Raw genomic sequence first — 59,550 nt, forward strand, 5'->3', positions numbered from 1 at the left:
ATAATTGTACGACTATATAAAATGTTTTACGCATCAAATTAAATCGATATTAGTTAGAGGGTAATTAATTTCCATACACATCCAAATTACTTTTAAAAAAAATTAAATTAGATACTTTATCCTTTAATAAAATTTTATTATTTTAAATGTTCTAAAAAATAGATTAGTCACTGTATAAAAGGAGTTAATATTTTTTATAATAATATTTTTATAATTTAATTATTCAATACATATATTAAAAATTTATTAAAAACGATAAAAAAAAAGTAGTCTATTTGATGAGAATAATTCTCAAAATCTTTAAAAGTACTAAAAATTTATTAAGAACTAAAATATCTAATTTAAAATTCATTTTTACTCTTAAATTTAATTGGAATCTAAAAAATTTTATATAACTATTTAATATTTTTCTATATAATACACCATATATACTGTATAGAACTATATTTTGTTTAAATTGTATATATTATTTCATTTGACCCTATGAAGCAAGTGGGTTTTAAGTTTCTAAGGATTTGTGTTTGTTGGTTTGGATGATCTTGTGGTCAAAGAAGGCTTCATCTGAACAATATGGTCGTCGCTGACTCCCATTTTCTTTGCGTAACGCCCTGCTTCGAAGAACCTTCTAACCGCCTTTTCCATGTAATCTTTCCCTTGCTTCACTGTCATCTTCTTCCCTACTCTATCTGGGTAACTAGTCAAGATATTTTCCCCTTTAATCACCGCCGCAAGCTGAATCAACTCCTGTTGAAATTCACTCATTTTACCATCTTCTTTCGCCTCACCCTGCCTCATCTTTACAGGGGTTGGAAGTTTCTCTGTAAAAGAAAGTAACACCGACACCATCATTCATCAAACCAGGTTTTGTAGTTTGTAGAAACTCAAGTGCATTCGATTTCACGTGAAGTTGATAGCTGAAAACTGTTAGATGGTTTGACTGATTTGACTAAATTTTTATCTAATAACTCCCTAACTATCAACTTCACGTGAAGTCAACTGCACCTGAGTTTATTTCTGTTTAGACAAACAAACTAGTTTTTATGTTTATTGTCTCAGTGTTTCTGGTCTTTGGGCAATATCTAATCCTAGGCTAGCTTGCAATTGTATTTGTACACATAGAAGAGTATTATGTTGTCTTTTACTTCAGAAAATAAAATAAGAATGTTATGTGTATTCATAAAATAATCGTAATTAATAATTTAATATAGCGTTTCTTATTCATCATAGATAATTTTGTCTCCAATTTTAATACAAGAATATTATGTTTATTCTAAATATTAGTTACTATATATTTTTTGTATATATACACATGTTATTTTATATATAATTAGTTACTATATATTTTTTGTATATATACACATGTTATTTTATATATTTTAACATATATTTTATATTTTAATATACGAAGGGTAAAGTATGTGTTTTGTTTTTAATATTTTTAATTTTTTTAAAAAATATCTCTAACATTTAGTTTTATTTAATTTTGTCTCTAACTTTATTAGTTTGTGCCAAAATTATCTATGAACGTTAATTCTATGTAAAACTTTAGGAATGAAATTGAAAATTTTTAGGAATAATTTTAATACAAATAAAAAACGCTAGGAACAAAATTGAATGAAATTAAACTGTTATGAAAATTTAAAAAAGAAATTCACAAATATTAAGAATAAAAAGTATATATTTTTTTATTTAAATGACTAATTTAATAAATGTTCTCATAATAATCCAAAAATAGATGATTAAGGCTCTAAATTCTAACCTGGGCAATCCGTCCTGGGTTGGGTCCTGGTCTGGACAATGCTCTCAAAGGTGGCAGCCCATGCATCTCTCTTTGTCAAAAAAGAAGTCAAATTAAAGAGTTTTTTCACTGTCGCTGGGATGGATGAATGCTCGTATTCAGATGTTGGAGTTGGTGACCCCATTGGCCCATGAACAACTGCATACTCATATATGCACTTGTCAATGGTTTGTTGTGTATATTAGAATCACAAAATATACTAGTAGAAAGATGCTAGGAGTGTGTGTTTGGTACTAAAAAGGGAAAGCACCTCCATATTAGTATAGCACAATGGAAAAGTGTCCTATTATCCCGTATTTTATTGTAAACATATTGCGATTTATTATGGTAAAACTTTTTTAAAAGGCATTTGTGCTATACTAATATAACGTGTCACCAAATGATTGGTTGACGTGTTAGTTCAGTGACATTTAGTACATCACGTGTCACTTGATAGTTGACATATAAAAAATTTATTTATAATCAAAATAGTCTTTGAAAGTCCAAACGAAAGTCATTTTCATTCTTAAAATTTTAAAAATTAATCAAATTAATTCTTATATATTTTTTTTATAATATTAAATTTAAAATAATTTTAGATAGTACTAATTTTAATATTATTTTTAGACCTTAATAAACAAAATTCTTTTTACATAAAATAATAAAAATAATTAAATTATTATAAAATTATTTTGTCATTTGTATTTTAAAATTTTACCTTTTCAAATTATAATTTTTTTTATAGTGATATTTTTTATTTAAACGAATTTATCAAATTATTATTGATTATATATTTAAAAAATTAATATTTTAAATTTCACTAAATAATATAATAGTTATTTTAAAATTTAAATCTTTTAAATTTTTTAAAATTATAATTTATATTATTGTTTAATTTATATGATAGAACTCAATAATTTAAAAACCGATTTATGGGATCACTTGTCAAATAAAAGGTTAAAATGTTTAAAATAACTACTATATTTATTTAGTGAAATCCAAAATATTAAAACTTTTAGTATATACTAGTTATATACTAGTTATTAAGATTCAACAATAATTTGAATTCTATCATATAAATATTTTATATTAAAATATTAAGATTCAACAAGTAATTTGATAAATCGATTTTTTAATTAGAGTTCTACCATATAAATTAAATAATAATAAAAATTATAATTTAAAAAAATTAAAAGATTTAAATTTTAAAATAACTACTATATTATTTAGTGAAATTTAAAATATTAAATTTTTAAATATATAATCAACAATAATTTGATAAATTTGTTTAAATAAAAAAATGTCACTATAAAAAAAATTACAATTTAAAAAGGTAAAATTTTAAAATAGATAATATAATTTTATAATAATTTAATTATTTTTATTATTTTATGTAAAGAAAATTTTGTTTGTTAAGGTCTAAAAATAATATTAAAATTAGTACTATTAAAAAATATTTTAAATTTAATATTAATAAAAAATAAAAAATATATATAAGGACTAATTTGATTAATTTAAAAATTTTAGGGATGAAAATGACTTATGTTTAGACTTTCAGAGATTATTTTGATTATAAATAATTTTTTTACATGTCAAGTGACACGTGACGTGCTAATTGTCATGACCTGACACGTCAATCAATCATCTGGTGACATGTGACATTTAACGTGACATGTTATCATCTAACTAACAAAAGGACCAATATATTTTATCTTTCAAGTACTAATATGACTAAAAAAATTATTTAAAAACTAATTTAAAAAATAAATGATTTTTCAAAACCAATTTAACTATTAACCCAATAAAATTAACCTAACACTTGAATCAAATCTTATCCATTGCAGATTAGATTGGTAATCCGTTCTAACCCGATGGAAACAGGGCATTATTGAACAAACTTCAAGTCTCTTCAACTCAATTCTCTCTCTCTCTCTATATATATATATATATATAATTTAATTAACATATATTTTAAGATATATATTAAAATTATTATTTAAAATCTTTTGTAAAATTTGGTTTTTAATATAATTATAATATATCTATTAAAATAAAATATTTAAAATCTTTTATTAATAATAATTTTAATTTATACCTTAAAAATATATGTTAGTTAAATCCAATATATATATATATATATTTCTTTGATTTGAGACGAAAAAACAATATATCACCTTGATGAATAAGTCAACCGACCCATAATAATTTCGTAACTTATTGCTCCCTTTCGCGATATGTATGAAGCAACTTGATTGCAGCATTAAAAGGTCGGTTTCATGTGGTGATGAATAATTTGTCGTGGCTGGGTTGATAAGTACCTAAACGTAAATTCCAAAGAAACGACGTTTCACGGGGAAAATTTTTATTAAATAATTAAAAATAATATTAAATACTAAAATTAATGTTTTTTTGGGAGGAGAAAAATATTAATTTAACATTATTTTAATTATTTTGAAAAAATATGGAATTTTCTATTTATTTATATAAAATTTCCATTTCATATAATACCTAATGCCTAAATAAGAAATGATATTTTATTATCTTTAATAAATTCTTTCATATTTTTATAAAATTAAAAATAAATATTTTATATTTACTAGTTTTTATTAATCAAAAATAAAAAATATAAAAAAGAATATTATATTTTGATAGCAAAAGGATCATGTATAATACACCAAAAGGTATATGGTCCCACCCTGCACTAACACTGCAATCCACTTTTATGTTTATTGTCGGTTTCAATCCAAAGTACTAACTAGTAACGTGTAAATCAGATGGTTTCGTGTGAACCTGTGACTATATATGACCAGTAGTGCCTAACAGAAAATCAACTTACAAGATCACGATTCACGAAAACCACAGATTTAATGTGTGGGTGGAACCTAGGTGAGATTTGAGACATGATACTATGATTTTTTAGGTAAACAATCATAAAGAGAAGCTGTAATCTAGATGGGGAAATGCCCATATGATAAGCAAGGTATACACAGAAAAGGCTATATTAGTTTCCTCTAAAATGTAACATTGTAATGAATATGTCACGAACTGATATATTTTTGGAATATTAATAAAAAAAATTTTAAGTATTTAAAACTAGATCTTAGAATAACAAAGAATTTCTCTATACAAATGCTAATTAGACATTCCAAATAACAAATTACAAAAGCAAACACTAATTTGATCATTTTAAATAGAGTAAAGTATTATTTTTATTTTTAATGTTCAGAATAAGTTTCAAATTATTTATAACGTTTTAAAACGTTCTATTTATATTCTTAATATTTCTAACTTATATTAATATTGTCTTACTGTTAAATTAACTAACATTTCAATAATGCTGTTAAGCACCTGGAGATTAGTGTCCGCTCTAGCAGAGTTTTGCCGATAACTGTTACTAAATAAAAAAGAAAATAAATAAATAAACGTAAAAATAGGCCTTCTCTCCAAAACCCTAATTACAAAACATGTTCTTGTTGTTGCTCTTGCACCATCTCTCGAGCTCCATATCCTCTCCTTGATTTATTTCAATGGAGTCCAAAGCATGCTAACTTGAAACGAGACGAAGCAGCAAACATATCTATTGCAATCTAACAGTAGAACTTGCAGGGAGGTAATCACAATTCAGACAAAAGAAGAACCAGAGTTTTAGAATCAACCAACCGGAAAGTTAGGGTTGACGTAGAAACCTGGAGTTGTGCACGCGAAGCTTCAGAAGGACGAGATGGGAATCCAAGGAGAGGAGAGGAGAAGGAAAGATCGCTGCGGTACTGAGGGATGGAAGTTTAGCACGATAGCAGCAGCGACGGCGGTCGGAGATATCAACAGAATTAGAAAACGCGACAGCGATTGGCATGGCGAGTTGTAGCAGAGACGGCGGAGGCTAAGCATGCTGTGGTGGCGACTGGCATGGTGAGCTGTAGTCTAACATAGCATCATCATGTTCTCTCCTTTGCGAAGAACAGAAACTAGCAGTGAAGCCGGCGGAGTTTAGTGTGGAGGCAGATTGGAAGCATTCAGCAGCGCCGCGACATGGTGGCTAGAAGAATTAGGCATCTGTTTAGGTCTAGGGTGGAGTTGGGTCTATTATGCTGTAGTGGGTAAGGTGGGTTCTAGGTTTTGGCCAGGTCAGTCAGCTTTGCTGGCAATTGTAACAATAAACAAATACACTTGTGTAATGGTGCTACTAAAATGTTAGTCAATTTGACGGTAGCACAACATTGATACGAGTTAGAAACGTTAGGAACAATTTTAAGATTTATTCCAAACATTAGATACAAAAATGAATCTTTACTCTTAAATAACAACTAGTCAACTACAAAAAACATTAACAATATCACTACTACTGCAACAGATCTAGTCAAATAAAGGGAAAAGCGATCTCGTAGAATAGATTTGGAACGACAACGACAAAAAAGAGGTGCATCGGTGATGTGAAGAAGGAAAAAGGCGCAGTGACATCATGAAGCATATTAGAGGCACAATGGCGATGTAAAGAAGAGTAGAGGTGTAGTGGCAATGTGCGTTTTTTCAAGAATAGATTTGGAACGGCAGCGACAAAGAAGAGGCGCGACGACAAAGAAAAGGCACAACAATGACGTGAAGCAGGGCAAAGGCACAATCGTCAAAAGGGGAAGGTGCGGCTGTCGATGGTTAATGATGAAGAAGAAGAGAGAAGTGTAGAGAAAAAGAGATTGAAGAAGAGTAGGGGTGCACATGGGGTCGGGTGAAACCGGGTTCGCATTGACTCGGACCCGACCCTAAATAATGACGGGTCTATTTTTGAGACCCTTATCCGACCCTAGACCCGATGAAATCACACTCCTTTCGGGCCATACTAAAATCGGGTCTCGATCGGATGAAGTCCAAGTCTTGATAAATTTGATGTCAAAAAATTATGATGCACTCATTTATAAAGAATAAAAAAAATACTTGTTACAAAAAAGTTGGTAACCATACTTAAACTTGAATTTGTCCATAAATTATAATTTCATGTTTCTTTGATCAATTTCCTAATTCAACAAATGTGATTAAAAATAAAACAATAAGCTTATAATTAATATTGCATAATATTAGAATTAATTTAAAACATATATACCTTTTTTAGTCCTCCTAGGGTGCACATGGACCGGATGAAGTCGGGTTCGTCTTGACCTTGACCTTGCCCCGACCCTAAATAATGACCGGGTCTATTTTTGAGATCCTTACCCGGTTCTAAACTCTATGAAATCACACCAAATTATCCCTGAAATTTTTGGGTTCAAGCCGGATCTTCAGCCCGGGTCGAGTAATGTGCACCCCTAAAGAAAAGGGAGGCTGAGAGAGATAGATTAAATTAGGATTTTGAGTTTTTAATTGGCCGGGTCAAGTGACCCGTGTCACAATCCCAAATTGGTTTAATGATAGCCGAGTCAAATCATATGATTTCGGGCCTTAGTCAATTGAAAAAATGTGGGGAGACAATGAGTTTAGTATACAATGTGTACAATAGAAATAAAAAGGAAATTAAGATCAGATGATTAATTAGTTATTTAATTCAAATTTAAAAATTTAAAAATTAGGATTAACATTTAAACGCATTCACACTATTATTCCTAATCTCACCAGAACCTCCAATTCACGTCCTCACAATCATCGTGACCACGTTCTCCCGCCGCCGCTCCTGTTCACGGCCACAGTACTACCGTCGCTGCTGTTCAGGAGTCCAGTGCCGCTGCAACCGTTTCTGTTTTGCGACTACGTTCTCCCGCTACCGTTGCTGTTCACAAGCCCCAAATTATTGCTGTTTTCGATCTGCTGAGGGTGCCACTGCTAAAGGCTAGTGAATAGGGAATTGATTGAGCCAAGGAAATTGTTGGGAAGTCAATATGGAATGTTCGTATGGGGAAGGAGGATCTTTTGCACCATCTTCATGTGTCACTCATGATACATATGGTACGGACGTCAACATTGTTACCCGTCGCCGCCTAGCCTCTCCGCAAACGTCTGATCGCGCCGCACCAGCCCCGGACAGCCTCTTTCGTGCTGCCCACCCGCCGCCGGCCGTGCAGCCTCTCCCGCAGCCAGTTTGATCATGGTTGCTTCTTCTGTTCATTCATCTTCTTCTCCTTCTACTTTAATAGACAGTTTAGGATAATCATTTTAGTAGGTATGCGGATGATTATTTTAATTGGATTGGGTTTAGTTAGATATAATTAAAATATGTTGGATGTTCAATTCATTAGGTATGCGAATGATTATTTTTATTCTTAAGTGGATGGTTATTTCTAATAGAGGTGAAGTCGGATGATTATTGACGAAGGTGGAGGTGGCAGCTGGTTGAGAAAGAAGAGGGTATTGGAGTAAAATGTTTTGGTAAATTAGGGTTTGGGATGGTTATTTTTTTGAAATAACTAATTGTATTTTTTGACAATTTGAAATTTGAAATTTGATGTGAAATAATTGAATGAGAGTTTTTGAATTTAAAGTAATCTGTGGAGTGGTTTTCATTATTTATCCCTATTGGGTTAAATAACCGTCCGCCGTTGTACACATGGTCAAGATTTTTGAGCGAGATTCAAATTTTAAATGATATTAGGTCAGGTCTGACCCGAATTGAGCGGGTTCGGTCCAGATTGTCAAGTCGGACCGGATCGTGTTCACTCCTACTATAAACGTTTGGGATAAAAAGAGACGAGAGACTCTATCATTAGCTATAAGTGGCTGTAGAAAAAGAAAGACGTATAGAAAGGGAAAGCTAAGACTTACCAGTTCCTTTTTGAATCCAAGGCGAGACGGCAATAGTTGGAACTCTAACTCCCAACCTATCAAAGGTGAAGTTGAATGGTTCTGGACCCACAATTCCATCTGGAGAGGGCACCCCACGCACCGGCGTAGGCACATGATCGAAAAACCCACCATGCTCATCATATGTGATTACCAACAAGGTTTGGTTCCATTGTGGGCTCGCCCTCAACGTCTCATATACCTCCTTTACAAACATCTGTCCTTGATAGACATCGTGCGATGGGTGATCATCGTTGGCTGGGAACAACTTTGTATCCATGTACCGCTGCTCTACCACAACGTACCCCGGCAACTTTCCTTCTTTTGCATGCTGCTTGAACCACAGGTCGTATGGGTGGAACTTGAAGATATACTTGAGCTTTCTTAGGTTCTTGTAGAACAATGTTGCCGGTATGTTCTGATAGTATATTCCAAAGTCAATGCCCGCATCATTCAGGTTGTCGAAGATTGTCTGTTGAGGGTAACCTTTTGCCAAGAGGGACGCAACGTTGCTGGTCGCTCCATGTGAAGTGGCGGAGTGCACATATAAACGGTTGGGTTGGGTGGACGCTGGGACGGAGGAAAACCACCTATGAAACACATGCATTAATTAAAAGATTATGATATATCCATTATCTAGTAAATTATTAAGAGAAAGTCTTGAGCCAATACTTTTATTAAAATTTGGCCGATACTTAATCAATAAAAGAAAAATGAGTAATCTCATATTATTGGATATAATCTCACACCATTAAAGATATTAATAATGGCTAATTAATGACTAAAAATTACAAAAATTGCTAGTCCTTAGTACTCTTTAACTACTAAAATAATAGGAGAATGTTTACATTGCTGACAAAAATAACTTAAAAAGATACAAACCATAAATGAATTTTCGAAAGATTTAAGAATTTGACAAAGTGATTAGATATTAAATATATATTTAAAAAAACTTTAAAAATATTATTTTGATACAAATTTTTATAAGTATTATTAGAAAAAAAATGTATTTTCTTTCTTAAAATTGTTAATTTTTTTGTTTTTTTTTTAATTTTCATTTTGAATGATCAAATTTTTTTGAAAAATAAAAAAATAGTCTAAAATTCAAATTTCTTTCTATTTTTTTTTGTGCATCTTTTAAATAGTGTTATTTAACTATTATCACGAAAAATTGGATCAAATTGACAAATTATCTGTTAAATACAAAACTTTTTTTACTATTATCACATTTTCAAATAAACTTGTTTGTCGTTTATAATTTTAAGAATTATTTTTGTCAATAACAATAATTTTCGAATACCATTTTAATAATTTATTCTTATTAAAAATATATTACATAATTATGAGGTTCTCTTTTATTTTTTCCCTTAATTTGAATCTGATATATTAATAGATAAAGTATTCGTCGGGACAAACTCAGCATACATTACTGTTTCATTCATTCACCCAATAAAACGGTGGATATATACAATTACAAATACTCATACAATGATTTGCCATAATGACATTATGTTTAAAGTAAGTTAATTTTTTCTAATTTGTTAAAATAATTTTTATTTAAATTCTAAATGAAAAAATAAAAGACGAACTTTTTGTTTATTATATCTTGTTATTGCAATATTTTAATGCCAAGATATTAGCTCAGCGGTAAAAAATACTAAAGGACGAAGACTAAAATAAAGATACAAATTTAAATTTTAAAAAAATATTAAGAGTTTTTTTTGTGTCTTAAATATTGGGAGTATAATTTTACCTCTGCTAATTTAGTGTTTGAAAAATCAAACAACTTAATACTACAAATTAAACAAGATTTTTTGTGAAAACTTAGGTGCTGTCGACTTTATGCGAAGTATAATTGAGAGCCATTAAATTGTTTGACTGATTTGATTAAATTTTTATCTAATAGTTATCAGTTATCAACTTCATGTCAAATAGATTTCACCTGAATTTTCACCTGACTTTTTTTATGACACAAAATTTATGGGGAATTAACAAATATATTAGTTTGTAGAAAGGTTAATTAGTAACAAAACCGTTTCTAAAAGGTGACGAAGTTTAAGAGAGGAAGGAATGAATTGCATCTATGGGGATTATGGACTCACCTATCAAAGACAGCAAACTCAGAGACAAGTGACTTATAAACAGCAACATTGTCAGGATCAAACCCGTTCATGACATCGTTGGACATGGCGCTCGTGTTGTCCATGGAGTAGGCTTGCTGTGCGAACCCGTTCATGGGTGCCGGGTCGGCCGACGTATCATTTGACCCGAATATCTGTTCCCTTATCGCCTGAAACGAGTGACCCGGATCCGGGTCCACGTACTGCGCCTCTTCCTTAAAGAAAAACCGCTTCGAATTCGGGTCGGTCACCGATAACGGGTTTGACTCCGACCCGTTTACGCCGTTGATTTCCGGGTTCAGCTTCTTCATCCATCCCAGCATGTGGTCGAAGGAGCGATTCTCCATCACCAAAACGACCACCGTTTTGATCGGGTTGGCGACGGCGTCGACACTCTTGAATGGGCAGCTTGTGATCAGAAGGAGTAGCGCAAGGGTGGATAAGATGCTCCTCTTACTCTTAGTACCCGTTGTTCTTCTCTGTGGCTTTTTCATTTCCTCTGTTTATGTAGTGTTGTGGTTTGAGAAAAAAGAGATGTTGAGGAAAGAAAGATTTTTTAGTTTGTGGGCTGATTGGATGGAAAGGAAAGGAAAGAGAAGGGAGAGATAAAATAAGGTGGGTAATATATATTAATAGCGAGGGAGATGAAGAGGCAAAGACGAGAAGAGAAAACTAGAAAAGAGAACCCGTGAGCTGCTGAAACTGGGAATTGGGGTTGCTATTTATTTACAGTCAGTTTCGCATAATGCTACTTTAGTGGCAGTGACGCTGACGGAGTAGCTAAACACACCAGTAATTTTTGTTTACATAGATAGTTTTGGTTAAAAATAATAAATAGCAGTCAAGTTAGGCCTATATCGAAAAGTTTTAGTGCTACGCGTTGAAATGGATTTGCACGGCAAAATGATTAAGAGATTTAGAGATCTAATTAAGAAGTCTAATTATTTTTCTAATAACATAGTCTGATAAATGGTTTGTCATTTAAGTCATTTAAAATGAAAAGAGGTTTGAGACAAGGTGATCTATTTTCTCCCTTTTTATTTGTACTGGTTGTGGATGTGATGCATCGAATAGTTAGAGAGGCAATTAAGAATAGACGTATATACCGTTGTTGGTTGGGAGAGATAGTATAGAATTCTCGCACATGCAGTTTGCTGATGATACCATTCTATTTTGTCCACCTGAAGAGGAGACTATTAAGAATTACAAGAGGCTTCTGCGATATTTTGAGTTGATGTCAGGGTTCATGATCAATTTTGATAAGTCCAATTTGATTTCAATTAATTATGATGAGCAGTGGGTTCAGCGTATGGGCAGCTTATTGGGCTGTAAGGGGGATATCATTCCAGTTAAATACCTTAGAATCTCCTTAAGAGCAAATTCGAGGTTGGTGAAGACATAGAAGCCTATAATAGACAAAGTTGAGGAGAAACTCAATCTATGAAAAGCTAAGGTATTAAACAAAGTTGGAAAGTTAGTGCTTATCAAGTCAATCTTGAATAGTTTGCCAGTGTATTATTTGAGTTTATTCAAGATATCGAAGGCTGTTACTGAGAAATTGATTTCATTGCAGAGAAGATTCCTGTGGAGTAAGGAAGATGATAGAAACGGTATGGCACTAGTAAGATGGGAAGTGGTGCAAGCTCCCAAGAAACTAGGCGGGCTAGGAATTGGTGATGCTATGATTCGTAATGCAGCCCTTCTGTTTAAGTAGTGGTGGCGGTTTGCAAAAGAAGAGTGCCCATTGTAGAAGAAGATCGTATGTTCATGTAATAATCTGAATCTTAATGAGTTACTGTCAACTCAAGTGCTACCTACTAGAGGAGGCCCATGGAAATATATTTGCTAGTTACAGATCACGGTTTTGGGATAAGCTGGTTACAGGGTTGTCAATGGAGATTGGTGATAGGCGACAGACTCGGTTTTGGGAGGATGTATGGTTACTCTATGGATCTCTAAAGGATCGGTTCCCGAGACTTTTCTCTGTTTCAAACTAATGTGGATCTGTCATTGGGGATTGCGGATTTTGGGATGGGTTAGAGTAGATTTGGAACTTCCAATAGAGGTGAGAGCTTTTCCAATGGGAATTGGAACTCGTGAATCAATTACATGAGGCTTTGAGACCTGTGAGATTAGTAAATAACCGGAAGGATAGAGTGGTGTGGAAATACGATAGGCAAGGTGTTTTTTCAACAAACTCATTTGTGCAAGTGATGCAGGAAGAAATGCTTCTGGAGGAGGTAACCATCTACAGCTTCACTAGGACCATTTGGAAAGGTTTGGTTCCATCAAGAGTGGAGCTGTTTGCTTGGTTTGTTTTGATAGACAGGGTGAATACAAAGGAGAGGTTAAGCCGGTTTGGGATTGTCAAGCCGGAAGATAATATCTGTGTTTTATCTAATAACGATTTAGAATATGTACATCACTTGTTTCTAGGCTGTGCATTTGCTTGGCAAGTGTGGAGTGCTTGGATATCGGACTTTGGCCGTCAATGGTCATATCTGGGTTCAATGAAAGAGCAATTTTTAAGTTGGATAGAGGAACCGAGGTGTAAGGAGGATCGCAAGTAGCGGATAAGGTGCTTTTGTGCTATCGTGTGGAACATTTGGATGAAAAGGAACATGAGGATTTTTTAGAGTAAAAGCAAAGGTATTGAAGAGATAATCAACATGACTGTGACTAGCGTTAACGAGTGGGTAGGTGTCGATCCCTTTTGTTGTTGATGGCTATACCGAAGATGACATGGAAACTTTTTGTTGTCTTAGTGTGTGTTTATTTATTTGGTTAGAGCTGTGGGGTTTGTCTAGCTCTTAACGCTCCACTTTATTGTGTTGAGCTTTTACTTTAAAAAAAAACAGTTTTATGGTGGGATAATTTTGAAATAATGCATATAATAAAAAAGTGATATTATCACTTAAAAATGGCAATATCTACTTATTAAAATTAATTAGAGTCCAGACTTTATTTTTTTAGAATTTTTTTAGTTTATTTTCCATAATTTTTACCTATGAAAGATTAACAAGTGTTTTTCCAATGTTTTGAGGTTCAATTATTGAGATAAATGCCACAATATTAGATGTATCTTTCTAGTTATAATTCTTTGAGATGGATCACTAACAATAAATTTCTCACGAGAATTTTACATGAGCCTTTATTCTCTTGGTTTGGCAACACTTAATTTCATCTCTTACTCTGATTGAGTCTACCAATTTTAGATGTTAGATTCCATCTTTACCCAAAGATTAAAAAAAATTGTGGTTATATTAAAGAAGCCCAAAGCTGATTTGGCGTTAGACAATGTCTAAGCACATAGAGGAGTATTTGATTCGTTGCGGTCCTTGTCAATCCCATATAATCTTTCATACTTGATCCACGTAATATGAAAATAAGCACTGGAGATGAAGAATTCACCATGATTGGAGCTTTTTCACAATCATATTATCCACATGAACAATTGCTTTATTGATGAGTTGCTCTTCACCTTTAATTCAAGGATCAGACCAAAATATAGACATGGACTTATGACTGATTGTACCAGTGTCACCCTTTCTGCCATTCCACCATTTGAATTTTTCTCTTTACTCTTTCTATTGCTGTTTTGAATTACCTTGCTGCATCTTGAGTTTGATATCATCGCACCAAGGTAGCGGCCCAGACAAGCTGCAAAGTCAGGATGGGGGTGCCACATGACTTCAAAACGGAATGGCTTTTCTCCATTCACATAAATATTAGGCTCTAGATAAGCAAGCAATGGGTGATGGTCCAAGTTGAGTTGGCAAGGGTATGGTCAAGTCTCTTAAATATTCTGTCCATACCCAAGTGAATTTTGACCCGACATACCCGAGGTCAATCAAGCAGCATTCCTCTATCCAATTTCTAAATCTATCGCAAGCTTGTTGATCTAAATCAACACCACCCTTCTTTTCTATCGCAGCCATTATATCATTAAAATCCCCAATGAGCATCCATGGACTGCGTATATCTCTAGCCAAAGCTTTCTTCTCAAGTGCCAAATTCTGTATCTCCAAGTGTATCAATTGTTGATGGGATTGTAACACCCTCACACCCAAAACATCCAAATTCCCCAACAATTCCAACAGCTTCTTCCAAAACCCATCTCTTTAATTACTTTTTTTTTTCACTTTCACCGCTACATTTTGTCTCTACTAACAAAGTAATCTCGGGCTTGTATTGTTTAACCATTTCTTTGAGTGTGCGAATAGTGGCTTTATTTGAACACCCTCTAGTGTTCCATGCTAATATCTTCATTATAATAGAAATCACAAAAAAGAGCAACCACCAGAAAACCAAAAATAAGAAAACTCGAATCCGATATCAGAGTTACCTGGCACTTTGTTCAGCTTGGGTATTTTTACCATGGTTAAAAAACTGGTTTCTATCTTGCTTGTGGTTTTGTCCTTGGGTCGGGTTTTGAATTTGGTGGAATTGGTCAGATTTTGGAACATGATTGTTATTATCTTTTTTTTTTTCATTTTGCTGGGCTGGGTTGTTATTGGGTATTCCTGGATTAGGTCTAGATTGAATATTCTGGTTTTGGACAGTTTTGGGGTTTTCATGATTTGGGCCTTTACTTAGTTGGTCGTTGGGTTTTTCATTGGGAACAGAAACATTTTGATTACTCTTTTCAGCATATTTAGGAGAATGTATTGCTTCCTTACCCTTGTCCTTTTCATTTTTCTGAGTAGAAGCTTCGCTGCCCTCCAATTGTTGGAGAACGCTGAATCTTAGATTGATGTGCTGCAGTGTCCACTCCCCTCTGATCCTTTCCTTCTACTTGTACATTCACCTGCCTTTTGTGCCCTCCTGCCACATGGATTTCTTTGCACAAGCATCCAAGGTCCGTATGGTCCCTGGTTCTCCTCATTTACCAACATACCCTTCTCCTTCTCCGATTGTGCCCTCCAACTGCCATGGTGGTTTCCTCGGACAGTTGCTACTTTCATACTTTATCCAGCTCTACCTCAACACAAATTCTTGCAAACGTTTCTCTACAAATTTGGGAAGTGTTGGTATCTACCTTAATCTTCCCAAAATATTTTCTATCTTCTCCAGAATCATCCTATTGTAGTATTCTATGGCAAGTCCAGGGAGCCTGAGTCCTGACTCATACTACTATCTTATCTATGGACGTGTTCATAGGGTTGAAATCTGGTTGCCATAGTCTAATAGGCAGATAATGATCCAGCATCTTCCAATGGCCCTCCATTAATGCAAAATCCAGGTCCTCTGTTATAGAACCTTACCAAAAAGAAATCATTTCCAATATCAATGACATCAATGCTGCCCTGTTTTGCCCACATTATCTCCAAAAAAAAAACTTGAATGTATAGCAGGTCTCAAATATTAAAGCATATAAGCCACACTAAATTTTCTGATAAATTTATTTTAATCAGATTAAACATCAAGATAACAAAGAAGATTAACCACTCAATCTGCCGGTAATGCAGGCAATACACTGATACATATATACACCCAAGAACTGATACTGTTACCTGTTAAAATATTAAATATAACTGACTCAACGTAATTCAATCTCGATCAATTCATTATAGAATACAATCCTAAACAATTACCAATTAACCAATATATTGTTTTAACTTCGTAGGTAATGAAGGACCTTGACCCCAAAAAAGAAATTAAAAGAAGAAAACTCATTTAATGGTTTCACATTTGACCTATAAAACGAGCTTTAAAAGAAGCAAAGCAGGGTGTCTGCTTCCAAATGTAAGCCTAATATCTTGGATAAGAAACCCATATCCTGGGGCCAAAAAATCAACTACCCAATCAACATGGAACTTCTCTATCAAAATTTTCTCCAACTTGCCGCAAAACTTACAAGCCATAATCAGTTGGTAAAAATGAAACGGTCAATGTCATAAGCCATCCACAAATTCGGCTACTTTCTCATTTATTCCTCCTTTGCCTCAATGTTCCCTTTACTTTTACTTTTACTTTTGCTCTTTCCTTTCTTAACCTTTTCCTCATTTTGATTTCCATTGGAAAAGTCATGAGCACGATCTTCCACACTCCTGCAGTAGAATTTTTACGAAGATGATTGCAGGGAAAAGGTTAGAATTTGTCACACATTGGAGCCATTCATATTCCCTCAACAAGATATAGAATAAAGGGTATCCTTAACAAATTTAAAAAGTAAGAACAATTCAGGTCATATTACTCATAGAATTTGCCAATTTTATGTATTGTTCAGCACTGAAATTTACCAAAATCATATTATTACTTTGCAAATTCATTTTTCCCACAAGTTCAGTTTAGCTTTAAAGCATGATAAAGTGTATTGGGCTGCTATATCGAAATATAAGGAAAACAAGTGGACTTACCCTTCACCAAGATGTGAATCTTTGTTTCCTTGTTCTTTCTTTCTCTTCTTTGTTTTAGCTTTTCCAGCATCCTCTATAGTCTCGACATCTCTGTTAATTTGCCAGTCCATTAGATGACAAATTTTGTTTAAAAACCATTTTGCATTACTAATAATACTAAATAAGCGTCTCTGTTTTGCATAAACAGAAGGATAAGTGAGTTGATGTTGCATATGTACAAAGCATGAAGGTTATTATCAACTTCTCAATGAATGCATTCAATATGTTGTGGGTTTATACTAACAAAAAAGTGTACTAACTAGCATTAATTATAAAACAATGGATAAAGAAAAACTCACTCATTATCTGTAGGTTGTTTGATGTGTTCCTTTTGCTGCTCTTTCCTTTTCTTCTTGGGTTTTTCATCTTGTACATGACCAACCTCAGAGGAGGGCAGATTTTTATCCACAGTTTCAGTTTGTTTGCTTGATATACGTGTCAGAAAAAGATCAACAACCAAATCAGAAACCTTTGCCTCTAAGACAACAAACCTAAGTACACGGAAGACATAAGAACTCACTCGTCATCAGCGCCATCCTTCATTTGTTCTTGTCCTGCGATAATATCCAGGGTAATCTCAATTTTTGGCTTATCTTGCTCACCTTTATCTAGTTTTATAGAACGCCCATTAGGGGAACTCTTGATTTCTTTTTCCTTCTTTTTCTTTTTTGATTTTTTAACATCCCCAACATCTTTCTTTTTGTCTGACAGAGCTGCTTCCCTGTTTCATAGAAAAAAAATCATGAATAAATTAAAAAACTAACAAAAGCTTAAAGCAGAGAAAACAAGCATGCATACAAACTATAATTTAGAATTAATGATATCACCTATGCGTCTGGCTATCTTGAAGAACATTGTTGGTTTTCAAAGCTGTTTGAATAATACTATCGCCATCATTATCATCATTCTTGGTTTCTTTTTGCTTTTCCTTCTTTTTCTTTTTTGATTTTTTAACATCCTCAACATCTTTCTCTTTGTCTGACACAGTTGCTTCCCTGTTTTGAAGAAACAAATTCATGAATAAGGTGAACACTTACAAAAAATTATAGCCAAGAAAAGCAAGCATGCAAACAAACTATAATTTATAATTGGTGACACTCACCTATCCCTTTGACTATCTTGAAGGACATTGTCAGTTTCTAAATCTGTTTGAATATTACCATCACCATCATCTTCGTAGTTCTTGTTCCTTGCATCAAATGCTCCACTATTACTGGTGTTAATTTCGTCGACTAAGATCCTTTGACGAGCTTTACTCTTGTAAACAGATGAAATCAGCAGGCTATCTTCGTTATCAAATTCTTTTGTCTGGTCATCCATACTATCATTTACAATTATCTTTTCCTCAAAACCCCCATCACCATCATCATCTGACGCTACTGAACAATACTTCTTCCTAAGCCGTCCATGTTTGCTTTTCTTACCTTCTGGTTTGATATCATCAGAAGCTTCCTCTGCAGTGACAACAGAAACAGCGATACAAATATCAAACCAAGTTTCAAAAATGTACCTACCTACCATTTGTGAATATCAAAAGACATTGGAAGAATTGTAAAGGCATTGTTTTGGCTTTGTTTATATTTAAAGTATTTCGTTTTAAGAGTGCATTAAAACATGCTTCAAATTCCATTAAAAGTACTCTACAATAGCAATAATTAGTATCTTTTACAAGAAAACTTATACAAGATCAAGTGGAGAAAAGTTGAATGAAACAGAAACAAACACAAGGAAGATAGGAAAGGGATGAACATTGAACGTGCCTTCATTGGAAATAGGAGATGGCGGGAAAACCTCCGGATTAGGATTATCATCAATAAAACTATCGTCCAAATCATCTTCATCGCTGAAATCCGACCTCTCATTCTCTGTATCAGCAATATCCTCCCCGTATGACTCTCTGTCGATAGTAGCTGAGGAAACAAGAAGCATTTTTAAAAGAAAAGGAAAAAGGAAAGGCAAATGCAGTTGGGGAGTGAAGGATACGAAGAGTCTCCATGGAAGATGGCTGTACGAGAAGTTCTGCCAAGATAGTAACCGCAGAGATGAATGCTGCGAGCTCCGATGACGGTGAAGACAACTTGATCGACTTCCTCAAGCTCCAAATTCAACTGCAATGACTCAGTGCTTCCAGGATAGAGAGAGCAGAGATACACGGGGCTGCTATTGCCTACGTTACACTGCAGCGTGCTTCTTGTGGTCGCACTACCGAACCCTAATGTAGCCTGAAAAAATGAGAATGAGGTTGCTTGAATTGGAGCAACTCAAAATATAAAGGAAGATGTGTTACCATTGATATATGGAGGCGTCCTTTGGAATCATCATATTTATGGATAAAAGGCCTTCCAGATTTGACTTCCACTCCTACATCCAGCGAGAGTCAAAACAAACAGTTGAACAGCGTCGCAATCGCAGAAAAGAACAATCAAGAGTGAATTAACTTAACTTACCCCAGAAAGCCATGTCTTTTCCGCGTTTCTAAAACCCTAAGGGTGTTTGGAATCACTTTGAGCCAGGAAAGGCTGACGGTGATGACGAAGATGATCAACTGCGACAGCGGGCCTATGGATTTTTTGTGAAGCGAGGGTTTGAGGTGATCGATTGATAAAATTGGACGACAGTCACAAAGGAGGAGTATATAACTATATATATATCGCGCTATGAAAATGTATTTCCCGCACTCGCCTTAGCGGCTGTTATTTCAATCACTCTTCTCAATACGGTCCGGCTCAAATAGCCGGCCCAACCAGATATCTTGAATTTTATAATTCAAGCTTGAGGGGATATCTCTAGGATTGGGAGTTGTCCAATCCACCAATCAAAAAAAAAAAAAAAAGCTTGAAAGAGATATCAGTTAGACTAATTAGTATTTTTAAGCACATAGTTATTAAAATTAGTCATTAATATATTTGTATATAAATATATATATAGTTTAACTTAGTTTTAATGTATATTTCAGAATTTATATTTTAACATGTATTTTATATTGATGATTAATTTTAGTGTACACATAACATAATTCTATAGATATACACTATAAAAAGTAAATGAAGCATTAAGTTTTTTTTTTTTTTTTTAATGTAGTACACAAATTCAAATATTATGAATTTACGATGTTAGTTATAATTTTGAAAATTAATTTGAATCTATCAATCGAACCTATCAAATCGAAACTATTTAAAAAATTGATTCAAGTGACAAGAAAAACCACCAATTTTAAAAATTGCTGTTGAATTGGTAAAGTAGCTAGAAATTAATAATCAAACTGAAACTCGTTAGATTTTTGAGAAATACTCTAATTGATACTGTTTTGCGGTTAAGAGTAAAAAAAAAGTTAAAATAAAAAAACATTCCTAAAATAAAATAAGAAATCATCAACTTCCCTCTTAACTCTTCGTTTCAAAACTCAAAAAACAACCCTAAGTCTCCATCTACCCACTCTAGCACCCGTCCCTTTATGCTCCAATGTCCAGCCATTATTGTCTCATTATTCTCCAACTGTCGACGCCACCTTTGCTCCATTTGCTGTAAGACTTTTAGCATGTAGTTGGCAAGGTGGACATCTTCTCTCAAGTCGGTTGCATCTTTCTGTAAATTCTGTAGAAGCCAGTTCGTAGAACTTTCTTTGTCAATGAGCTTATTCCTTGATAATTTTCATAGATTTATTATGATTTTCATCTAGGACTTCTTCCATTTTTTAAGTCAGGACGAATACATTTTAACAATAGTGTAGATATCCTTCTTTTATAGAGGACATTATGAATCAATGTGTAGTTTTGAGCTTCTCTTACTAATCTTGCTTCCTTTTCTCCTTAAGGAAGGAGGTCAAATTTTAGGTATTCTATGATGAGAGTCATCCAACCCAAATTCATGCTGGAAACTGTCAGTCTATCCGACTTGTTGATTTCTTTCACTATTGATGGTGAGTACAACGTTTCTTGGATTAAGTTTTTATTATTGTCCCCCGACTTTGTACTGCTAGTTTGGATAAGGCATTAGCTCGACCATTTAATTCCTAATATACATAACCTCAGCCTCTTGAAATTTAGCCAATTGGACTAACATCTTCTCTAAGTATTTTTTTTATATTGGGATCTCTGACTTGATACTCACCATTTACATTTGAAGTTATTATTTGAGAGTTACTAAAGGCTATTAATTTCAAGGCCACGACCTCTTTAGTTATTCACAAACCAACAAACACTACTTCATATTCACCTTGGTTATTATAGAGGCCAGGATGTTGAACTTGAGGGAGAGCTCTAACCAAGTTCCTTTTTCATTTTCAAAGATGACTCCTGTTCCGCTATTAACTTTATTTGATGAACCATCCATGTACAAGTTTCAAGTAGTGGGCTCCCTTGTTGTTCTCCTATGTATTTTGCTAGAAAGTCGACCAAATATTGCGATTTGATGGTTGTCCGAGTTTCGTATTTGAAGTCAATGCGGACAGCTCAACAATCTATTGTAACATTCATCCCGCAATATGTGTTTTCTATAAGATCTACTTAATGGATTGATTAGTTCAAACTTTGATGGTGTGAGTTTGGAGGTAGAGTCACAATCTTCTGAAAGCCAAAACAAGGATATAAACAAATTTCTCAATTCTCTTATACTTCAATTCAGCCCATTGCAACATCTTACTTGTAAAGTAAATAGGTTTTTGTCCTGCTTCATCTTCTTGGACAAGAGTGAAAGCTACGGCTTGTCAACGACAGCTAAACATTGCACGAGTTCTTCCAACCTTAAGTTGGGTCAGAATGGGATGGTGACTCAAAAATTTCTTAAACTATTAAAAAGCTTGTTCACATTATTGAATCCATTAGAAATTGTGTCCTTTTTTAAGGATGACAAATAATGGTAGCAACTTCAATCTTGAGTCAGTTAAAAATTTGGATAGAACTGCCAGCTTGTCAGTCAATTGTTAGACTTCTTTCAAATAAATCAAATTCCTCATCTCCAAAATTGCTTTGCATTTGTATGGGTTAATTTTAATGCCTCTCTAAGTGAACATAAATTCGAAGAATTTTTCAATTTCTACTGCAAAAGCATATTTAGTGGGATTTAGGCTGAGTTTGGTAAAGCTTTTGCTTTTTAAAAGTAGCTTATGAAAGTTGTCTTTTAAAAGATAGCTTTTTAAAAGCTGCAGCACTTGCGTTTGGTAAAATCAAATTAAAAATGACTTTTAATAAGTACAAGCACCACAATTATGTTTGGTAAAACAACTTTTAAAAGTTGAAAAAATTATAATAAACATGTTTATAACAAAAAAAATTTTTTTTCAAATTTTTTAAAAATTTATATAATATTTTAAAATAAAATAATGTTAAAATAAAAATTCATAATAAACATAAATATAATAAATAAATTCTTTTATTTTTTAACTTTAAAATTTTATATAAGTATCATAAAAATTTATTTTATCCTAAATATCATCACTAAAAATAAAAAATAAAAAAAATATATGAAGATTAGGTTGAAAAATAAAAAATATATGAAGATTGTGTTAGAATTTGTGAAGGTTAGGATGAGAAGTTAGAAATATATGAAGATTTCAATGGCAATATAATAGCGAGAAATATGTGCGGGAAAATGAAAAAAATTTGGTAAGCATAAGCCAGCTTTGAAAAGCTCCCCCATAGGTGCTTTCAAAAGCACCCCTAACTTTTAAAAGCCGTAAGCACAAGCACTTGGGGTTTTTAATTTACCAAACGCAAAATGACGTGCTTGTGCTTTTAAAAAGCACAAGCACCTCTTAAAAAAGCTTTACCAAACTCAGCCTTAGTCTCATCTCATATTCTCTTGTAATGTTAAATACCTCGACATATTGGTCAGCAAGTTGGTCTCGCTTTAAGTTTTTACAAACATATCATTTACATAAATCTCTATCAATTTTTTTAAATAGAGAAAAATAATTTATTTATTAGTCGCTAATATGTTTCTCTTGTATTTTTCAATTCGAAGGGCATAACTATATAACAATAATTTTTCCTAAAAGCAATGAAAGATGTCTTTTCTTAATTAAGTTCATATATAAGGATTTGATTATATCTCGAGTAAGTATTCATGAGGAGAGAAATTTGTATCTTGAAGTTGAATCTACCAAAGCATTAGACAGAGAATAAAGATTTTTAGAATAAATCTTGTTGAAGTTGGTATAATATACACACATTTTTTATATAAAAATATTATTTGTACACCAAAATAATATTAACCATTAAAATCAGGCACCAAATACATATGTAATTGGAAAAGTATATAAAACCAAAAGATTATCAGCCAAAAATTAAACAAAACCACATTAATTTATATTAATAATTAATTAATTTTAGATTTTTTAAATTTAAAATTTAAAATTTAAAATTGATTAAATAAACCTAATTAAAACCTATAAAAACTTTCATCTTCTCTCTCACGTTAACCTACTCACCTCCAACAATCACACACCTCTCTCTTTTTCCGTCAAGCCCTCTCTACCTCTCCACTGCGATCCACTCCTCTTTTATCACCGACATCTGACTCGTCGAATTCCAATTATGAACCTGAGTTATCTTGGTAATAGAAAACATGCTTCTGATGGCGCTGGACTCATATCTTTACACTGCATTCATCGTTCGTTTTCCTGCAGTTCATGTGAAGAATTACGGATACTCCGTTCCATGTTGCGCACATCATTTCGAGTGAGAAAATCATCACGGTTTTGGGGTCCACCTTGCTTCTGCATCACCTCTACATGGTGCTGTATTATGTTATCAAGAGATATCCCAACATAAAGCATAGACATCACTTTCTGGCGTAACTCATCGGAAATGCGTGGAGCATACATAGCTCTTGTTCCTATTGCATCTTCATCCCGTTTTGGGATATTAGGTGCCGTTTTGATGATTAAAAAAACTGCAGACTATACAATTGATCTTAACTAAAAGAAGTTTTTGAACAATTACAGAAATATAAAAAAAACATTCATTTAATATGAAAAAAAAAATATCATAATACTTAACAAAAGAAATATCCAGTTATATTTTAGTAAAAATAATTAAATATCTATAAAATTTTAAAAAATTTATGAATTTCTTAAAGAAATAGAGACATTTATATTTGTAATACAAAAAAATTCGAAAAATATATAAAAGAACATCCGTTTAGTATGAAAAAGAAACATTTTGATACTTAGCAAAAGAAACGTCCATATATTAACTCGTAGATATTTTGAATTCATCGAGAGATATTTGGCTGACTTTTGGTTAATACCCTTTTGATTCCCTAGCATTACTTAATTTATTTTTAATATGTATTTATATTTTAACATATATTTTATACTGATAACTGATTTTAATAACTAATTTTAATGTATATATAATATTATTTTTTTTCATATATTAAAATTATATATTGTTATAGAGTATTCAAATAATTGTTTTATACCCAAAAGACGCATCTAGAGTTAAAAAATAAATAAGGAGAATTAAAAAAAAATTAAAAAATATAAAAAGATAATTGTGAGAGTAAAAATTTGATAAACAAAAATAGCTCTATCACATTGTATTTAAATTACTAAAAAAGATAAATAAATAGTATTTAATAAATTTTACATAATTTATTTTTTATTTTAAAAAATAAATTAGGCAATTTAGACCATAAAATTTTTTGTAACCGACTGCAAAAGTAATATTGAATTATGTTAGTAGAATTAAATTAAAATAGGAAAGAAATTAGGCATTATAGATATGATATATTTTACGCCATCGAACTCATGGAAGACAGTGGGCGTGGCCAAGGAGACAGTTGGTAAAATCCGAGCCTCGTTTGTGACATTCATATACTCTCCAGACTCTAGTCTCCACTTTCCATTCCTTTGCGGCTTTGCTTCGCTTCGATTCGATTCGATTCTCTTGCACCCTCTCTCCTCTCTGTTTCTCTTTCGTAGCAATGTGAAATGTGAAAACACACCATTCAACACAAGTCAATTAACTTCTCTCTCTCTCTCTCTCTCTCTCTCTCTCTCTTAATTTTCAACTCCGTTTCATGACGTCACTCTGCCTGAAGATTCTCCCCGGCGGCGCCACCTCATCTGCCGGTGACGTCCGGTTCTGGCAACGGAGGAGGCTTTCTGCGATTTGCGGGGTCCCCTACGTGCACTCATCGCCGGGGAGGCCAGGGATCGTGCTGCGACAGCCGAGGCAGTGGCGGAGATGGGAGGCCGAGAAGGCGATTCAGAGCGGCGCGTCTGAGTGCTCCCGCGTTGAAAGCTCAGACGGCGAGAAGGCTGGCCCGATGTCGTCATACGCGCTAGGGGAATTTACGGCGGAGGATGACCGGACAATTATGAATCAGGCGGCGAAGGTGGTAGCAGCGGCGGCGGTGACGGTAGTGATGGGTGTAGGGAACAGGGTGCTGTATAAGCTCGCCTTGGTTCCTCTGAAGCAGTACCCTTTCTTCCTCGCTCAGCTTGCTACTTTCGGGTACTTCTTTTCACTTCACCGCTTCTTTCTTCCATGTTTTCTTCTTCTTAAGCTTCTTGGGTAAATGGGATAAGTGGTATGAAAATGTTACTTAAAGATTTTGTTATTAAACCGGAATCTAACTCTGGATTGCCGTATAGAACTCTTTTACACTCACTCGGGCAGAGAATTAAGCTAAACCATTAATGGCAGGTTGGGAAGGAGTGTTAACTACTAACTTTACAAAGCTAATTTATCATTCTGTGTGGTTCTTGTGATTTCGTACGTTATTAATAGTAATACTGTTTATTTATCTTAATAACCCGAACATGGTTGCTTTTATGATTTTTTTTTCAATTATGCTATGTGGGTATTAAAATTAGTCAATAAAATTAATCTCAAATATAAAATATATATTAGAATATAAATATATATTAAAAAATAAATTAAATTATATATATTTTTATACATAAATATATTAATAATTAATTTTAGTGTATAAATATTATTTTAATAATCGGGCGTTAACTTTTTCAATTTTGTTTTTTTCTTGCTAGTTAGCATAACTTAATAAATATTTGTTTGTTACCATTTGTTTTCTAGTCAATTGGATTTAATTTTATTGTAAAAGACAATATTTAATTTCTCTCCTCGTTGATGTAACTTAGTTTTTGTAAGGGTTTTCTTTTTCTAATTTTTTATATGTATATGTTTATTTTATTCTTCCTTTATGCGTTTTTTGGTTCATGTTGATGGGTTCTCCCAGAGTCTCACTTGAACCTCTTATTGTGGGGTCCGGGCATATTATCTGCTGATGTTTATGGTTCGCCTCCTCCTTTCCAACTTTTGGTTGGCGAACATTTGTTTTCAAGTGTACGCTTTTAACAATATAATATAGTATTTTGATAAAGAATATAATATCTATTTCCTCTAGCAATATGAGAATGCCAATAACAATCGTTATTATTTAAGAACTTTTAAAACTTAAAGGGTAAATTTTAATGAATTGCCAATTAGACCAGCTATGTTATATAGAATGGAGAAACAATAAGCATGAACATAAGTTTAGTGTGGCATAGACACACAGATGAGGATGTTTAGATGCATGAACAGCTAAACATATATAAACAAAATAAGAAATGAGGATGAAAGAAAGTTGGAGTAGCGCATATTGTTAAAAAGATAGTATAATCTCATCTTAAATGGTTTGGACATGTGGAGAGAAGATTGACAGAGCATCTGAGTAGAAGCGTGGATTTGAAAGAAGATAGACAAGTGACATAAGATAGAGGAAGACCTAACGAAATTATACACGAGGTGGTTAAAAGAGATCTATGTGTAAATAATCTTACTGGAAACATAGTATATGATGGGCACAATAGCATTGTTTGATCCATATAGCCGACTGCACCTAGTAGGATAAGGCTTTGTTGTTGTTGTAGTATTATTTAAAAAGTGATAATTGATAAGTACCTAACATTTTAAAAACAAAATGACGATATCTGAGTGCAATTGATGGCTGTTATAAGAGGTCATATATATTTCTTCCACTTCTAGTTCTTAATATTATCATTATTATAATAACCTAAGACCTTACAATTGGACGTTATTGGATGTAAATTACGTGCATTTTTTACCCTGGTGAATAGTATAAATTGCAACTTAAATGGAGTGGTATTTTCTTTCTTTCAGATATGTACTTGTGTACTTCTCAATTTTGACTATTCGATATCGTGTGGGCATTGTCACTGATGAGATGTTATCAATGCCGAAAACACCATTTCTAGTTGTTGGTCTCTTGGAGGCTCTTGGTGCTGCCACGGGAATGGCAGCAGGAGGTAATGCTTGTCATTTTTCTGGTTGTTTTTAGTTAGTCTTCCTTCATTGAGTTCCATCAAATTTGTACAAAATGCAGAAACATTTAAGGGGAGGATGGTTGGTACATTGACACTGGTCATCCCAGCTTTGAATCAACACGTCATTCAACTCCTTAGTAGAATATGTTAAATATCATGATCTTTAGATACTTAAGCTGTGACAGGACAGACAATGTATATATATATATCTCCATTGTCAGCACCTTTTATTTTGAAAATTATGCTGTACAGGTTCAGTGTTGCCAATTTTAGCTCTTTTGTACAGGTTCGGCGTTTCCAAATATCAAACGGCATAGATTTTAAACATTCTTAATTTCACTTTTATCCATATCTTATTGTTCTCTGTTTCATCTCGAATTTGTGATGGTTCTATGACTGTTTCATGTCTGAGGTATTGTAGGAGATAGATACCAATATTGTTGGGCTGTTCAATTTTTGGTTTGTTTTTAGAAACGGTCATTTAATTGTTTGTTTCCTGTATGTTGTATCAGCAATGCTATCTGGGGCATCAATTCCAATTTTGTCTCAGGTAAAAAAAACCATCAGCAGTCAATTGCTTTCTTGAATTTATTGTTTAATTATCTTACTGCTGCATTTCCGTTAATGAAATATGAAAATTTCAAAATTATATGCAAATTTCATACATGAATTAAAATGAATTCAAAAGGTAAATATAACTATGTCTTTGCAAATACTATCTCTAATTAAATAAGTGTCTGCCTCCAAAACATAGCTTGTCCATAATTATTTGTCATTTTAATAAATATTCTTCCATCTTATTCTACCCTTATTAAAGAATAACTGGGCTAAGTATCAATTAAATGAGAGAACCAATGAGATTAAGAGATGAGGGCAATTTTATAGAAGACACTCTAGTCTTTTCAACGTTGAGGTCTATTTAATATTTTCATTCATTTGTACATTCAAGATTGGATACATATTCAAGAATGGAGGTAGTATATACCACCTGACCTATTTTTAGAAATCAGCTAGTAAGTACCTTGCACCGAAAGAAGCACAGCTGATGTCCTTGGATATATGGACTGCTTCATTGCTGTCTAAGTGTTCCTCAGTGTAAAACAGTTTGCTAGAAAACATGGTGATAGTGTTGGGCTTGACCCAAATCTCAATTGAAAAATGTTACTATTGGCTTACTATTTTTGGCAGATTGAAACCTTAGATGAAACTACCAGTTAACATACTTGATATATTTGAGAGAAAAATGAGACGGTATGTGATAGGATACTAAGAAGTCTTCAATGATTAACATGGAGTGTGCCATTAGTAGATTGCCATGTAAATTTCTGTGCGTTGTAAATAGCTATAAGTTATTTGTGATAAAAAGTCATCTAATCTACATAGCTGATTTCATCTAATGTGACTCACATTAATGTGACAATGCTGAGTTGTTCTTGTATCTGTATAAAAACTTCCATTTGCAAATTGTTATCTGTGTGAGAATGAGGGAGATGAAGTTATAACTGATGTTGCTGGAGGGTGTGCAGCCTTGTCCTAAAATATTGTTGTGTCTTGAATTTGTAGTTTTATCCGTAAAAAGTTGTGATGTGGGCTTCTCCAGAGTTCTTTTGGCCAAAAGTTTTAATTTGATATGGAATTTTGTTACTTCTCAACTGCTGATTATTATATTTTTAAACCACATTTAGATGGGGTGGAATATTCATTCAACAAACGGAATGTAACTACCTTGATCTGACAATCAAAACAGCGAACATTGTGTGATGCTTACTCTCTTTACTTATTTTAACTCATCTATATGTTTAATGTATGAGTTAAAATTATAGGTGCACGAGTGGATCATTGTTTTAAGTTATTCTTTTCTTGCAGACTTTCCTTGTGTGGCAAATTCTCCTGTCAATGATTTTTCTTGGGAGACGATATAAAGTCAACCAGCTGCTTGGATGCTTTCTTGTAGCCACTGGTGTAGTTATTACTGTAGCAAGGTCAGTACATGTTAGTTTCTCAGATGTTCGACTATGTAAGCCTGTTCTATGTTGTTGTTTTGTAATTTAGATGTGGCCAGTACAACTTAAACTTTGTGACTATTCTGTATCTGGAATTCCAATTTTGTATTTATTGTCAATGAAATGCAGTGGATCAGGTGCTGGGAATTCATTGAAGGAAGCTGGTATATTTTGGAGTCTTTTAATGATAGTTTCATTTTTATTCCAAGCAGCTGATACCGTGCTGAAGGTTATTGTCTATTTTTATGATTTTCCCTAGGTTTCAAATAGTTCTCTCTGGTGATATTTGGCTTTTTCATACTTTGTAGGAAGTAATCTTTTTGGACGCAACCAGGAAACTGAAGGTGCATGTAGTAATGAATTCTTTTAATGCATATATTTCTGTGATTTAGAATTTGAAGGTCATAGGATCATTTGACGCTTCTGAAGTAAGTGATTTCACTTCCGGGTTTAAAGCCTTCATAACATTAGCTGCAAATTATTCATTGCATTATCTTAATTCTTCATGCACTTGGCCTTATGTATTCATACATGATAGCCTCATTTTAATTTGTCAAGTTAAAGGATATAGTCTTTTATTGTAAAAGATTTTGGTGAAGGATTCACTACTCCTACCTATTACCTATGTTTGGGAGTAACATTCTCCTTCCTTTAAAAATAACAATGTGTTCCTTTCTTTTCTTTGGAAAGAGGGATCCCTTGGCTTTTTTTTCTTTCTTTTCTATTTTTGCAAAAGATATCCTTTGAAGCTTCACTTATCCTGTGAGAGACAAATCACTAGGCAGTGGTGATTATTTCTGTTCACAGAGGCAGGGTCGGCCATCACTTCATCGTTCATCCTGACATTTTCTTGTTAGTTTTCTTCCTAATATGAAATTTCTAGGCTCATTGTTTTCCTCAGTCGCAAGAATATATACCAAGCTCAACACAGCATATATGATGAGAATTTTTATATGGATGCCTTGGGTGCAAAATCAATTTGTGATTCATATTTGTGTGATCCTTAGTATCTCACTCTAGGACTTGGGCAAACAAAACACCCTATGATGTAATACTTTCATGATTTCCAGGTTCTTATTTACTTCTTATATTTTTTTGGTAATTATTTCCAGGAGATTTTAATTACCATGAATTGGTGTTTGTCACACAAGTCAAGTCTAAACTATACTTTCCCCCTTTTAAATAATTATTCCTGTTACTTGAGTCCAGGGAACTTGAACAAAAAATCTTCCACAAAATCCAAATATACATAAAAAAATAGGAAATTTGTTCAATGGCTGCTGCAGCCACTGTGCAAGAACAAAATCACCACCGCCTTGTGATATATCTGTGACGGAGAAGATAAGTTAAGCATCAAGGAATATATCTGAAATAATAAATCACAGTTGGGAGTTACAAATCCTGCACCGTGATTATAAAGCTTCCAAACCATGCTTTTGATATGAATGTCAATGGAAACTTAATGCTCTTTTTTATCTTTCTTTTAAAAGAAAATCTGACATGGTAATAATTTTATAACGTTTTGTATTATCTGAAGCAGGGACGTTCTGTTGATCTCTTTGTCGTCAATTCCTTCGGGTCAGCATTCCAAGTAAGTATCCAAAAATCTCTTATGAATTTTCATCGTTTGAAAGTATAATGTTAGGTTTTATAAAGATATATACAAATAGATTCCTAAATACAGGAGTATATGCTTTAGTGTAGGCACTATTCATATGCCTCCTGCTGCCATTCTTATCAAAATTATGGGGTGTCCCGTTCAGTCAACTCCCAAACTACCTCAAAGAAGGAGCCGCCTGCTTTCTGAATGTTGGGAGTTTGTCAAGTGGTAAGCTGTATTTATTTTATAGAATTTAATTTTGATACATTGTTAGTCTAACAAAGTTTAACTTTATTATTTGATCTAGCATTGTCATATTAATAAAAATGTTTGGCTTATTCAGTCTTGAAAGTAACCTATATGCATATGATTGGAATTGGTTAATAGTATAGAATTGTTTTCACTCACTATGTATCTAAAATAATATCTTTTTCTAATGTAATCATAAGTGTCAATCGAAAGAAATATCTGTAGGATAATGAAAGTATTATCCAGTGTTAGATCCTGGTACCAATATGGCTAGACTAGACATATAACACAGAGAATAGCATAAAATATAGTGTGTGGTAGAAGATAGAGCAGAAAAATATAGTAGAGAGTAGAAGGTGGAATAGAAGCATAAAGGCTAAATGATATCAGTGAGATATCATTCTTACCTCTGAAAATGTATTAAGGAAGAAAATGGGTTCTGCCCCACATAATTTCCAAGATAAATCCCTCTGTTCTCTTCTCCTCTCTTATATACAAACTCATTTTCCTCTCTCTCTGTCCTCTAACACATGATTTAGGTTTCATATCCTAATTTTATATTCCCTTTGTAACTGTTTTGATAAAAAAGAGTTCATATTGTAGTACGATCTGGTTTCAGGATGTAATGGAGCCCCCCTGCTACCTGTGCTTTTTATCATTGTCAACATGGGTTTCAATATCTCATTGCTTTATCTTCTCAAGATTTCTTCAGCTGTTGTCTCCTGTCTAGCATCAACATTTTCAGGTATGTCATTTGTTTCACAGGAAATATAACATTGGTCAGAGGAGTATTCATGAGACTCTAAAGAGTCATAGTCTTGCAGATGAAGAATATTTTTTTATGGTTGAGAAATAGTTAGTTTTGGGACATTCAGGATTAGTTTCTGATTTAACTGTATCTTCCCTGTTTATTGGGATTTCAAGAATTGATTTTGAGATGGGATACTGGGTACAATGAAATGCATTTCCTTTAAACAACTTTTTGCAAGGACTATTATTGGGGGTTAGCAGTGAAATACATGTAGATTTTTGGAGGAGCAAATAAATAGGTATAATGGTTATCAGAACTAGAATGGTCGATCAAACCAAAATTGGCCTCATGGGCTAGTGCTTGAGCCTCCAACCTGCATGGACTGGTCATATTTTGCATGGGTAAACTTTATTTTCTTAATTTAATAAATAAACATTTAGCAACCTACTAGTCAAAAAGTAAAATACTTTGAACTATCCTATTAAATTGATTATTTTGTTTCTAAACTCAACTAGTCAGCTTAATTCTTATTAATTTGCCCAACATGGGATGGGACAAACAAGGGCTTTTAATAAGAAAGAGTTTGACTTCAAATATATAATGGGAGTGTAAAATCCTGATACCAGTATAAGCTAGACTGTTGATAGCACAGAGAATAGAGTAGCATTCAGTGTCTAGGAGAAGAAAGAGCAGAAGAAAATATGGATGCATTTCAAATGTTCCTGCAATGACCTGGGACATCTGTTTCCATCTTTCTTCAAGTCACAAGTGAGTTGTTTTTGGGCATGAAAAGACGAAAGAGACCAAATATTTTGATAGTATTACTGCTCTGCCATATCATTTATCCAATTCGGATCTAGGCTATACCTTAATTTATTTCTTGTTTTCTTAATGGGAAAAGAAAAGGGAAGAATGATTTTTTGGCTGCCAGATTTTATTTAAAAAATAAAATAAAACACTTCTACATTGGTTCAATAAAATAACACAAAGAATAGAATAGAATATGGTGTCTGTAGAAGGTAGAGTAGAAGAATAGATTAGAGAACAGAGAAGGATGGAATAGAAGTAAAGGAGCTATATTATATCAGTGAGATATTATTCTTGGCTTTGTAAATGTTTTAGAGAATGCTAAGAAATATGAAAAAAAGAAGAACAGCATTCGAGAGGCTATTGCTCTCATGTAGGGTTTTGTCCTGCCTAATCTCCAAGATAAATCTCTCTAATTCCATTATTGTCTCTTACATGCAATCTCATTTCCCTCTCTTTCTATCAAAATGGCAAACTGTCAACCTAGAGAGTTAGTTACAAGGACCCCCCCCCCCCCCCCCAAAAAAAAAAAAACCAAAAAAAAAGGGAAAAAAAACACTGTTTATTTCTTTTTCCCAAAACCACATATGGGGGGTAAGTATCAGAAGATCTTCAGCTTTTTTACCCGTTTCATATATAAGATGTTGCCAATATCCTTTTACACATTCATTTTGGAACTATTAGGTTACAAAATTACAGATGCTTTACATTTAATTCTCAACTTCAATTAGATTATATATATATGGGTTTAGCTAACATGTGCCCTAAGGGCACATGATAAAACTTAAATTTTTTATATCTTCAATAAAAACTTTCTTGTTTTGTAATCTTAACATGTGCCCTAAGGGCACATGATAGATAAACCACATATATATATGTCATATGTACGTGTTGATTATACTTTTTTTGTATATATATACCCTTACTGTATAAATGAAAATATTGGTAGTTAGTACTTAGTAATGGTAACTGGTAAAAGTTAAACAGTGTAATTCATTGTGTTGTAGATGTAGAAAAGCATGGGAAACATTATCTAGAAAATGTTGCTCAAAGTAAGAAGGAATGTTTAGTCTATGTTTAGTGGTTATTTGTTAGTTACCTAAAGACTAGATGGGTTTGTGTCACTAATGGTAGAATGGCTTAACCACAATACCTCTTTCATTGGCATTTAAACTTCTATTTTTTGGGATCTACAATCATAATGTAGCAGCTGTTTTTGTAGTTAATCTAAATGGTAAGTGGTATATCTAGTTAGGAAATAACATATTAGGCTACAATCATTTTGGCTTTCATTTGAAGATGCAATGTATGTCTGGCCACATAAAAAAAAAGCAGAAAATAACCTAGATAATCTTGGCAGGAGAAAATAGAAATCTTTTGCTTTTCTATGTGGCTGTGATTTTCATTCACAATAGAATATCTAATCACTTGCTCTATTGGAAGTGTTTTGTAAAGTCTTATTTAATTAAAGCAATCATTTTAGCCCTAGGAGGTTGTTCATTAACTTTGCTATTCAATTAAGCTGAAGGATGACAGCCTGTAATTTTTTGAATATCCTACTATCCTTCCATTCTTATATATATATGTATAATATCATTAAAACTTCATGCTAACTTGAAATTTCGATCTAAATCCAACTCATGCAATATTGTTTCTGTGGCAGTCCCTATATCCATCTATGTGTTCACGTTGCCATTGCCGTACCTTGGCGTTGCCTCTTCTCTTCCAACAGGCTTTCTTGCAGGGGCTGTCATTCTTATCACAGGCTTACTAGTTTATGCATGGACCCCTTCAACTGGTTCCTCCAGTGCTTCTTTAACGGCTTCTACCTAGAGGGAAGGAATTTGAGCTTCATGGGCTCGCCAAGCATAAGGATGAGGAGTAGTACCTGGCCTTAGATGATTGTTACACCAAATGGTACAACTTGTGGTTCAGATGTAGTCTTTCTTGATTCTAACAAGAGAGGGATCAATGGAAGAGTGTTGACATTTTTGTTTCAAAAAATTGCTAAAGATGCATGAAGAAAAGGAGATATGAAGTGAAATCCTCCTGCACTTTGCTCAAGTGATAAAGGTGTGGATAGCACTGTCACTTTTTTTTCTTTTATTATTGTAGAATGAGGGGGAAAAAAAGAAACACAGGAAGAAATTTTTAGGCAAAGCCATTTCATGAACCAAGGAACCGCGTGAAAAAGAAATGTTTGGGAGAGAATGATGTTATGATGTAAAAAAGAAAAGGATAATATCAGGCGTTTATCTTGTTTTGGCTGAATGAGTTAATATAGTTTAATGTATAAGGCATAATTTGCACATTTCTTGTGTACTAGAATGAGACCGCGCGATGTGCGGGGCGTTAAATTAAAAATTGTTATGTTTTGTAGAATTAAATTAAATATGTAAACTAAAGTTAAATTTAAAAGGTATTTTATTTAAAATAATTTGTAATACAAAAGATTTAGATATTAGAGTTGTATGTACAAAATTAAATGACATTTTTATTTGATGGTTTGATTTTTGCATTTGTTTTAGTTGATGAACTTATTCTTCTTATGTGGCGCTGGTCCTCCTTTTTTTTTATTGGTTGTTGTTAGAGTTGTTACTTTCTTCTTTCTGTGTAAGTTCTTATGAATGAATGTTCTTTATGAATTATTGAGTTATATTCACTTTCTATTGTGTTGTTTGTTTCATTTTTGCAAGTATGTTCTTCTTCTGAAGATGTATCTTGAATTTGTATACTTTTCTTTCTCCTTAATCTCTTAATGGGTATGTGATCTTTGTCTGATGATATTAGTGTTGGCGAAGTTGGTTCCTATAATCAATGAATAATTTAAATTAGAAATAAAAATAATGTCTAAAATAACTAAAATAAGTGATTTTTTTTAGTATTATCTGTTTTATTTGTTATAATGTGTGTTGAAATTTAGTGTTTTTGGTTGGAACAAATGTCTTGGTAACAAATAGGTGTTAAAATTTAGTGTTTTTGGTTGGAACAAATGTCTTAATAACAGTGTATTGTTGAGAACTTTCTTTAAGATTAAAATCATTTACATTGACTTCAAATATAATGAGGTTGTACAAATTTTTTAATTGGGGTGGTGCTTCAATGTCATTACTTTTTTGGAGTACCATTAGATTTGAAACAGTTGTACCCAATAATTTTTTTGCTTCGCCATCAAATAATACAAAAGTTGTTGTACCACTTTGATCTGAAACCTTTAATTGAATTTTTAACCTAAAATAAGTATTGGGTTAGTAACTAATAATTTGATAGATGTGATTATGAAAAGTATATAGAGTTACCTTATTGTTGGATATGGTGGTGTTTGATTACATGTGCCACAAATATAGTTATCTCATTTTTCATATGCTTTCTTCGTACACTTTTCACATTCAACATAGTTATCTTCATTGAGTAAGTTTGAGATATTGTGTAGTTCGGAAATAAATTTTTTGTGCTAAATTTGATGTAATTTGAAGGAATAGTGATAAGAGACTTATATAAGTAGTTCAAATAGTATGGAATTTGAATATTTGTAACGTAAAATTTATTATGATTAATAATATTATTATAACATTTGTAATATGAATGTTTATTATTTATAGAAATTAATAAATTAATTATTGGAGTTATAAATTTCTTGTATTAGTTACAACGGTAAGATATAATAAATATAGGAATATGAATTTAATGTCTTTATAAGTTATAAATTTGGTTAGACACTATTAATTTCTAATTATTGTCATTGGTAATTGTTATATTGTTTTTTGTATATATATTTTTTTTTGCTAATTTGAAAAATAATAGATGATTTGGCAAAAATTGAGTGGTTGATTTTAAAATTTTGCCACGTAAGCGATTTTGCTGACATGACGTTAATAGAAAAAGAAAAATAACTTAAAAATAATGTGGGTAAATTTATGTATCTACTTTTATATATTAAGAATAGATGCTCACCGTAGATTGAATAGGTGTGCTAACTTTTGACCAGTTGGATATGGCAGGGTCAGTCTAAAATCAGCCCAAGCATTTTGGGCACATTTGATGCACCATGTAATTAAGATCATTGAATTATGTTAAAAAAAATCCAACGGTTGAGATGATATTAATTTAAAATTTTTTAAAAATTAAATCAAAGGATATAATATGTTTCAAAATTCTAAAAAGACCCCTCCTCTTCCTTAGAGTAAAATGAAACCCTCCTTGCCTGTGTCTGCTAATCTGGGTAAGGCAGACTAAAACGAAACCCTACTCTATCTCTGTGTGCTGATCTGGGAAACGCTTCCTTGAACGAATGCCGACGACATCATCCCGAATGCCAGCGTTACCAATTTTAGTGCCAAGAAGGCCATGACACCGATGTTGTCGAGGACAACGGTGAAGGGGAAGAGCAAGATTATATGGTTTAGATGACAACTGACAAGAAGACACGGATGGGGATATAACCATGTGTTACCGTGGTCATTGACGGCCCGTTGGTGGTTTCGAGCTCCTTCTCGAATCTTGTAAGAATTTTTTCAATGCCAATTTCTGAGAAACCACTTGTTAGATCTCAGTAGAACTACACTCAAAATTGTAATTACTATAATATGAAAAGCAAATTCAACAAAATCACAATTGCAGATTGTACGATAACAATTTTTTGTGTGCAAAGATTTAATTCTGGAAATTTTATGCTATATTACTGGAAGAAGGTTTAAAATAAGAATTTACATAGTACTTGCATTCAATTTCTGATTATGTGGATATCAAAGGGGGCTTCATGGGTTGCAATTTTGTTGATTTTTTCATTATGATTCTATTGTTTGTAGAAGACGTTAATTACTTTATTGTGATTTTCCTCCTTTGTGTTATAATAAATTGTAAATTTCTATGGTTACCTACCTACCTTGTTTCAATAGTTAAATCTGAACAGTCAAATATGACAACAAAACTATTCTGGTCAACTCCTTTGAGCCTTGTCTTGTTTCATTCTACTAATAAACTTTTGGCACAGCTGGAGCCTGAATTCCAACCACCAATATCAGAAGTGGTTAAAGCCTTAATACTTTTGGATCTGATCAAGGAGGATCCAATCGAGGGAGTGATGTACCCGCCATACATGATGATATGTGAATGGGAATATAATCCTTGTGTCATTCTTAAAAAGAAATGTAGTTATCACTATCTTCTGATGTACTAAGAAAATGGATGAAAGAATGTCTCAATTGTTATTTTATTGAATAATTTCATTTTATTTGAGCTAAAGAGTTCAGTTTTGTTATTAGTGAACTTAGATGATTCTTTTTGTTCCATTTTTTATTTTTTATTATATTGAATTGGTTGTTTATGATGTTATGTGTATAGCTGAATTCAATAAATTTGGATAACTTTTTTCTGTTGGCCAAGAAACTTGCTCTTTTTCCTTGTCAAAATCATATTGGATTTCTTGCAACTTTGAGGTTGATATCTGAAGAATTATTACTTTCATGCATATATATTAATGACATCTTCCAAATTTTTGAGCTATATTCTTCAGGTTTTCATGTAGTTAGTAGCTTTGGTTTAAACGAATCTTTGACAGACATAAAACTTTCTTGTCATGAAATTGTACGTAAAAAGCTTTTGATTATTGCATAACTGATTTGAATGGCAATTTAGCATAGCATAAAGCTTCGGTGGCTGAATTGGAGGTAAAATATTAACCAAAGTTTTCTTGATATGGTGTAAGATGTAAAATCAAAACACAAAAAAATCATACAAAACTGTATATTGTAAGTATAAAAAGAATGGTCAAGTTTCTTCATCAATTTTTCATCATTTAGGCTCCACGAAGGATTCAATATAAAGCAATGTTGAAGACTTGCAATATGATTAACTAAAAGTCTAAAATAGATTATTCATTCAACGTAACAACTTAATGTATAAAAAACTACTTAAAAGCAATTCGGAAAAGAAAATATCAATGATACATCATACTTCATCCAAACTATACCAGCATCAAATCTTATAAAAGAAGACAGCATGGTCAAACAATGACTATATGCCAAACTGTTTCATATGCAATGCCTTACTCTAAACTAAATAACACCACTAAAGCATGAATTCAATTGCAGGCCTATTAACAGGATCGTGAGCCAAATGCAGCAATCTCTTGTGCATAAGAACATCCACGGCTCTCTCAACATTCACATCCAGTGCTTACCTGCATTCAAATAGAAACCATCATAAGATTAAAAAAAATTCAAACATGATAGCCATGCATCCACATTATTCTATAGCCTTCTGAATGATTCCAGCTAATGATGGGCTTATGCTATACCAACCAATAAAGGATCTTTTCTTGCCTCACAAAGTATGTTCAACATGCCAAAATAAAAACTCTAGCAACAAAAAGTTCTGTTCTTGCCTTTAGTGTGTGATGTAGCTACTGAGAAGAATTTCAAAAGCTTCTATATTTTTTACCGATCCTACTTTCACCCTGCTATTATACACAAATGCAAAATTATATCTCACTATAGAAAGATAGCTAGAAAAATGCAAAACTACAAAATAGGAGAGAAAATAAACATATTTAGCATAACCAGTAAAAAGCATTTTTCAATTTTGATCATCAAGTATCGACCCCTTTTTAAATGTCATCTTCACATGAAGTCCTTCTTGCTTTGTTGTCCCTATCCCAATATGCAGGCATGTATTTGTCAAGAGATAGCTTCCCACTGAATGATTCAAGTGGCTCTTCTAACAGAGGACCGCTGTAATGGTGCTGCATCTGCAAACTCGTGTCCATGACCATGTCACCGTTCAGTATACGAAGAACCTTGAATAAACAAGCAGAAATAATTTTTGAAACAGTTAGGCACTTAGGCAGAGAACACAACCTCAAATGTCAGAGTTTCTATCCTGTCCTATAAATATTCTGCCGTCAGAGATCCGACTACTATGGAAAGAAATCCATAGGAATAATCTAGTTCCAAACTACACATTTTGGTACACTGCTAACTTTGCTAACAAATTTTGAACTACAAAAAATTATTAAGAATATGTTTATTATATAAATCAAACACAAGATTGAGTCAGGCCAGTTCAAAATTATTCTGTTACATCACAAACGGACCAGGCATAACTTTAAAGAAACATAAACAAAGGAATTTAAACTCTTCTTTGATTGATGCAATGGATGGTTCTGCTCTGCCTCATCATTATCATTTGCCCCTGAGATTTAAGAGACATAAACACAGAAATTGAACTAGAACATCATGAACAGAAACATAAACACAGAAATTAAAATCAAAATCATAAAAACAAATACCAAAATTTTTTAAGCCTCATAAACAGAACCCAAAAAAATTCAAACAACCAAATAATCAGAACAAAACAAATAATTGAATGAAATGAATGAAATAAACTCATACAAAAAACCTTAACAAAAAAATAAGTATAACAGAAAAACAATTGAATGAATTCAACGAAACAGATTCATACAGCAAGAACATAAAAGGAACAAAAAAAAAATGAAATCAATCAATGAAGCAAATTCATATATACCTAAGTCTGAGGCTCCATTGAAACTCTGGAAGTAGAGCACCACAACGCTGACGAGGATGCTGACTCGCTGAGACCCACGCCACCACTCTGAGGCTGAAGACGAATGACGCGAAGAGAGAAGAGAGATACGGAGAATGAATGAGACAATGAAGTACTGGGCTGAGGAGATACAGAAAAATATCACAGCTTCTTTCCACCATTTTTTTTAATTGCTTTAAGTTCTTAATTGAAAAATTCTATGCAATTGACAAATCCAGGAACTCATTGATCAAAGCCTAAATCAACTTCCAAACACAAATCACACTATTAACTCTACATTGACAAGTAAAAATATGATTTTTCTTTTCATAACATCGAAAAATCAAGTTAGAAATGAAGCACAATATTGAGAGAGGAAACCTGAATTATAGCTCCAGTTGAACAGAACAGAGCTTCAGGCGGCGGCGGTGAAGAAAGACGCAGTCACGGTGGCAGAGGATGGAGAAAAATGTGGACTTAGGGTTGAATGGAGTGCATACAAAGAGAAGAAAAAACGAAAGGAACTTGTGGTAAATGTAAAAAAATAATAATTACTATTAAAACCCCATATGAGGCATATTTATAAATTATTATTTGTGCCCATCAGAAAAGCTCATAAGACTTGAGCTTATTATAGACAAACCCGATATGGCAGCAGTCATATATGATAAGAAGAACGAATTTGAATCAATATGAGAAAACACTTATTGAGCGAATTGTGCTCTTTTCAAGAGTACTAAATGGTTCGAATGGATCTTTTCAATTGTTCAGTAAAATATAATTTTTTATCTTACACTTTTTAAGTAGAATCAAGAAAAAATATACGAGAAAAATTTTACTCAGTTTTGTAGAGTGAGCACTAATGCTTGAAAGTAGATTGCTTTATTTTAAAAATTTTATTTTATGAGCGAATAATGACCTTACTTCTAAACATTGTAACTTACTCTACAAAACTCAAATCACTCTCAACTTTAGTAACCTTAAACTAGAGTAAAAGTAAAGTTAATCCACAGTTAGTTCCACTAAAAAATTCATTGTGCGTTGAGAACTAAGCATGGCAAAATACTTATTATGGAGAAAAATCCTTCATAAACTAGAATTTTCTACAAACCTTAAAGATCAAGCCATATTCAGCAAATAAAAAAATTGTGTGCTAAATTCCAGTTCATCTAACTTCATTTAGCAGGGGATAAATTTACCAAAATACCCTTTCTAAGGAATTAGCCAAAACTCAAGGTTTTGAGTTTGCTACTTAATGAACGTACAATGACTAGTAGCACAAATTAACTCACAAACAACTTTCTAATAACTACTATAGTCCCGTGGTCTCACTCAAACTCATCTAATTAAGCTAATGAATATTAATTTTCTAGATCAACTAAGTCTCAATTCGTATTTCACACTCATACCCTCAAATTTGAACCAATTAAGTTCAAAGGAGTGAAAAAATCTCAAAAAATTCAGCCATAACATCATCGAATAAACATGAAAACTAAGATTCAACAGTATGCAATCATGTATATTAATTCTATACCACATGCAAGCTCATAAACTAGTATTTTTGGGTTTGCTCTTTGGTATTCATTAGGTACTAATAGATCGGATTACAAGCTTGTATATAAGGGTTTTGTGATATAAATAACATATTGAGTTTTGAGCTTCAAGATGTATTCTAAGTTGTAGGAGCACTCAATAATTTTCAATTTGGTTAATATGGACGAGAAGAGGGGAAGGATTGTTAAATTGTAGTTTGAAATATTTTTGAAATCACAAAAACTTTAAGAGCCTATCAAGTCTTAAGACTTGGGAACAACAAAAGATATATAAGTTCAAATTCAAGTCTGAAAATTAGGTTCAATTTTAAATACACTATCTGAATAAGTGTTTACAAGATATTCTTTTTTCAAGTCTTCTTAGACTAAGCTTGACTCCAATGATCATGAATCCAAGAATCGTGGACATTATCGCCTAAAGCCTTGCTAGGCTAAACTTGACTCAGATCTCGACAAAGAACAATCACTATTAGATCAAAGTACAATGAATACAATAAAGATGTATATGAGATCCTTGTTCGAAGATTTTATGAACCGTAAGAACTACTCAAATATGTGTATGTAAGTATGTTAATCTAGTATGACATATTACAAAAGGTAACCTATATTACATACAACTAGAACACTTTTTCTAAGATTTGAAGACAAGTTAATAATTAAAATGCTCTCTAAAGTTGCACTCATGACTTAATTTTAATTTACTCAATTTAGTTCAAAAAGTTGACATTTGTAACTCACGTTAATCCCTCGACTTCGATGACTTCTTAATTGCAACTTGACAACTTTATACGTCATCTGAAGTATTTTGCCAAACATTAAAAACCTCTATATATAACCACAAACGCAAAATTGTCCAAGCAATGCCTAAATCTATATTATACATGCTACATGGTGCTATACTTTAGCAAAAACTGTTTGAGCAAACCTAATATAGTAGAGAACACCCAAGGAAAAAATCAACCAACTAGCTGGAAAATTTTGAATCAGAGATAGATTCATGATTCCAGTGATCTATCTCGGGGTCCATCTGCAAAAACACACATTTACACTCTCCTCTTCCACTTGCTGGCAGGGAAAAAGAGGGCTATTGGGTAGTAGCACCCTTAGAATCATCAACACCAGGTTTACCATTGCCCCTCTCTAGATTCAGTTCGCTGTTAGATTTAAGTCCATAAACATGACCCATTTTCACACGCTTTGTCTCCAAATATCTCCTGTTTTCCTTTGTAATAAGTGCTACCAAAGGAATCCTTCCAGAAATTGTCAAACCATAACCTTTGAGTCCAACATATTTTGCTGGATTGTTTGTCATCAGCTTCATTGAACGAACACCCAAGTCCCTCAGTATCTGTGCACCAATTCCATACTCTCGAGTCAACAGGCAATCCCAACTCTTCATTGGCTTCTACGGTGTCCCGTCCATCATCCTGCAGGTTATAAGCGCGAAGCTTATGACCCAATCCAATCCCCCTTCCCTCATGTCCACGAAGATAGACCAATACACCTCTACCAGCAGCCTCAATCTGCTGCATTGCAATAGCAAGCTGGCTCCCACAGTCACATCTTGCAGATCCAAATATATCTCCCGTAAGACACTCTGAGTGTACTCTCACGAGAACATCTTGTCCATCTCCAACGTCACCCTTAACCATTGCAATATGCTCCACGCCATCTATAAGTGATCTATAACAGCAAGCATTAAATGGTCCCCACATTGTTGGTATAACAGCAGCACCAGCACGTTCTACTAGTTTATTTCTCTTCCTTCTATATCTAATCAAATCAGCAATAGATACAATTTTCAAATTTGTGCGCTCTACAAACTGGCGAAGCTTAGGCAATCGTGCCATGGAACCATCCTCATCAACAATTTCACATAAGACTGCTACTGGATTCAAACCAGCAAGCATGGCAAGATCAACCGAAGCTTCTGTGTGTCCTGCTCTCTTCAACACACCACCTTCCCTGTATTTTAGTGGAAAAATATGGCCTGGGCGATTGAAATCACTTGGTTTAGAATCACTCGAGGAAAGAGCCAAGACTGTTGTTGCTCGATCACGAGCTGACACCCCTGTTGTGGTTCCATGTTTAGCATCCACTGTCACGGTGAAAGCCGTGCGCAGTTTTTCATCATTGTCCTTGCTGTTTACCATGAGTGGAAGATCCAGTCTCTGGAGATCTTCCTCTTTCATGCTAATGCAGACTATGCCAGTTCCATGCTTAACAATAAAAGCCATGGCCTCAGGTGTTACTAACTCTGCTGCCATGATTAAATCTCCTTCATTCTCTCTGTCTTCGTCATCTACAACAACTACCATCTGAAGGTTCACACTAGTGAGAGCGAATAACCTAAGGTTAAACTAAATTGAATGGGCAGAGAGAGAGAAAGAAATAGGAACCTTTCCGTTGCGAATGTCTTGAATGGCCTCCGGGATGGAAGCAAAACCTTGTGTGGGAGTGTCAAGATCAAATTCATCATCTTCATCAGAAAACCGATTGATTCTCGTAACTGATTCAACCTTTTTGGCAGCATCAGAGCGTAGCGAATTAGAATGCAGTTCTCCCCCTACAGCAGAGAATTTAGAGGAGAGTCGGAGAAACACAAAATCGGACGCATGTCCATTTGTACGGCGCAATCCATTGAACAATTTGAAGCGTTGGGATGCAGAAGCACGTGGGTGGAAAAGAGGTGGTGCGGAGGAATACGAGGAGATATTGATAGAAGAAGAAATAGAAGAAGCCATGGAAGTACTATGTTTTGAATGGGAGGGATTGGGTTTGGGTTTGGGGTTGAGGCAAGTTGGTTGGAGACAAAATATATCTATTTGTTTGAATCGATCTGATGTTCCAAAAGAACGTATATGTTGCTGGTATGTCTAAAATGAGTACAATAAATATGTGTTTATTGGATGTGTCATGTTTATATAGATTGTTAAATTTTATTAGATAAAAATTAAAGGTATTATAAAAAAAGAGTATTGATTGACTCTACTAAATACAAAATATCTTAATATATAAATAAATACTTTAAATGATAATACTTCAATATACAAAACTTTAAATAATAAGAAAATCTTATTTTTAAATAATTAATTATAAAATATATAAATACAAAATATATGAATATTTTTTATTCATTAAGATTAATTATTATTATGTAAAAATTTTTTATAATATTAAAAATTATATTAAAATAATATTTTAAATAGTAACATAAAAATATAAAATAATTAAAATTTTATTTTATATTACTTAACAAATAATTAAATATTATATTTAAAATTTATTAGCTAACTAATTTTATTAAAAATATCATTATATAATATAATTTTTTATTAAAATATTTTTAAAATATAATTTATTTAAAATATTATATATAATACATAAAAATATTAATTTTTTATTTTTTTTTAATTTTTTAAACAAACTAAATAATATAATTTTAAATACATATTTGGTGGCCAGTAACCATTTGAGTATATATGTATTTGTCTGTTTATTTGTTTTTTTTTTTTTTCTTATAACTAATAAATTAAAAATTTAAAATTAGTTTTTAAATTTAATATTTATAGTTTTGTATATATAATATTTATAATTATATATTTTAAATACATTTTTAGTAAACTAAGTTTTAAATATTGTGGTAGCTTCGTTCAATGGAGTGTACCTAGTAAAGTGCTAAGTAGTGAATCTTCTCTCGTGAGGAAAAAAAAAGTTGATTTTGTGATAGCTAATAAATGCACATTATTGGATATCTATATATATACATGAAGATTAATTACTTGGTGAACTTGTGATAGATCTGTTAAGAGTGGCGACAAAGAATAATGAATTATAGATCCTTGAAACCTACGTTAATAATTAATCAAGTTATGTACACTCAAGTTCTTGAAGTATATGACCAATAAACTCATCATTTTTCACTGTCACCGAACTATACATATATATATATATGTTAGGAATATAGAAGAGCCCTAGGGGCTAGCAACTTTTGGTATTTGTAGTTATTAAATAGTCATCAATGATTATTTTAATGGTGTGAAATTGATGTGAGATTTTATCCAATAGCTCACTTTTTCTTGCTAGTTATATACTGGCCAGAATTTAAAAAAGTTGCTGACTCCTTAAACTTTTCCAATAATATAAGTAGGGGAGATCTATACCTTGATTAGATGATGCATGCATGTGAAATTGATATTCAAATCCTGTACAATCAGCAAATTTATATAAATGTTAATTCATATAAATAATTAATTAATTATAATAATAATGCATGTGGTCTCATTTTATTTTTTATTTTTCAAAAAAATTAAGATAACAATAATAGTAATAATGCTTTGTTATGTGCTTGAATAATGTGTGAAGGAAGAAGAAATTAAAAAAAACGATAATGTTAAGAAGATTAAAAAAAATAAATTTATCTTATTTAATATTTATTAATTTTATTAATAATTAATAAATATTAAATAAAATAAATTCTGACTATTTTTTTATTAATTTTTTTATTATCAAATTTTTAGTGTAAATATATTTTTATATTTTCAGTGCATCAGAATTTGACACATACATCATCTATAATACATAGTTTTTTAAGTTTTAATTTAAAAAAATATATTTGCATTAAGAGAACAAAATTAAAATACTATTTATTTTGATTAATCTCACATTATTACTATGTATTGTATATATTTAATAAATAAAATAATGAATTAATAGACACTCTAAAAAGTCTATTAATTTATTATTTTTTTAATAATATAAATTTTTTAATATTATTTTTTAATTTATATTATTTTTAATAATAGACACATGGAAGCATTAAAATAAAATAGCATTGACTGTAATTGACGCGTCAACAATCAATAAATATTACAACATGCATAAAAATGTAAAATTCAGTGATTATATGGTATAGATTTTATTCAGAAACTATCTAATATAATATAAATTTATTTTAATTTGATATCTGGTCAGCTACATAGGAAGATTTCAAATTTCAGAAATTGGTTAGTAGTGGCACACAATAATGTTAACACGCTAGTGTTCATTCATGTCAACACGGTTTGTCTAACATAGTCTTCATTATTAGAAGTTTAGAACTTAGTTTTATGGTACATTCATTGATTTTGTCTAACATAGTCTTCATTATTAGAAATTTAGAACTTAGGTTCATGGTACATTCATTGATTAATTTTTATTTTAAGTATAACTGTGTCTCACTATTTAAAGCTAAGGTAACATTTTTCCTCAAACAAAACTTCACTACCAAAAAGAAGGGGTTTAGCTATGGAAAAATCTGTGGCTAAACTCCAAAAAAACTGTGGCAATTATGCTTTTGCAACAAATGAACATCCGTGGCTAGGGAGGGCGACGCGTTTTTAGTTAGCCACGCTTTTTACTCCAATAGCCACAGCTTTAATACCCGTGGAGACATTTGGTTAGCCACAACTTTAGCACGTTTAGACACACTCTTTTCCGTGGCAAAATAAAACATTTACCTGTGATAAAATTGACCAGGCCGGACTTTTTTGCCATACTTTTTTCCGTGGCTAATGATAGAAGTTAAATTAAAAAAAAATATCATAATAAAAATGCTCTTTAATATAAAATTACATCATATAATATTAAAAAAATTAATCACATTCCTATACGTATTATCCATAGTATAAAAATATAAAATTAACAAATACTTAGTATTGAAAAGCAAATATCCTAGATTAATGGATTTAATGTTAAAAAAATATTCAAATAAAACTATTACAAAATAAATATCAAACTTTGCTAAAATGATACAAATCTTGAAAGTATCAAAATAATGAATTTATCAAGCTCTCCATTTCTTGTTACACAGACAATCCACATGCAAAAATATTTACAGGTAAATAGTAAAAAATACATATAACTTCGGCCACTAAATTATACACCACTGAATTATACATCCTGTAGATACTCCAGTTGCTTTGTGTACTCCAATAAAATCTGTTAAGCAAAATAGAGATCAAGAATTAAGCTAAAAAATTAATAGGTTATGATTTGACTCCTTCGAAGATGATAAAAAATTAAGGTACAATACTTACTTTCGGATGTAATTTGCAGCTGCTTTGCGGCCTTCAATTGTCAGTTGCATAATATCTTTCAAAATGCCAATTGGTGATTTAGAATCTATCTACAACCAGTAACAAAAGAAAGAATGCATGTTGGAATAAAAAAAAAAAAAAAAAAAAGTCTAAAATTAACTTTCATTGTTGACTAAAAGAAATATAAAAAACAAAATGATGTCATGAAAATCTTCTTCGCGATTCGGGTTTACATATAGAATTCTGATTCCACCGATTTTGCTTGCTTCTTCGGCGACTCAAACTGACGTTACTCGAACTGCAAATCATGGTCCCTGCTCTTTCACAGAACGTCCGGTGTGATCGTACCTAGAACCTAACCAGGAACGTCTTGAGCGAATTGCTCTGAAGGTTAGCTGAATTGATCTGAGTGCAGGAGTTAAGAAATTACGACCGGGAGAAAATGTTATTAACGAAAAGGTTGGCTGCATGTTATCAAACTTGAATCAATTGCAGGAGCTAACAAACAGGGATTTTGGAAATAGTGGAAGGAAGTTATTGTTAAGACTGGGTGAGTGGGCTACTTAATAAAAGTTGCGCTTAACATTGCCGCTCAAAATTTCATTCATCTTATTATAGATGTTAATTTGAATTTTGTTTAGTGAACTAACTATAACTTTTTAATTTAGAGTAAAATTTAATTTTAATAAAAAAATCAAATTGTAAAATTTACAACTTTAAATTATATTCAAAAATTTCACATATTAATTAGAATTTAAAATTTTTACTCGTTGAATTTAAAAAAAATGGCATCAATAAAAATTAAAATAAATAAACTTAAAACTTAAGAATTTGATACCTTTAAATTGAAGAAAAAAAAAATTTGTACATAATTAAAAAATGAACTCCCATAAAAATAATTTTAATTTATTTTTTAAATTAAATTAATAAAATATAGGTATAAAACTAATATTCTAAATTTTAAAAGTTAAAATTCTGTTTATTAATGTTGCCATAAATTAAGAGTGAGTAATTAAATAATGAATAATTAAATTAGTTATTATTTCAATAAAATCATAGTTAGTATCTTTTACTTTCTAAAATTAGTTAGAACTATTTTATCAAAAATAAATATGTACTCTTTTTATAAGTACTCTTTTTTATAATTTTAACATTTATTTTTAATTGAATCATTTTATTCTATCACCAAAGTCTCTAAATAATACATACGGTAAAATTGGACACTAAAACTGCATTTGACCAAAAAGAACACGCACAAAAAATGTAACAACTAAAATATAAATATTGAAATTGTATGTATATAATTTAGTCTTTTTCGTTACATTACAATCTGATTTAGTAACAAGTAATGAATAATACAACCACGTTAAAAAACTATAGTTAAATCAAAAAGAAAAAATTAATCAAATCAGCGCATAGCTAATACTAAGTAAAAAAATACATGATTCAGAGATATGGCTAAATTTAAAGATCATACGAAGTGAGAAAATTGTACATCATCAACAACATCTAAAATCAAACCATTAGCATACTTTATTAATTTTTTATGGCAGCACTCAAAAGGAGGGAGAAGAATTCAACAATTGAAGAATTGGAAAAGTCTGCACATGATAAATCGAATTTACCTTTAAGTTACGGTTTAAATTTTGAAAAAGTAAAAACTGCATAAAAATATTTTGAGAGGGATGGAGGACAAAACTAAATTAAACGCGGAATTTAAAAGTGAAAATCGTTCGATTTTGCCACGGTAATCATTGAGTCTGTGGTCATTGAGAGAACTCATCTCAAGTTAGCCACGAACAAACAAAATCGTCAAAAAATTTCACAAAATTTGGCCACGGAAATACAAGACGTTGCAAGTGATTACCACGATCATATAAATTTGCCACTCTTTTTAGTTCGTGGGTATCTTCCCGTTGATAATGTCCGTATTTCTGGTAGTGCTTGTACCACACCAAAATGAAAAAGGTTCAGATGTTTTAAATATATGGTCTGCTTAAATTTGTTTATGATACTTCTTTTGGTGAATTCATCTACTTATTACTAAGAATTTTGTGTTAAAATTTTGATTAATATATTAATGTGGTGTGACTCAATTCCACGCAAGCTAGATACGTACAATTTTTTAATTTATATTATTAAAAAAATAGTAAATTAATAGATTTTTTAGAGTGTCTATTAATTCATAAAAAAATAAATTAACTCACATATGTATTTATACACAAATATATTAGTGATTAATTTTAGTGAATAATTTAAATGTACAACAAATAACATTTTTGATAAAAATATATAAAGCCTCTAGGGATATGTCCGGCTTCAATGCAATTTTTCACTCTAAAATTGTTTCGGTCTATAAGTTAGCATGAGAGTAATAGAGTTTTGTAACTCATTTATGTCTATCTATATTCACATGATTTTTATATAAATAAGTCGTAAACTCCATTTATGTCTATTTGTATTAAATCCCACAAATATAAATAGAATTTACGACCTATTTATATAAAAGTCATGTGAATATAGATAAACATAAATGAGCTACAAAATTTTACTACTCTCATGCTAACCTATAATGTCTACGATTCTTGGATTCATGATCATTAGAGTCAAGCTTAGTCTAAAAAGACTTGAGAAAAGAATATCAGATAGTGTATTTAAAATTAAACCTAATTTTCAGACTTGAATTTGAACTTATATATCTTTTGTTGTTCCCATTCCCAAGTCTTAAGACTTGATAGGCTCTTAAAGTTTTCGTGATTTCAAAAATATTTCAAACTACAATTTAACAATCCTTCCCCTCTTCTCGTCTATATTAACCAAATTGAAAATTATTGAGTGCTCCTACAACTTAGAATACATCTTGAAGCTCAAAACTCAATATGTTATTTATATCACAAAACCCTTATATACAAGCTTGTAATCCGATCTATTAGTACCTAATGAATAATACCAAAGAGCAAACCCAAAAATCTAGTGTATATTTCTCATAACACTCTAATGCTATTTATGATAACATACATGATTTATATTTAATGTCTTATGATAAATTGGACTAAAACTCTAAATTAATATAATATAATATAACTTTTTTTCTTAAATCCAAATATAATATAAAATATAATGTTCCGTACGTACACAAACATGAACAATAGTAATATAAATATAGAGAAAAACCCAAAATAGCCCTGACAATTATCTCAAAAGACAACGAGGCTCTTGACAAAAAAAAATCCAACTCAGCTCCTAACAATTACCTCAAAAGGACAATGAGGTCCCTGTACCAAAAAAAGTCAATGTTATTTTTTTTAGTACAAGGACTAATCAGTCCCAAAAAAAAAAAGATCAAAAGCCGAATTAAGTGTTTTTTTTTCTTGGGTTCTCGTTGTCCTTTCGAGATAATTCTCAGGGTCGGTGGGTATTCACTCAATAATATAAGTTGTTGATATTACTTATCTAACTTTTGGAAGTTACTCTAGAGTAAGAACATCATCATCTCTAACAAAAGCTATAACAACTTACTGGCCTTTGTGATTTTGAAGTTATGAGTACAAATGATTGTTTTGTTTTTCTTATTCCGAAAAATCATCTTAACCTTGTCTCATTACCACGTAATAGACACGCTAAAGACTTTTTCAAACTGCAACCTCTAAACTCCCTACAATCTCTCACCATCAATACCTTCCTCTAATTTTATTAACATTCCAAACAATGAATCAACCTATATTGTCACATTTTGACTTGTTCGAATTCCCCCCCCTTTTTTTTTATTTTTTATTATTATTTTCCAACTAGTCTTTCTTTTTTGCTCCTTAGAATTCACCATTTTGCCACTCCCAAACTATATCCTTATTTCCCCTCTTTTTTTCTCTTTTCTTCTTCATTTTCATATTTATTATATCTTATTTTGTGTCCCCCTTCCTCCCTCCCTTCCTCCATGGGCAATTGTTGCTCCCAAGGCAACGCCGCAGATGCCCCGGAGGCCGACAATGCGGCCACCGCAACCAAGGGAGACTCAAACCAACAACAAACCACAGACAATGATAACAAAAATAATAATAATAATAACAATGAAAGCCCATCCACAAGCCCTCCGGCGGCCAGCAAGCCTCCACCACCCTCAACAACATCTCCTCCGTCAACAACAAAACCTACAAAGCCCGGGCCTATAGGGCCCGTGCTGGGGAGGCCAATGGAGGACATAAAAGCGTCATATAGTCTGGGTAAGGAGCTAGGTAGAGGCATGTTTGGGGTAACATATTTATGCACACACAAGGCAACAGGAAAACAATTTGCATGCAAAACAATTGCGAAGAGGAAGCTAGTGAATAAGGAGGATATAGAGGACGTTAGAAGGGAGGTGCAGATCCTGTACCACCTGTCAGGGCAGCCTAACATCGTAGAGCTTAAAGGTGCCTATGAGGACAAACAATCTGTTCATTTAGTGATGGAATTGTGTGCGGGTGGTGAACTCTTTGATCGCATCATTGCCAAGGGCCACTATACCGAGCGTGCCGCTGCTACCTTGTTAAGAACCATTATGGAGATTGTCCACACTTTTCACTCTCTTGGTGTCATTCATAGAGATCTCAAGCCTGAGAATTTCCTCTTGTTGAGCAAGGACGAAGATGCTCCCCTTAAAGCCACCGATTTTGGTTTATCCGTTTTTTACAAGCAAGGTTTTCTTATTATTATTTTATCCTTCTTTTTTCAACATACACTCTTTAATATGTTATTACCAAAGCACCGTATTTTTATTTGTTTTGTCATACTTTAAATAAAGATAATATTTTTATAATATATAAAAATTAAACTCTAAAATCTATCATCTAATGCTCAAATAAAATATCTTTATATAAAGACAATTATAATTTTTTTTTTAATATAGACTCTTTAATGCAACTTCATATAAAGGCTTTATAATTGCCTAATAAAGATTTTATAATTGTCTTTATATAAAGATATTTTATTTTGACCATTGAATAATAAAAATTTTAGAACTTGATTTTTATGTGTTATAAAAATGTTACTTTTGTTTAAAGTGTAGCAAAACAAATAAATCATACTTTTTAAATTAAGATCATCATGAGAAAATATGTTTTGACATCTTTATTGGAGTAGTTGCCTTATGAAAAAGACAATTACTCTAATGGACGGAGATATAAAAAATATCTTTTTATGATGATCTTTGTTTAAAAAGTGTGATTTATTTGTTTTGCCACACTTTAAACAAAGATAACACTTTTATAGCATATGAAAATTAAGTCCTAAAATCTATTATTCAATGATAAAAAATACAGTATTTTTATATAAAGACAATTATAAAATCTTCGTTGGAATATCTACTTATGAAAAATATTAGATAATTAACACCTGTTCTTTGTATTTGCTTTATATTTGAGCAAACACTAAGTCATTATAATAAAACTCGTAAATTTAATATAATTCATCTTTTCTAAAATGTTTCATTTTGATTTTAAGTCAAAATAACCATTTTGACAAAAATATATTAACAATGGACAAAATTATGAAAATGTTGGTTACAAGGAAATACTAGGAAGATAACATCATGTTTAATTTATTGGGTATAATTTTAATAGCCAGAGAAAGTGCTTCATTTTTGTAGGAGATGTTTTCAAGGACATTGTTGGTAGTGCATACTACATTGCACCTGAAGTATTGAAAAGGAAATATGGTCCAGAGGTTGATATATGGAGTGTTGGTGTTATGCTTTACATTCTTTTATGTGGAGTTCCTCCATTTTGGGCAGGTTTTCATTTTCATTACAATCACTTTATGATTAATTTCAAACCATATAAATGCAGTCATGGTAGTGATGCTAATTACTTGAAATAAAAATATGCCAGAATCTGAACATGGCATATTCAATGCCATCCTAAGAGGTCACGTTGACTTTTCAAGCGATCCATGGCCTTCAATTTCACCATCTGCAAAAGATCTTGTACGAAAAATGTTGAATTCAGATCCTAAACAAAGGCTTACAGCTTATGAAGTTTTGAGTAAGTATAGCTTCAAAATCATAGATGATTCATTATTAGTTGCCATGTTTTGATAATAATTAAACAATTTGAATTTGTTAATTTTCAAAATAGATCATCCTTGGGTTAAGGAAGATGGAGAAGCACCAGATAAGCCTATTGATAATGCTGTGCTAAGTAGGCTCAAACAATTCAAAGCAATGAATGAATTCAAGAAAGTTGCTTTAAGGGTACTTGTACTATTATTTTCTAATTTATAATTAATGTTTTTCTATTCACACATTACATTACATGCTCGGAAATAAAAAATATTTGATAATAAAAAAAATTTAACTAAAATCAGCGAGAATTTACTTTATTTTAGGGTGAGCACGGGTAGCGGGTACCCGATTACCCGTCCGAACCCAAACCGAACTAATTGAATTAGTTTTGGAACCAACGGGTAATTGGGTCCAACCCGAACCAAACTAATAGTCTTTGTTAATGATTGGTTTGGATATCGGTTCTAGGGGTGCGGAACCCGAACCAACCCGCGAACCCGATCATATATTAATTAAATAAAAAATATATAACTTTTTTATTAGACAAAGATTATTCACTATTAATATGTTTGGATTCTAATGAGTTTAGTTTTTAATGTATTTGGTGTTTAACATGTTTGGATTATTTCTATTGATGTTACATATTTATTATACTTGTTGAATTTTTAATATAAAAATTTGGTTTCTTCTATGAATTTCAAAGTCATCGGGTACCCAATTACCCAAATTGAACCAATCCGTTTTTAATCGGTTTGGTTTGATTCGGGTACATGTACAAAAAAACACAAATCCGAACCAATTATATTTTGATCAGTTTGATTCTAATTTTACCATGAACCCGAATCAAACCGACCCGTACTCACCCCTAAGTCTTTATTTACTATTTATTTATTGCTGTAACAATTAATGAATGCTAAATAAAGTAAGTTCTGACTTTTTTATTTTTGTCTTCCTAACATTACCGCTAAGAAATATACGTACTAAGCATGATGACATTAAAACTTTCCAAAAATGAATAGGTTATTGCAGGATGCTTATCAGAAGAAGAAATTATGGGGTTAAAGGAAATGTTTAAGGGAATGGACACTGATAATAGTGGAACCATTACAATTGAAGAACTTAAGCAGGGTCTTGCAAAGCAAGGGACAAAGCTATCAGAACAAGAAGTTCAACAATTACTGGAAGCAGTAAGTTGTTTTATCTTTTCCCTTTTAAAAGGAGAATCAATATGATTGTTTTTGCTTTTTCTTTATTCTACAAATTGCAGGCAGATGCTGACGGAAATGGTACCATAGACTATGATGAATTCATCACAGCAACAGTGCACATGAACAGAATGAACAGAGAAGAACATCTTTATAAAGCCTTCCAATACTTTGATAAAGATAATAGCGGGTAATTATCAAATATATTATTGACCCCATCTTTCTGCTACATATTTTATTACCTTCTAAAAATAAATTCCTAATCTCATTTTTATACCATATAAAAAAGGTTTATCACCACTGAAGAATTAGAGCAAGCTCTCCATGAATATAACATCCACGATGGAAGAGACATCAATGAAATCGTTCAAGAAGTTGATGTAGATAACGTATGTCATATATTTATTTAATTATCTATTTTGTTGATGCAGAAAACGTTTTTTTAAGGATATTTTTTAATAATTAAAATTTAACATATATAATCACTTAAATTATATTATTTTTGTCAAAATTAGATCAGACAAATTAATTTGATAAAAAAATAGTGAATCAAATTTTGAATCCATCTAAATTAATATTATTTTTTATAAAAAATGACTACAATATCTCTATTATATAAAATGACTAAAATACTCTTATTATATATATTAATTTTGAAAATCCTAAATTCTAACCCTTTTCTTCTCTATCGTTATAGGGTTAGAATTTAAAATTTTCAAAATGAATATATATATATAAAATATAAATATTTTAGTTGTGTTTTATAATAGGGATATTGTAGTAATTTTTTATAAAAAATATTAATTTATACCGATTCAAAATTTAATTTATTAATTTTTTTGCTAATTGATTTGTCCGGTCTAATTTTAATAAAAATAATACAATTTAATTTATTTTATGTGTTAAATTTTAATTTTTAAAAATCATCTTTAAAAAAAAGACGTTTTTAACATCTTTATTTAAGTGGCTCCCTTTTATTAAAGTTCCTCTCTCGAATATACGTAAAATTGATTATGCTACGTTGTATAGTAAAATCAGCCACTAGTATAAAATACATGTTGAAATACAAATACACATCGAAAATAAATTAAATCACACGTGCATTTACATTAGTGGCTAATTTTAGTGTACGAATAACATTTTGGATGTAAAATATGGAGAGTAATATTAAGGAAGACATGTTGTTTGTGCAGGATGGTCGTATTAACTATGAAGAGTTTGTGGCAATGATGAGAAAAGGACAAGCTGAAGCTCATACAAAAAAGAGACGTGAATCACTTCATTTGCATCCATAGAGGGGGATATACGATATCATATACTTGAAAAACGATTCATGATCTGTTTTCAGCCCTGCATGTTTCTTCATTGATGGGTGAAAGATCATGGACAAGATTATTACGTCGTAGGCTTTTGTTGTTTGGGAGAGGATATAGGTGAGAGAACTGGTCTAAGGTGGAAACAATTATAAGAGAAAAAAAAAAGGGGGGGGAGAAAAAAAAAAAACTAACCTTTGATAAATGTGAGCATATGCTAGGTTTGCCTTTTTCTTTTCCTTTGGTGTGAAAATTGTAACAAGTTATGTATACACATTGTTGTTCACTTAGGAATTGAAAAATGGATGGTTGGATATGTATATTACACTAACTTATGATGATAATGTGAACTAGACATATGCTTTATGTAACACCCTCATTAACATAGCACTATGCTATGTCAAAACACTATATTAGCAAAGGGCATTACTATTACGTTAACTTCCATTATGAATCCTATCAATATATAACTAGCATTATATTATCTCTTATTAATTAAGAGTTTGTTGTAGTGTTTGAGTTTATTAACTTTGTTAATATTTTAATGTCATCATTAAATACATACCAAATGACAGCATACAAGGTAATACATACGAATAATGCTATATATATGTACACTAAAATCAGCTACTAAAGTCAGTTATCAGTATAAAAATGTTATTTGTATACCATTTTCAGCCATTAATTTCAGTCACTCTATAAAAAATATTGTAGAAGGATACGAATATGGATACAGAGATAATACAAAGAGGGTTCTCTTCTTTGATTGCGATTTCAGTCACTCTATGAGCTTCTTCATCACGCCACTGTTCCCTTCTTCTTCGATCGCGATTTCTTCTCTTCTCGGTAGAGGGGTTCCAATGCATGCATCTCACTTTTCTTCTCTTCGATTGTGCCACTGCATGCACCTCACTCATCGCTTTCTTCTCTTTCCCACGCTTCCTTCTCCTCTGATTCGATTAGGCACTTCACAAAAATTCTTCTCAGTATTGTTTAACTTCGGTTCTTGTTATCTTAAGATTTTGATTATATTTTAAAACAAATCACTGCTTATTAATTTATCCACAAACTCGAATGATGAGGTTTGTGTTTTATTTATTTCGTATGTCAATTTTTTATTCCTGATTTGATTTCAAATTTGTTATTATCCATTTTTTATTCATGATTTGATTTTAAATTTTTTTATTATTCATATTTTAGGTTATTCCAAACATATCAGAAAAGTAATTACTCATAGTGGGAGCAGATTCCAATTCTTTCAAGGTGCATTTTTTCATATCCATACTTGTAGTATAAATTTTGCTAATGCTTTTAAAAATTTTGAAAACATCACTGTGTTTCACCATATTTAGTTGTTACTACACTGCATTTTTCTTCGTCAAAGTTCTGAACTCTCGTTTCAATTCATAGAATTCTAAATTATTTGAAGTAGCAATATCTTTTAATTGGGTTGGATTGATAGGGTAAATGACCTGCTGGATCGTGTTAAAAAGATTTTTAAGGAGTTGGATGAGTTTCTTAAAGGAGTAATTGAAGAGCACGAAGATCATAATAATAGAAAAAAAGGGGAGGACATAGTTGGCGTGTTGCTTGAGCTGAAGAAGCAGGGTAACTTGTTCATAGATATCACCAATGATCATATCAAAGCTATTACCATGGTCATTGACTCATTCTTTATAATAAAAATTTTAAGATGAGTGAATAAGAATGTTAATATTATTAATTGTCATTCAATGATAATTACAGAACATGTTTGTAGCAGCATCAGATACAACTGCACAAGTTGGATAATGACAATATTGATGAAGAATCCACCCATATGGCTTTATATCTTTGTTGAATTTAATGCAATAAAGTCACTATTTAAAAGAATAATAGTTTTATTTCTTTTGTAATAGATTTGTTACATGATGCAATGAAATTTTTACATTTTTTTTTGTAATAGTTTTAATTTTGATTTTACATGTGGTTAGTGCTTTTGTACTCAATATTTTGAGTTATCTAAAATTTTGGATTATTATTGATTCATGAAAAATGAAAATAGCAAATTCTTAATTCATAGTATATAATTAAACATGCTGTAATAACCTGTTTTAAAATTAGAGTATAATCAAACTCAGCATATAACACGATGTTATAAAAATATTATTATAAGATAAATTAGTCTTCTATCAAAATCACTAAAAACGTATCTATCTAACGAACTTATAAATATGTAAATTTTTCTTGTTTAGTTTGATGCTATAATTAGGTAATCAAACTAGCTCCAAATTATTTTATAAAATCTTGTTATAATCAAACACGTCCAAAATAATAATCAAATTCGAGAATACAAATCAAATTTTAAACTCATGTTACAATTAGATTATAATCAAACATGTCCAAAGTAATAATCAAACTTGAGATATGCAAATCAAAATTCAAACTCATGTTATAATCAAACACACTTTAAATCAAACTTTAAATCACACATATGCTTTCATAATATTGACTTTTAGGCTCTCTAGTCTTTTGAACAGACATTAGCAACTACAATTCTAAATTAATATAAAGATCATTAAGCTAATCAATATCTTAAGCAAATTTCATAACACGCATCTATCCGAGTTAAATACTAATTCTATTATACAACTATAAAATAACATAGAATTTTTAGACAGTGTCAAATTGTAAAGAACCTACTGGTTGGTTAACATTATACATGAGTTTCTTTATAGAGAAAAACTTGATCAAAATGCCACACACCTGCAAACAACAAAGAAAAAAGATTAAGCATTGTTAATTGAATAACGATTAACTTAATATCTGCTCAAGATATTTGAGTTCCATGTGTTCACAACTAGAGCAAATTGAGCTAATAAATCATACAAAAGCATATCACTAAAAAATTTTGTAATTAATTGCCAAAACAATTTTTAAAGCTCCAACAAAGTAAACCAATTTGCGAATAATAATCAAATCCAAATGAACCATTTGTAAAATGTCATAAAAATTCGATAGTATTCAAATGTTCAACCATTTTTCTGTGATTCTTTTCCAATAATATTAACATATCTTTCGAC

At 31.9% G+C, this 59,550-nt stretch overlaps 5 protein-coding genes, 1 long non-coding RNA gene and 1 pseudogene across 12 annotated transcripts; 3 read left to right on the forward strand and 4 right to left on the reverse strand.

Moving 5' to 3' along the window:
- Nucleotides 1–429: 429 nt before the first annotated feature.
- NPC2 (non-specific phospholipase C2) lies at nucleotides 430–11,370 on the reverse strand. Its single transcript, XM_016341599.3, has 4 exons — nucleotides 10,642–11,370; nucleotides 8,522–9,129; nucleotides 1,760–1,936; nucleotides 430–818 (listed from the first exon to the last, which is right to left on the reverse strand). Exons 1-4 carry the CDS (start codon nucleotides 11,151–11,153, stop codon nucleotides 508–510), a joined length of 1,608 nt encoding a protein of 535 aa, XP_016197085.1. The 5' UTR covers nucleotides 11,154–11,370; the 3' UTR covers nucleotides 430–507.
- Nucleotides 11,371–11,803: 433 nt separating this feature from the next.
- On the forward strand, nucleotides 11,804–12,373 carry LOC148566431 (uncharacterized). The gene is made up of 2 exons (XM_088483605.1): nucleotides 11,804–12,045; nucleotides 12,163–12,373. Exons 1-2 carry the CDS (start codon nucleotides 11,804–11,806, stop codon nucleotides 12,371–12,373), a joined length of 453 nt encoding a protein of 150 aa, XP_088339731.1.
- Nucleotides 12,374–16,222: 3,849 nt separating this feature from the next.
- LOC107638362 (uncharacterized) lies at nucleotides 16,223–19,761 on the reverse strand. Of its 2 annotated transcripts, XM_088485818.1 has the most exons (11): nucleotides 19,698–19,761; nucleotides 19,505–19,602; nucleotides 19,345–19,418; nucleotides 19,041–19,279; nucleotides 18,818–18,954; nucleotides 18,160–18,511; nucleotides 17,885–18,052; nucleotides 17,578–17,778; nucleotides 17,357–17,482; nucleotides 17,019–17,108; nucleotides 16,223–16,709 (listed from the first exon to the last, which is right to left on the reverse strand). In XM_088485818.1, the coding sequence occupies exons 2-11, from the start codon at nucleotides 19,515–19,517 to the stop codon at nucleotides 16,589–16,591; spliced, it is 1,521 nt and encodes a 506-aa protein (XP_088341944.1). In that variant the 5' UTR covers nucleotides 19,518–19,602; nucleotides 19,698–19,761; the 3' UTR covers nucleotides 16,223–16,588. The 2 variants fall into 2 exon arrangements, with proteins under 2 accessions (XP_088341944.1, XP_016197087.1); XM_016341601.3 differs by lacking the exon at nucleotides 19,698–19,761 and having other exon boundaries at nucleotides 19,505–19,677.
- Nucleotides 19,762–24,801: 5,040 nt separating this feature from the next.
- LOC107638358 (protein CLT1, chloroplastic) lies at nucleotides 24,802–35,035 on the forward strand. The gene is made up of 10 exons (XM_088483948.1): nucleotides 24,802–25,516; nucleotides 27,188–27,333; nucleotides 27,864–27,901; nucleotides 29,218–29,333; nucleotides 29,484–29,583; nucleotides 29,663–29,698; nucleotides 30,895–30,945; nucleotides 31,059–31,182; nucleotides 31,823–31,948; nucleotides 34,425–35,035. The coding sequence occupies exons 1-10, from the start codon at nucleotides 25,080–25,082 to the stop codon at nucleotides 34,592–34,594; spliced, it is 1,344 nt and encodes a 447-aa protein (XP_088340074.1). The 5' UTR covers nucleotides 24,802–25,079; the 3' UTR covers nucleotides 34,595–35,035.
- A 3,573-nt stretch (nucleotides 35,036–38,608) lies between these two features.
- LOC148566432 (uncharacterized) lies at nucleotides 38,609–40,750 on the reverse strand. 5 transcript variants are annotated; one of them, XR_015881262.1, is made up of 6 exons: nucleotides 40,685–40,750; nucleotides 40,286–40,378; nucleotides 39,619–39,952; nucleotides 39,322–39,509; nucleotides 39,147–39,218; nucleotides 38,609–38,942 (listed from the first exon to the last, which is right to left on the reverse strand). It is a non-coding gene; the product is annotated as an uncharacterized LOC148566432 (long non-coding RNA). The 5 variants fall into 5 exon arrangements; XR_015881261.1 differs by having other exon boundaries at nucleotides 40,286–40,444; nucleotides 40,685–40,722; XR_015881260.1 differs by lacking the exon at nucleotides 40,685–40,750 and having other exon boundaries at nucleotides 39,363–39,509; nucleotides 40,286–40,625.
- Nucleotides 40,751–42,807: 2,057 nt separating this feature from the next.
- On the reverse strand, nucleotides 42,808–44,728 carry LOC107638357 (bifunctional riboflavin biosynthesis protein RIBA 1, chloroplastic-like; annotated as a pseudogene). The gene is made up of 2 exons (XR_015880579.1): nucleotides 44,256–44,728; nucleotides 42,808–44,174 (listed from the first exon to the last, which is right to left on the reverse strand). The product of XR_015880579.1 is annotated as a bifunctional riboflavin biosynthesis protein RIBA 1, chloroplastic-like (transcript).
- A 6,953-nt stretch (nucleotides 44,729–51,681) lies between these two features.
- Nucleotides 51,682–56,928, forward strand: LOC107637502 (calcium-dependent protein kinase 2-like). The gene is made up of 8 exons (XM_016340911.3): nucleotides 51,682–52,609; nucleotides 53,557–53,700; nucleotides 53,798–53,950; nucleotides 54,044–54,159; nucleotides 54,990–55,157; nucleotides 55,238–55,365; nucleotides 55,465–55,564; nucleotides 56,369–56,928. The coding sequence occupies exons 1-8, from the start codon at nucleotides 51,868–51,870 to the stop codon at nucleotides 56,468–56,470; spliced, it is 1,653 nt and encodes a 550-aa protein (XP_016196397.1). The 5' UTR covers nucleotides 51,682–51,867; the 3' UTR covers nucleotides 56,471–56,928.
- Nucleotides 56,929–59,550: the final 2,622 nt, after the last annotated feature.

This window comes from Arachis ipaensis, chromosome B4 (assembly GCF_059453495.1).
Source record: "Arachis ipaensis isolate K30076 ecotype BB chromosome B4, ASM5945349v1, whole genome shotgun sequence".
NCBI classification, from domain to species: Eukaryota; Viridiplantae; Streptophyta; class Magnoliopsida; order Fabales; family Fabaceae; genus Arachis; species Arachis ipaensis.

What these genes read in the sequence shown, in the direction of transcription:
- LOC107637502 (XM_016340911.3), top strand. Translation starts at nt 51,868, where the DNA reads ATGGGCAATTGTTGCTCCCAAGGCAACGCCGCAGATGCCCCGGAGGCC. An exon ending in TACAGCTTATGAAGTTTTGA is followed by an intron (nt 53,951 to 54,043) that starts GTAAGTATAGCT and finishes TTTTCAAAATAG; the next exon opens with ATCATCCTTGGGTTAAGGAA. An exon ending in TTCAACAATTACTGGAAGCA is followed by an intron (nt 55,158 to 55,237) that starts GTAAGTTGTTTT and finishes TACAAATTGCAG; the next exon opens with GCAGATGCTGACGGAAATGG.
- LOC107638362 (XM_088485818.1), bottom strand. An exon ending in ATCTCCTATTTCCAATGAAG is followed by an intron (nt 18,512 to 18,817) that starts GCACGTTCAATG and finishes TTGTCACTGCAG; the next exon opens with AGGAAGCTTCTGATGATATC. An exon ending in CAAGATAGTCAAAGGGATAG is followed by an intron (nt 18,053 to 18,159) that starts GTGAGTGTCACC and finishes TCTTCAAAACAG; the next exon opens with GGAAGCAACTGTGTCAGACA.
- NPC2 (XM_016341599.3), bottom strand. Translation starts at nt 11,153, where the DNA reads ATGAAAAAGCCACAGAGAAGAACAACGGGTACTAAGAGTAAGAGGAGC. An exon ending in TTGGATTCAAAAAGGAACTG is followed by an intron (nt 1,937 to 8,521) that starts GTAAGTCTTAGC and finishes ATGAGTATGCAG; the next exon opens with TTGTTCATGGGCCAATGGGG. An exon ending in ACCCAGGACGGATTGCCCAG is followed by an intron (nt 819 to 1,759) that starts GTTAGAATTTAG and finishes TTTCTTTTACAG; the next exon opens with AGAAACTTCCAACCCCTGTA.
- LOC148566431 (XM_088483605.1), top strand. Translation starts at nt 11,804, where the DNA reads ATGCAGTTTGCTGATGATACCATTCTATTTTGTCCACCTGAAGAGGAG. An exon ending in TCCTTAAGAGCAAATTCGAG is followed by an intron (nt 12,046 to 12,162) that starts GTTGGTGAAGAC and finishes AATCTTGAATAG; the next exon opens with TTTGCCAGTGTATTATTTGA.
- LOC107638358 (XM_088483948.1), top strand. Translation starts at nt 25,080, where the DNA reads ATGACGTCACTCTGCCTGAAGATTCTCCCCGGCGGCGCCACCTCATCT. An exon ending in GCTCAGCTTGCTACTTTCGG is followed by an intron (nt 25,517 to 27,187) that starts GTACTTCTTTTC and finishes TCTTTCTTTCAG; the next exon opens with ATATGTACTTGTGTACTTCT. An exon ending in CAGCTGATACCGTGCTGAAG is followed by an intron (nt 29,584 to 29,662) that starts GTTATTGTCTAT and finishes CATACTTTGTAG; the next exon opens with GAAGTAATCTTTTTGGACGC.